Source organism: Taudactylus pleione, unplaced genomic scaffold (assembly GCF_031769625.1).
Source record: "Taudactylus pleione unplaced genomic scaffold, aTauple2 ptg000245l, whole genome shotgun sequence".
NCBI lineage: Eukaryota > Metazoa > Chordata > Amphibia > Anura > Myobatrachidae > Taudactylus > Taudactylus pleione.
The window spans coordinates 4,103,545-4,175,633 of record NW_028284647.1 but is presented as its reverse complement, the minus strand read 5'-3'; the positions used below and the strand labels follow the sequence as shown (position 1 = coordinate 4,175,633).

The 72,089-nt window shown below is 46.6% G+C and overlaps 1 pseudogene; it reads left to right on the top strand.

The window, feature by feature from the left end:
• The first annotated feature begins 19,967 nt into the window (after window positions 1–19,967).
• Window positions 19,968–21,215, top strand: LOC148516613 (E3 ubiquitin/ISG15 ligase TRIM25-like; annotated as a pseudogene).
• Window positions 21,216–72,089: the final 50,874 nt, after the last annotated feature.

Below are 72,089 nucleotides of genomic sequence, written 5' to 3'. Positions count from 1 at the left end.
GGGGAACGGTTTCCCAATCTTTAGCTGGCCCAGCTGTGGACAGTGGTAACCGGTATCTGTGGATGTCGTTGCTGGTGATGAACTGCCGACTCGTCTTGGTGAATTGAATATATCCGTAGGTGTTGGTAGTGAGGGCCTGATTCAGACCTGTTCGCGGCAAGCGGGTCGATGGTGGGGTACTGCGCACGCTCGCCTCGCGCAGGCGCAAGCCCCGGAGCGAGAGAGAAATTCTCTCGCTCAGGGACTCACTACAAAAGGGGAGGTTGTCGATGTTGATCGACAGCTCGCCCCGTTTTGTAGGCGGGGAGGGGGGTGGCTACACAAGCGGAGACGTTCCCAAAGGAACGCCTGCCGTTTGGGAGGCACCACTGACATCACCTGTGATGTCAGTGGAGAGCTTCCTTCTTCCTGTCATCAGGTAGCAAGGCAGTGGCTGCTTCAGTGAGTAGAGTCTGAGACACAGGCAGTGACTGTCTGTGATGTGAGTGAAAAACTGTGCTGCTGCCGCCGTCATGAAAATGATTTATATATATATATATATATATAATATGCCCATTAATAATATATATTATATACAGTGATATATATGTATACATATATAAATATATTTGTATATACAGTACATAAACAATTAACATACACGTTTATACATAGTTGATATCTGAGTTGGGGGGGGCGGGGCGTAAATATTTTGCTATGAGTCCCAAAAGGTTCTAGATACACCCCTGCTGGCATGTTAGAGAAGTTTGATGGTCTGATAATGTTGTTCCTCATGTGGACCAGTAGAGGACAAGGAGAGGGGCTGTTGCAGTACACGTAACACCATGACTTGCAGATAGTCTGAACAGTGTAGCTACGCAGAGGGAATTAGCCAAGGTGTAGGCACTGGAGCAGAATGCAGGTTTACAGGATTGCCCGTATGTAGGCATACAAAGACAGGTGCTGCTTTTCAGGATATATACTGTAGGAACTATGGTAAAGGTTTTTAGGATTTACTGTACAGTGTAGGAACACTGGTGCAGGTTTTCAGTATATATAATTTAGGAACACTGATGCAGGTTAGCAGGATCTCCAGTGTAGGAACACTGATGCTGGAACTGAGGTGTGGGATGCTAAGCAGGAATCTGGTCCTGGAGCCAAGGTACAAATCTCAGTGAGAGTAATAGTACTGGCCATGTACTGTCAGGAGACTACCTGCTTTAAATAGGGCACCTTGATCAGTGACTGGTCGCACCAATCACAGGACCAGGAGCTGCTCTAATTTGACTGGCTGCACGTCACACCAAGGTCCATGATGTGCCGGGATGCACTAAACGGAAAATGCGGTAAAACCCCTGTTTACCGCATTTTCCGTATGCATCAATCAGCTGGCCGCCGGGGCGCTGGTGTTACCCCATAGAAGCCTATAGGCTTCTACCGCATCGCGCTGCTATGAGGGATCCGATCGGATCCCTCCCAGCATGCCCCGCGGCCGCCGCGTCTCTCTGCGCATGCACACATGGACTCCCGGGTCATAAACCCGGAAGTCCACACGGCGGCAGGGATCGCAAAGCACAGCTCTTATCGGAAGAGCTGTCCTTTGCTGTACAGATCGCAGATGTTAGTGCATATGCGATCTGTACAATTGCGGTGACTGGCGGTAATTATTAGTGCATCCCGCCCTGGTGTTGGGGGAGCAGCTGGGAGAAAACGGCAGCCACCCCGCTAGTAAGTTCTGGTCCCTGAAATGCCAAAGTGCTTGTAATTAACCCTTTAGATGCTGCAGCCCTGAACATACAGAAGTGTCCTTATTTAACCATAGTTTTTATGTCATATAATGCAGGACACGTGGTGTTACTTAGAAGCTGTGCCACGGGTAGCATCTTTCACACTGTTACCTAAACCCTGCACCCCATAGCATCTTTCTTGCACCGCATCTGCACAATTGTAGTGTATTTAGGGATTGAGCACGATGCCGCGTGGTGAGATGCAGGTAACGCAGCTTAGTCATACCGGCCCCCGGTCTCTTGCCTTTTTCTCAGATCAGCATCCATGGGTCTGATTCAGAGACGCGCGCTAATTCAATAGCAGTGAAAATACGCTAATGGTTGCAAAGCTTACACGGGCATAAGGCAGCCCACTGCTGCCTTCTCATATGCTTACAACATTGCTTACGTGCGTAAATATCGGTAACATCGACTGACATCGAGCAACCATCTTGCTCTTGCGGAAGGCCTGACCTGCTGCAGTCTTGGGAGCTCTCCTGGCACGCAGAGCTGCGTAGGAGATCGCAGTGGCTAATTCATGAATGCCCATGTAACGGCGATCAAACGGACAGACGCACCTGCGTTTTTCACACCACCCCCTGTTTCCACCCCAAACACTGACATCCTGTCACTCACTCTGCGATGGATTCCTCTGTGCGTCTGTAGTCACAGTGCGTTCGCTGTGCACGCGCAGTGGGGCTTATGTGCATGCACAATGGCAAACAAATGCTCAATATGCGTGCGTAACCGCCATTGCGTCCAGGTCTGAATAAGGCCCCACGTTGCACACTGCTGTGTCCACAAAGACGCTAGAGGTGCTCAGGGTGATCGTATTTTTATCGCATTTGCAGTACGAAACAGACACAAATTCGATAAAATACTGCGCAACAGGATGTGCGGCGTGGCTTAGTCGCAGTATTCATGGCGTGCCATACGGGGCTATTTAGCGTGATTTGAGGTTAGGATAGTGAGAACACACGTGTAAACTAAAACATGCCTGAAGCACCTGTAGAGTATAGGGCAGTGTTGGCTAACCTTGACACTCCAGCTGTTGTGGAACTATATATCCCAGCATTCCCTGCCACAGTTTTAGCATGCCCTAATAGCAAAACTGTAGCAGTGCATGCTGGGTTATGTAGTTCCATAACAGCTGGAGTGTCAAGGTTAGCCAACACTGGTATAGGGGGAAGATGACATCCAGGCACATTCTGGTGATCATAATTTATTACTGGACAGGAAATAAAATGGGGCATCATAGTTTGAAAGAGGAGACAGTCCTGTTACAAGAAAACATGTCCCCATCCCCATTTTTTTTGTTTAGTTTTGAAGCAGGAAGTGGTTAAAAAATTTATTTTATTTAAAAACAATAAAATAGGGGCACACTCATACCCCTTTCACACTTGCTGCAATAACCCGGGTTACAGTGCAGTGTGAAAGGGCCGGGCTGATATAATCCGGGCTACCTGGCATTTCAACCCCGGTAATGAGCAGAGTTGAACATGGGTTCAACCCAGCTCGCGATGCAGTATGAACGGGTAACCCGGGTCCCGTTCACAGCATAGGAAGAGGCAGCGCTTGGGGGTAATCTCAATTTCAAGCACTGGCTTCGCACGTGATGGTGGCAATGTCATCGACCCGGCGATAAGCCGCGACGGGACACCAGTCTGAAATGTGTCTCAGCCGGGTCACACCCGGGATGGACGCTTGAACAAGATCACAGGTGTGACAATGCATTGCGATGTAAAAAGGGTTTCATTTGAAAGTCTTTCTGATGAAGCTGGGCATACACTATACAATTATCTGTCAGGTATCTGTCCAATCTGGCTGGTTGGAATGAAAACCTGGTAATGTATGGGAGCAAATGACAGTCCATCATATGGTTTTAAACACTGAAAAAAAGGACAATAAAATTGTTCAAATTGGCTAAATTTGTGTGTTTTAACCAATTTGTCTAAACAACCATTTTTGTCTGTTTTCCAGTGTTTGTGAGCAAATGGATGATAAGGCGTCCATAACTTTATTGCAATTAAACACAATATATCACAGCTTACACTAACTTATACTAAAATAAAGACAGGACACAGACTGCTTTGGTTAAATGGTCATAACTTTCTTTATTAAAGGTATGACCCTGAATTATACTTAAATTATTGAATTTACTTTATTGGGAGGCAAAGAAAGATGCTACAACCAGCTCCAGCCATATGATCTTAGCCAATATTAGGGGACGACTGATACGCCCCCCTGTGGCCATTGTGACCAATATTAGGGAGCGACTGAAACGCCCCCCCTGTGGTCATTGTAAGCTAAGCTGCGAAGACTCACAACCCCTATGATATTGCATAGTACGAGCGTGTCCGCAGAGACTGACGCCCAAAGTCCTCCCGCAGAGGTAGGCCATACTACGACCATTTAAAGGATATGTGCTCCACAACGAATACTCTTACACTTTACGTGGCCGCTGGATTGTAGCACCTTCCCGCCACGACACAACAATAAAAATGTTAGTAAAAACATACACAACAAATGCACAGTAAAGAGATAGGGAAGGGAGGGAGGGACAAACACGTCCAGAAAAGGAAGTTGCTGGGCGTACCCCAGTCCTATAAAGTCCACCAAGCCACTCCCACGAGCTCCCACATGATCAGCGACCAACCAACCATGATAACCCCCCCAAACTACTCTACCTAGCAACTACTGACAAATTCCAACCAATTACAAAAAACTAAGGCCCTCATTCAGAGCCGTACGCTCTGAGCAGAGCGCACGCTCTGAATGAAGGCCTTCCTCCATAACTATGGAGCGTCCTCTCACCACCCACAGCCTATACGAGCGTGCAGTTTGATGGCCGCGATGGTCTTGACCATCGCGACCATCGAAACTGCGAGCCGGAGCCTGCGGTTGAGGTTTTCAACCGCAAGGCCCGGAGTGATTTTGGCTCTATCAGAGGCAAAATCACTCCCACTGACATCACTAGTGATGTCAGTGGGCCGGCTTCTGACGGTAGGCGTTCCCTTAGGAACGCCCCCGTCAGGGAGGCACGCGCCCGGCATGCCCACCAAAGGGGACGTGCTGTAAATCAACATCGACAGCACGCCCCCTTTGATCAGACACAACGAGCGAAGGAAAGTCCTTCGCTCGTCGCGTCTGGCGCATGCGCACGACGGAGCTCCCTCCGTCGTGCGCATGCTCAGTGCAGAACATCGACCCACTTGCGAGCGGACAGCCACTCGCGAGTGGGTCAGAATCAGGCCCTAAGTTCTCATCTCTTCTTGTCATTTACACCCATACATTACCAGGTTTTCATTCCAACCAGCCAGATTGGACAGCTATCTGACAGATAAATGTATAGTGGATGCCCAGCTACTCTCACTGGAAAGATGGTAGTCCCCTATTTCAGATGACGTGAGTGGCCCTTTAAGGCGGGTATCCATAGAAACATAGAATTTGACAGCAGATAAGAACCACTTGGCCCATCTAGTCTGCTCCATTTTTAAACATATTATTACCTCAACCCTTATTGATCCTCAGAGCCGTAACTATACTTTTTGGTGCCCTGTGCCAGAAAGAGCATTGGCGCCCCCCTCATTTTTCAAAGGGACATAATGCACCCAGAAGAGGGCCATGTCTTCATAAGGAAGGGCCAGGGAAAAGATAAGAGAGGCCAGGAGACGCTGGGGATGAAATAAGAGGATGCTACAAGTGAGAATTATAATAAACAGAAATTTTACAGGCCCAAACAGCGCCCCCTGACCTGTGCTGCCCTGTGCGATGGCACTGGCCGCACTACCCTAGCTACGGCCCTGTTGATCCTTACATTCTTCTGAAGGGCATCCTTATGTCTATCCCATGCATGTTTAAAAATTGCTCTACTGTCTTAGCCTCTACCACCTCTGATGGGAGGCTATTCCACTTGTCCACTACCCTTTCTGTGAAGTAATTTTTCCTCAAATTTCCCCTGAACCTACCACCCTCCAGTCCCAGAACATGTCCTCTTGTTCTAATACTTCTCTTTCTTTGAAGAATGTCTCCTTCCTTTACCTTGTTAAAACCCTTTATATATTGGAACGTTTCTATCATGTCCCCCCTTTCCCTTCTCTGCTCCAAACTATACATATGATAAACTAAATGACTGTATAGGAGTGGAGAGGATTAAACCTCCTAGGATGGGGGCGGACCAGTGTGGGGAATCATGTGATAATTAGGGCCTATGGGTTCTTAGGATTGTAGGTGGTAGCAGGGATATTAGAGTTTGTTGGAGGCGGAGTCAGCCTCTTTTGTTCCTGTCTTCCTACCCTCTCTCCCTAGATTTTACGTTATGTGCTCTCTTTGATTTGGGTTTGGTGATTTCTTCGTTGGCTATTTTAGGCAGGAAAGAACGGCAGGTTACCTATTAGCACTGTGAATATTGGTTTACTTTTTGTTTCGCTCACCTTCGTTGACTGTTAAAGTCTGCTGGACCACCCCGCCGGGGGCACATCATCACCTTTCCGGGTGGGTAGTCAAGGTAGAAGGCTTGAGTGTATGTGTTGTGGTTGGAGTGTTTATAGTGTTAGGCTTGGGCTGTTGTTAGCCATTCTTTCTTTGCCACCATATTTAAATTAATTTAATTAATTTTAGTAATTAATTCATTATGTGTTAATTAAATAAAATAGCTAACAATTCTGCCAAATACAAGTCTCTGTGTCTTTATTTCAATTGAGTATGTTTTATTGTCAATGATTCCCGCACTGGTCAATCCTCAGACGATGGGAGGTTTATAAGATTTTCTAGTCTTTTCTGGTACGTTTTGTGGTGTAGACCTTGCACCATCCATTGCTAGAGCAAACGAGAGCATGATTACGACATTACAATCGTGCTCTCCTTTGTATATCTAGTGATGTGCCTACACTGAACGTTCACTCGTTCAGTCCAGGCACATCCATCATCCCCGCACATGCTGAACCTGATGGGATCGTCAGGTTGACCAGCATGTGCGGGCGATGATAGATGTCAGAAGCGACCAACGTGCACGCACATCGCTGGTTGCTTCCGACCAAAACATGCCCGATGCATGCACAATTTGCAAGCGATTGCACGATAACGACGTCATTATCGTGCAATCGCTTTCTAAAATCGCCTAGTGGATACCCCCTTTAAGTTGTTACAGTATCTGCTATGTTGGAGCTCCTGGTAACTATTGCAGCTATTCAGAAAAGAATGGCGACCTTGAGTCCTTCTGGAAAAAAGGCGCTATATAAAATAAAATAATTATCTTTATTATTATATTTTTGCATCTTTATGTGGCAAATGCAGGAGAACGTGTGTTATATTTCCTATTATTACTTTCTGGAAAGTACTGTGCATCGCACTCTTGGATTAGAAAGGTAAGTGACCCCTCATATGATGCGGTAGGTTAGGGGTATTCAACAGCTGCTGTAGAGCAACACATCCCAGCATGCTCTGCCACAATTTAGCTATTAGGGCAGAGTATGCTGGAATGTGTAGTACCACAGCAGCTGGCGGGCCGCATGTTGAAAACCCCTGCTGTAGGTTATGTAGCCGGCGAGCCTTTTTGAGCTCCCTAAATTGTCCCAAGGGGAGAGGGGAGGGGGTGCGGGTACAAATTGCCCGGGTTTGCTGGAGGGGCCCGGCGGGGGCCCGGGTCCGGTACCGCTCCCCCCCCTCTTTCATCACAGCAGCCCAGCACGCGCTGCAGTGTGCTGGGCTGCACTGGGAGACTGCTCACGGCTGCTACGAAGCAGCCACAGCAGTCTCCTATGTCTGTGGGGCGAGCGATCAAGCTGATCGTGCTCCCCACTGGTTATGCGCCGGGATGAGGGGGCTCAAAAGCACACCCATCGCCAGCGCGCAAGGCGGCGCTGCAAAACTTTTTTTCCCTCAAAGGGGGTGTGGCCACACCTCCCACAATTAGGCCACGATTAAGCACCCTTTATCTGGGCCCGCCATGGCTCTCGGCGGGCCTGATTATCCCTACACATTTTTCTACTTTTCATCCAAGATAGTGCAAATAGCAAACAAGAACCACACAAGCAAAAAAGCATTTATGTATTACCAGTTATTTATACAGTACATAGGCTTATCATACCATCCCTTTATATACAGTATATAGTATAGGCTTATCATACTATCCCTTTATATACAGTATATAGGCTTACCATACTATCCCTTTATATACAGTATATAGGCTTATCATACTATCCCTTTATATACAGTATATAGGCTTATCATACATTACTATCCCTTTATTTACAGTATATAGGCTCATCATACTATCCCTTTATATACAGTATATAGGCTTACCATACTATCCCTTTATATACAGTATATAGGCTTACCATACTATCCCTTTATATACAGTATATAGGCTTACCATACTATCCCTTTATATACAGTATAGGCTTATCATACTATCCCTTTATATACAGTATATAGGCTTACCATACTATTCCTTTATATACAGTATATAGGCTTACCATACTATCCCTTTATATTAGGGGTGTGCACCGGACACTTTTCGTGTTTTGTGTTTTGGTTTTGGATCTGGATCTTTCTTCGTGTTTTGGATCTGGATTGGTTTTGCCAAAACCACCCTTCCGTGTTTTGGGTTCTGGGTTTTGTGTTTTGGATCTGGATTTTTTCTTAAAAAATAAAAAAAACCCGCTAAAATCACATAAATGGGCCTTTTTTTGTTCCTACGCTATTAATAACCCCAATAACATTAATTTCCACTCATTTCCACTCTATTCTGAACACCTCACACCTCACAATATTGTTTTTAGGCCAAAAGGTTGTACCGAGGAAGCTGGATGACTATGCTAAGCGACACAAGGGGGCGGCACAAACACGTGGCCCATCTAGGAGTGGCACTGCAGTGGCAGACAGGAAGCCAATCAGCGTTATGGTGCCCATTTGCATGTAGCACGAACCCGGGAGATCCGTGCTACATGCATCTGTGTGATTGGCACAGAGCAATGACAGGTCCGTGAGACCCGTCTGTGCTGCTGTGGTAAAAAAAAAAAAAAAAACCTGTGTAAAAAAAGAAAAAAATGGCGTGCACCCCCCCAAAAAAGAGCAACCAGCCCCGGGCATTAGTAACCCAGTGCTGGGTGTGCTTAAATACAGGGGACAAACGACGTAGGGGTCCCCTGTACTTAAGCACAACCAGCACCGGGCTAGTCAGAACCAGCGCTGGTTGCCAAAATACGGGGGACAAACGACGTAGGGGTCCCCTGTATTCTGCGCAACCAGCTCTGGGCTCTGATCCGGTCCTGGTTCTGGAAATATAGGGGACAAAAAATGAGTAGGGTTCCCCTGTATGTTCCAGAACCAGCACTGGACTTTTTCTAGCGGGGGGCTGATGCCACAGCCAGGGGAGCCCTTTCACCGGGCCCCCCAGCCGCAGCATCAACCCTGACCGCTAGTCAGCCCAGGCCGGGGATCCCTGGAGAGCTGGGGACCCCCCCAATAAAGGGGTCACCCTCTCCAGGGCACCCCAGGCCCAGGCTGATAGCCCGGGGCTATCCCCGCCACCCCTGGTGGCGGTGGGTGGCGGGTTGATTGTGTGGTGTGGTGTAAATAAAGAATATCAAACATTGTCTTTACAAGTAGAACTGCAAGTCCCAGCTAGCCTGCCCCGCATGCTGGTACTTGGAGAACCACAAGTACCAGCATGCAGGGCATTAAGGGCCCACTAGTACCTGTAGTTCACCTGTAAAAAAAATGTTTAAAAAAACACAGGACACACACACCGTGACAGTATAAGTTTATTAAACATACATACACACACACACATGTACACATACTCACCTATGTAACCTGTAGCATCGGTCCACTTGTCCGGTAAAGTATCCCTAGGGGACCTGTGAAAAAAAACATACTCACCATCTCCTATGCGAGGTTCTGTCCTCTTCGTTCCAAAGTAGGCATCCCCGGACTTGGCAAAAAAAAAAAACGAAAACGCGATCCACGAACTTAGTACCGTTCTATAGAACGGTACTTCCCGAATGAGAGCTTAGCGGCGGGGTATCACCATGGAAACCCCGCTGCTAAGCGTTCATTGGCTGAGAGAGGTCATCTCCCGTCTCTCAGCCAATGAACGGCTCCCTCCATTGTAGTCAATGGTGGGAACCGCAGGGTAAACTTTAATAACCTTGCGGCTCCCAGCATTGACTACAATGGAGGGAGCCGTTCATTGGCTGAGAGAGACGGGAGATGGCCTCTCTCAGCCAATGAACGCTTAGCAGCGGGGTTTCCATGGTGATACCCCGCCGCTAAGCTCTCATTCGGGAAGTACCGTTCTATAGAACGGTACTAAGTTCGTGGATCGCGTTTTCGTTTTTTTTTTTTGCCAAGTCCGGGGATGCCTACTTTGGAACGAAGAGGACAGAACCTCGCATAGGAGATGGTGAGTATGTTTTTTTTCACAGGTCCCCTATGGATACTTTACCGGACAAGTGGACCGATGCTACAGGGTTACATAGGTGAGTATGTGTACATGTGTGTGTGTGTATGTATGTTTAATAAACTTATACTGTCACGGTGTGTGTGTCCTGTGTTTTTTTTAAACATTTTTTTACAGGTGAACTACAGGTACTAGTGGGCCCTTAATGCCCTGCATGCTGGTACTTGTGGTTCTCCAAGTACCAGCATGCGGGGCAAGCTTGCTGGGACTTGCAGTTCTACTTGTAAAGACAATGTTTGATATTCTTTATTTACACCACACCACACAATCAACCCGCCACCCACCGCCACCAGGGGTGGCGGGGATAGCCCCGGGCTATCAGCCTGGGCCTGGGGTGCCCTGGAGAGGGTGACCCCTTTATTGGGGGGGTCCCCAGCTCTCCAGGGATCCCCGGCCTGGGCTGACTAGCGGTCAGGGCTGATGCTGCGGCTGGGGGGCCCGGTGAAAGGGCTCCCCTGGCTGTGGCATCAGCCCCCCGCTAGAAAAAGTCCAGTGCTGGTTCTGGAACATACAGGGGAACCCTACTCATTTTTTTCCCCTGTATTTCCAGAACCAGGACCGGATCAGAGCCCAGAGCTGGTTGCGCAGAATACGGGGGACCCCTACGTCGTTTGTCCCCCGTATTTTGGCAACCAGCTCTGGTTCTGACTAGCCCGGTGCTGGTTGTGTTTAAGTACAGGGGACCCCTATGTCGTTTGTCCCCTGTATTTAAGCACACCCAGCACTGGGTCACTAATGCCCGGGGCTGGTTGCTCTTTTTTTGGGGGGGAGGACGCCATTTTTTTCTCTTTTTACACAGGTTTTTTTTTTTTTATTTACCACAGCAGCACAGACGGGTCTCACGGACCCGTTAGTGCTCTGTGTCAATGACACAGATGCAAGTAGCACGGATCTCCTGGTCCGTGCGTGCATCTGTGTCATTGAAATACACAGCAGCACAGACGGGTCTCACTGACCCATCTGTGCTCTGTGTCACTGTCAATCACACAGATGCATGTAGCACGGATCTCACGAGTCCGTGCTACATGCAAATGAGCACCATAATGCTGATTGGCTGAGAGCCGTGACAGACGGCTCTGTCAGCCAATCAGCACTTTGCCCATTAAAGGCAAAGGCATTTTTTTTTAAATGGCCGCTCGAGGCAAAACCTCGAGATCCGACAGCAGATCTCGAGGTTTTGCCTCGGGAGAGGGATCCGGGGCAGACAGGGAGATCCGAGCTTGGGCTCGGATTGCCCCGGATCCCCGAAGTTCGGGTGGGTTCGGTTCTCAGGGAACCGAACCCGCTCATCCCTACTTTATATACAGTATATAGGCTTACCATACTATCCATTTATATACAGTATACAGTATAGGCTTATCATACTATCCCTTTATATACAGTATATAGGCTTACCATACTATTCCTTTATATACAGTATATAGGCTTACCATACTATCCCTTTATATACAGTATATAGGCTTACCATACTATCCCTTTATATACAGTATACAGTATAGGCTTATCATACTATCCCTTTATATACAGTATATAGTAGGGGTGTGCACCGGCCACTTTTCGTGTTTTGTGTTTTGGTTTTGGATCTGGATCTTTCTTCGTGTTTTGGATCTGGATTGGTTTTGCCAAAACCACCCTTCCGTGTTTTGGGTTCTGGGTTTTGTGTTTTGGATCTGTATTTTTTTTTAAAAAAGCATAAAAACAGCTAAAATCACAGAATTTGTAGGTTTTTCTGCTCCTATGCTATTATTAACCTCAATAACCTTAATTTCCACTCATTTCCAGTCTATTCTGAATACCTCACACCTCACAATAGTGTTTTTATGTCCAAAAGGTTGCACCGAGGTAGCTGGATGACTATGCTAAGCGACACGAGTGGGCGGCACAAACACGTGACCCATCTAGGCGTGAAACTGCAGTGGCAGACAGGATGGCATTGAAAAACTAGGCCCCAAACTGTACATAATGCAAAGAAAAAAAAGAGGTGCAAGATGGAATTGTCCTTGGGCCCTCCCACCCACCCTTATGTTGTATAAACAGGACATGCACACTTTAACAAACCAATCATTTCAGCGCCAGGGTCTGCCACACAACTGTGGCTGAAATGATTGGTTCGTTTGGGCCCCCACAAAACAAGCTGGCAATTAATCTGTCCCTGCACAAACTGGCTCTACGGAGGCAAGAAGTCGTCCTCATCCTCCTCATCCACAGATTCCTCACCCTCTTCAGTGTTATGTACATCCTCATCCTCACAGAGTATTAATTCGTCCCTGCTGGAACCACAGGTCCCTCTGTACGTTCTGGAGGCTGGTCTCCCTGGAAGAGTTGATCATTCATTTTATGAACATCATCTTCTCCACATTTTGTGGAAGCAACCTCCTACGCCTTTCGCTAACAAGGTTCCCGGCTGCACTAAACACTCTTTCGGGGTACACACTGGAGGGGGGGCAACTCAGGTAAAATAGAGCCAGTTTGTACAGGGACCTCCAAATTGCTTCTTTTTCCTGCCAGTACAGGTACGGACTGTCTGACATGCCTACTTGGATGCTGTCACCGATGTAATCCTTTAACAGACAGACGCACGCTTGTCGCTGCTGCTTTGAGGATTCAAGTGCGGCTACAGCCCACACAATTCACAAAGACAGAAAAAAAAAAAGAATATTTTTATTGTTTGTGGAGCACACTTTGAGGGTTACACCACCCTCTAACAGACAGACGCACGCTTGTCGCTGCTGCTTTGAGGATGCAAGTGCGGCTACAGCCCACACAATTCACAAAGACAGAAAAAAGAAGAAGAATATTTTTATTCTTTGTGTAGCACACTTTGAGGGTGTCACCACCCTTTAACAGACAGACGCACGCTTGTCGCTGCTGCTTTAAGGATGCAGGTGCGGCTACAGCCCACACATTTCACAAAGACCGAAAAAAAAAGAACAATATTTTAATTGTTTGTGTAGCACACTTTGAGGGTGTCACCACCCTTTAACAGACAGACGCACGCTTGTCGCTGCTGCTTTAAGGATGCAGGTGCGGCTACAGCCCACACAATTCACAAAGACAGAAAAAAGAAGAATATTTTTATTGTTTGTGTAGCACACTTTGAGGGTGTCACCACCCTTTAACAGACAGACGCACGCTTGTCGCTGCTGCTTTGAGGATGCAAGTGCGGCTACATCGCACACAAGTCACAAACACATAAAAAAAATAGTTTTTTATTTTTTGGAGCACTTCGTGAGTTACACCACCCTTTAACAGACAGACGCACGCTTGTCGCTGCTGCTTTAAGGATGCAGGTGCGGCTACAGCCCACACAATTCACAAAGACAGAAAAAAGAAGAAGAATATTTTTATTGTTTGTGTAGCACACTTTGAGGGTGTCACCACCCTTTAACAGACAGACGCACGCTTGTCGCTGCTGCTTTGAGGATGCAAGTGTGGCTACATCGCACACAAGTCACAAACACATTAAAAAAATTTTTTTGATTTTTTGGAGCACTTTGAGAGTTACAACACCCTTTAACAGACAGACGCACGCTTGTCGCTGCTGCTTTGAGGATGCAAGTGCGGCTACAGCCCACACAATTCACAAAGACAGAAAAAAAAAGAACAATATTTTAATTGTTTGTGTAGCACACTTTGAGGGTGTCACCACCCTTTAACAGACAGACGCACGCTTGTCGCTGCTGCTTTAAGGATGCAGGTGCGGCTACAGCCCACACATTTCACAAAGACAGAAAAAAAAAGAACAATATTTTAATTGTTTGTGTAGCACACTTTGAGGGTGTCACCACCCTTTAACAGACAGACGCACGCTTGTCGCTGCTGCTTTGAGGATGCAGGTGGAATCTAGACGGGATTTGGAACCGAGGACACACTACCTCCATCAATTGTCTAAATCCCACTGCACTAATGTCGGATACCGGACGCACGTCTAACACCAACATAGCAGTCAAGGCCTCAGTTATACGTTTTGCTTCAGGATGACTGCTGTCGTACTTCATCCTCATCGCTAGGGACTGTTGGAGGGTCAATTGTTTAGTAAAAGTAGTGATGTTCCTACTTCCTCTCTGGGATGATGAACAACTCCCAGCAGCAGCAACAGCACTAGTAGGAAGTGGTTCTTGATCTTTCCCTATTTTATTTTTATCAGAGAAAGTTTGGTCCTCCATTTATGTTATATTGATATATATACGTGCGGCTAAAGCGCACACAAACACAGAAAATATTTTTTTATTTTTGCTGGAGAGTAGTGCACTTTGTGGGTTACACCACCCTTTAAGAAATGAGCCAGCCGGCTCTTTACTTATGGGACACAGGCGCACGCTTGGCGCTGCTCCTTTGTTGATGCACGTGCAGCCACAGTGCACACAAGTCACAAACACAGAAAATATATATTTTTTTGGTTTGGAGTGTACTTTGGGGGTTACAGAACCCTTTAACGGTCAAGCCAGCCGGCCCTTTACTTATGACACAGGCGCACGCTTGGCACTACTTTGTTGATGCACGTGCGGCTACTGCGCACACAATTCACAAACACAGAAAATAAATTTTTTTTTGGTTTGGACTGGAGTGTACTTTGGGGGTTACAGCACCCTTTAACGGTCAAGCCAGCCGGCCCTTTACTTATGACACAGGCGCACGCTTGGCACTACTTTGTTGATGCACGTGCAGCTACTGCGCACACAATTCACAAACACAGCAAATACATTTTTTTTTGGTTTGGACTGGAGTGTACTTTGGGGGTTACAGCACCCTTTAACGGTCAAGCCAGCCGGCCCTTTACTTATGACACAGGCGCACGCTTGGCACTACTTTGTTGATGCACGTGCGGCTACTGCGCACACAATTCACAAACACAGAAAATAATTTTTTTTTTGGTTTGGACTGGAGTGTACTTTCGGGGGTTACAGCACCCTTTAACGGTCAAGCCAGCCGGCCCTTTACTTATGACACAGGCGCACGCTTGGCACTACTTTGTTGATGAACGTGCGGCTACTGCGCACACAATTCACAAACACAGCAAATAAATTTTTTTTTTGGTTTGGACTGGAGTGTACTTTGGGGGTTACAGCACCCTTTAACGGTCAAGCCAGCCGGCCCTTTACTTATGACACAGGCGCACGCTTGGCACTACTTTGTTGATGCACGTGCGGCTACTGCGCACACAATTCACAAACACAGAAAATAATTTTTTTTTTGGTTTGGACTGGAGTGTACTTTGGGGGTTACAGCACCCTTTAACGGTCAAGCCAGCCGGCCCTTTACTTATGACACAGGCGCACGCTTGGCACTACTTTGTTGATGCACGTGCGGCTACTGCGCACACAATTCACAAACACAGAAAATAATTTTTTTTTTGGTTTGGACTGGAGTGTACTTTCGGGGGTTACAGCACCCTTAACGGTCAAGCCAGCCGGCCCTTTACTTATGACACAGGCGCACGCTTGGCACTACTTTGTTGATGCACGTGCGGCTACTGCGCACACAATTCACAAACACAGAAAATAATTTTTTTTTTGGTTTGGACTGGAGTGTACTTTCGGGGTTTACAGCACCCTTAACGGTCAAGCCAGCCGGCCCTTTACTTATGACACAGGCGCACGCTTGGCACTACTTTGTTGATGCACGTGCGGCTACTGCGCACACAATTCACAAACACAGAAAATATTTTTTTTTTTTGGTTTGGACTGGAGTGTACTTTCGGGGGTTACAGCACCCTTAACGGTCAAGCCAGCCGGCCCTTTACTTATGACACAGGCGCACGCTTGGCACTACTTTGTTGATGCACGTGCGGCTACTGCGCACACAATTCACAAACACAGAAAATATTTTTTTTTTTGGTTTGGACTGGAGTGTACTTTCGGGGGTTACAGCACCCTTAACGGTCAAGCCAGCCGGCCCTTTACTTATGACACAGGCGCACGCTTGGCACTACTTTGTTGATGCACGTGCGGCTACTGCGCACACAATTCACAAACACAGAAAATAATTTTTTTTTTGGTTTGGACTGGAGTGTACTTTCGGGGGTTACAGCACCCTTAACGGTCAAGCCAGCCGGCCCTTTACTTATGACACAGGCGCACGCTTGGCACTACTTTGTTGATGCACGTGCGGCTACTGCGCACACAATTCACAAACACAGAAAATAATTTTTTTTTGGTTTGGACTGGAGTGTACTTTCGGGGGTTACAGCACCCTTTAACGGTCAAGCCAGCCGGCCCTTTACTTATGACACAGGCGCACGCTTGGCACTACTTTGTTGATGCACGTGCGGCTACTGCACACACAATTCACAAACACAGAAAATATATTATTTTTTTAGCACTTGGGGGGAGCACCCCTGATGGACAGAGCACCCCCTGGACAACACTACAGCACCTCTTTAGGACTGGGACACTGCACAGGACTTTGGAGTGGACACAGCCCCTATGGAGAACTGACTGCACAACACAGTCCAGCCAGCCCCTATGGACTTTGAAGTAGTGGACACAGCCCCTATTAACAACAGCAGCACAGCACAACACAGCCAGCCCCTATGGACTTTGAAGTAGTGGACAACAGCAGCACTACACTACACTACACTACACAGCCCTAACTCCCACCCTCCCTCTTCACTGTCCACAGCCGAGTGAGAAAATGGCGCCGACGTGGGTACCTTATATAGGATCCAAAACCCGCGAGACTCGGAAGGCGGGATGATGACGTTTTGCCTCGATTTCAGATCCGAGTCAGGCGGGAAAAGTCGAGCATGACTCGGATCGGACTCGGATCGGGGTGGCTCGGGGTGGTTCGGATTTCAGAAATCCGAACCCGCTCACCCCTAGTATATAGGCTTACCATACTATTCCTTTATATACAGTATATAGGCTTACCATACTATTCCTTTATATACAGTATATAGGCTTACCATACTATCCCTTTATATACAGTATATAGGCTTACCATACTATTCCTTTAACCCGTGACACTCATGAATTACACAGGTTCTGTGGCTGATTAAAACCAGATGAAATGCAGATTTGAAGTCAGCCAGCCACAGAACCTGTGTAATTCATGAGTGTCTCGGTATGAAGGGATAATGGGGGAGATGTATTAACGGCGACACCGCCGTTGCGGTACATCCCCCCCGACTTCGCGTACACCCAGAAGTCCTTCTGCGCATGCAAGGACACGGCCCGCGGGGGCTCATGGGAGGGATCCGATCGGATCCCTCTCAGCCCCGAGCGTCGCGCTAAGAAGCCCATAGGCTTCAATTGGGTAACGCCACCTGAAGGTGGCGTTACCTAGCGACGCGAAGCAGCAGAATGCATACGGGGAATGCGGTAAAACCCCCAAAAACTGCATTTTCGGGGGTTTTACCGCATTTTGCCATTAATACATCTCCCCCAATATGAGATATGGTAAGAACTTACCTTTGTTATCTCTATTTCTATGAAGTCCATAGGGTTCCACAGGATACCTTGGGGTATAGGTGATGACGTCAGGCATCGGGCACCATAGAGTTAAGTTTTCAGCCTCCCAGAATGCATTAGGGTCCCCCTCCTATACCCCGCTCCCGAGCCAAGGCATTTCAGTTACGTATCAAGCCATAGGCCGGAGGAGGAGGAGGAAGAGAGAGAACAAAGATCTGGACACACACAAGAATCACAGGACTTCATTCAGAGTCGGTCGTTGCAGCCGCATGGTCGTATAGGAAAAGGGGCCGGATATGCAAATGATGCACATGCATGTTGCGTCCCTAAGGTCGAATCGTTAGCTGGCCGACCAAGGGGTGGATGCGGTCGGACCGCTAAAAATACGCCCACATCTCATATGCATAGCACGTCATCTCCGGCTATTTAAGGATTAATCGCGAGCATCGGAATCCATCGGAACTGGTCGTAGAGCTAAAGGTTGACCATACCCTCTCTTAAGCTCTACGATCATGTCAGTGTAAAACCTTCCCTGTCACGTGTGCCATGACACTACTTTATTAATTATGCACTCCCATAAAACGCCGTTCGCATAATTAGGCACGCCTGCGTTCGGATCTCCACACCCCCGTTTTCAAGCACCTTCCCATGTTACCACCCACAAACGCCGCAATCTGTCACTCAAACTACCGACCTGGCTGTGTTCAAGGAGAGAGAAATTTCTGATCGTAGCCGCTAGTTTGCGCACGCGCAAAATTTGCGACCTGTACGCATGCGCAGTTTAGTGAACATCGGCCGCGTACGACCGTCCGGCCGCTTCAAACGACTCTGAATAAGGTCCACAATCTCACCAGAGGGAGACGGAAAAACCGGTGACCAGAGTAAAGCCCATCTGCAGCAAAGGTGCGACAGGGCGGGAGTCCTGTGGAACCCTATGGACTTCATAGAAATAGAGATAACAAAGGTAAGTTCTTACCATATCTCATATTTTCTACTTCAGGGTCCATAGGGTATCCACTGGATACCTTGGGGATGTCCCAAAGCAGTATCCTTTAAGGGTGGGGACGCTCCTGTGCTGAAAGGAGAATCAGGCAAAGGTGTCAAACGCGTAATACCTCACAAAGGTATGGACAGAGGACCACGTGGCAACCTTGCAGATCTGGACTGCAGAGGCACCACGTCGAGCTGCCCACGAAGGACCCACAGACCTAGTGGAATGAGCCCTCACAGAGGATGGAACCGGAATGGCTTCATGAAGATAAGCTTCAGAAATTGCCATACGAATCCAACCTGCCAAAGTTTGCTCCTAAGCAGGCCAACCCTTTTTACGGAAGCCATAGAGGACAAACAAGGTGTCTGACTTCCTAAACGAAGAAGTGCAGTCAACATAAATCCTTAAGGCCCGCACAACGTCCAAAGTGGCCTCACCCACTGAAAGATCAGGTGAGTTGAAAGCCGGCACAACTATTTCCTCGTTGATATGGAAACTTGAAACAACTTTGGGAAGAAATTCAGGACGAGTGCGCAGTACCGCCCTGTTCCTATGAAAAATCAGAAAAGGGGGTCTACAAGAGAGAGCCCCTAAGTCAGAAACACGTCTGGCCGAAGCAATGACCAGAAGGAAAATTGTTTTGGCTGTCAGCCATTTAAGGTCCACTGAGCCCAGTGGTTCAAACGGCGGTCCCTGGAGAGCCCTGAGGACCACAGCTAAATCCCAAGGCACCACCGGTGAACTGTTGATGGCGTAAAAGAATAGGGACATGCAGGTAAGCGTCCTGTATGTCCAACGACACCATGTAATCCCCAGGTTCCAGCGCCAGAATGATGGACCGTAGGGTCTCCATCCGAAATCTCGGCACCCGCAAGATTAAAAGCTTCCAGCAGCGTTCACCATGCTTCTATGTAAAGATGGCCAACGAGGAGCATAGAGGAGGCCGGCCTGGGGGGGAATCGATTGCAGATTGCAGAATTGCCACAATCGATTGTGTCTAAAAATCTTTCCCTTTTTCAATCGATTGCAAATTGCACGATAGCTGCAATCTATTGCTGATGTATGGGGGCCTCTACACTCCTCATTTGCATTTTCAATGACAAACAAAAAAAGTTTTTTTTTCTTTTGGACATTATGGGTAGATTATAATTTGCCAGGTCAGGAGGGATAAGCAAAGTTTTTGACAAAAAAATAAAGTATATTTTGCATTGTGCTGCATAAACAAATGACTGATATTTATGCTGGTTCAGAGGAGGGGTGTAAAAAGACTCAGCAGCGAAGGGGTTAATGCATCTATTACACAGCTGATTTCAATCTATTTAACTGGTGCTGTGCAGGTTAAGTGACCTTCCCTGATTGCTGTGTGAGTGCAGCATGTTTCCTATATGTACAGCTGCTGTATAACTCTGCCCATACATGTAATCTGAGTGATAACATCAGCCCCATCCTCTGTGGTTTCTGATTCTCAGTCACAGACTTTCAGTTTCACTTCTCTCCTCTGCTGTTAGTGATGGCGTCTGCTGACCTGAGAAAGGAGCTGGACTGTTCCATCTGCCTGAGCCTTTATACAGATCCTGTAACCCTGAGATGTGGCCACAACTTCTGCCGGGTCTGTATTGATCAAGTGCTGGATACACAGGAGGGGTCTGGAGTTTATTCCTGTCCTGAATGCAGAGCAGAGTGTCAGGAGCGTCCTGCACTGATACAGAACATAACTCTGTGTAACATAGTGGGGAGTTTCCTGTCTACTCTGCCAGATCAGGAGGAAACTGGGATCATCTGCACTTACTGTATTCACTCTCCTGTACCTGCTGCTAAATCCTGTCTGCTGTGTGAGGCTTATCTGTGTGATAATCACCTGAGAGTACACAGCAAGTCAGCAGAACATGTCTTATCTGATCCCACCACTTCCATGGGGACCAGGAAATGCTCCGTCCATAAGAAGATCCTGGAGTATTACTGCACTGAGGATGCTGCCTGTATCTGTGTGTCCTGCAGTTTGGCCGGAGAACATCGGGGGCACCAGGTGGAGTTGCTGGATGAGGCCTCTGAGAAGAAGAAGAAGAAACTGGGAAATGTTCTGCAGAAACTGACCGTAAAGAGAGAGGAGGCTGAGAAAAGAGTCCAGAGCCTGGAGGGGCGCAGGAAAGATGATCAGGAAAAAGCAGCTGGTGTGATAGAGACAGTCACTGCCCTGTTTCGAGACATCAGGAGACAGCTCAAAGACCTGGAGAAGAGAGTCCTGATTGAGGTCTCCAGGCAGGAAAGGAGCGCTTCACTCCCTGTCTCTGATCTGATCCAGCAGCTGGAAATAAAGAAGGACGAGCTGTCCAGGAAGATGCGTCACATTGAGGAGCTGTGTAACGTGTCTGATCCACTGACTGTCTTACAGGAACCAGACACAGGTGACTGGTGTGATGCTGAGGACAGAGAGAGACATGATAACCAGGTCCCTGGTGTAGGAGAGCTGGATGTGGATCACGTCTCAGAGACATTACACACATTATATGATGTAATAACCGGTATAAAGAAAGGGATCTATGTGCAGGAATCTACTGACATATTGCATGGTGTAATCCCAGCAGGTAATACAGAATCTGATGTAATCACAGCTGTAAAGAAAGGAAACAATGTTCCAGAGCCAACAGACAGAGCACTAGGTGTATACACAGCCGGTAATGCAGAATGTGATGTAATCACAACTTTAAAGAAAGGAAACAATGTTCCAGAGCCTACAGATATAGCAGTGGGTGCAAACGCAGCCGGAAATACAGAATCTGATTTTCTAGCTGGTATAAAAATAGGGCTCTATGTGCACAGAGCTACAAAAATAATACTAGATAGAAACACAGCTGCAAATAATATATATTTGCCACAAGCTAGCTATCCAAATGTGATTGCTGACAACTATACAAACTGGTCAGATGAAATCCAGAACCGTCCAGAAACACCAGAGAGATTTCAGCATTATAACCAGGTACTAAGCACCACCAGCTTTTCCTCAGGGCGACATTACCTGGAGATGACTGTCAGTGAGACAGGGTGGTGGAGTGTAGGAATGTGCTATCCCAGTATAGACAGGAGAGGGGATCAGTCACACATTGGTTATAATGACAAGTCCTGGGCTTTGTGTAAGCGGGAATATAATCAGTATTCACTGATACATGACAGAACAGAGATCCAGTCGCCTACTAATTTTCCCCATAGAAAATTGGGGATATACCTGGACTATGAGGCTGGACAGCTGTCCTTTTATGAGCCAGGTCAACTGATGAGACCCTTACACACCTTTACTGCCACCTTCACTGAGCCCCTTCATGTTGCATTATGTATAGGGACATGGTGTTCAACAATATCTGGGATAATCAGATGCTTATGAGAAATGATCATAAGAAACCCCGCCTGAGACTGGTGACATCACAGTGAGGGACATCTGATTGGTAGCATATGTAGCCAATAGAATGAAGAGGTGGGTGGAGCTACAGTTGGGCGCTTCTGCTGTAGAGTAACCAGATGTCCCGTGTGCCTGGATGTGATCTCTCATTGGCGTGTTACAAACTTTTATTGTAATTATACATTTATGTGGGCTTTCTCCATCTCTTTTTCCACTAGTTGTGATTGGCTGTAATTGCTGCCTGTCAGCAGGTGTATGCCATACTGCTGCAGTCAGTGCTTCACTTGTATCTACTGGCTGAGATTTTTTTGTAGGGGTTGAAAGGGATGATGTCTCATTTATAATAATACAAACTTGGGGTAGACTACAACTCCCAGCATGCCTCTTTGCTTAGCTTTATTAATTTGATATATCTCTCTGTAAAGCTTATGCTGATTGCACTTTAGACCAGGATTATGGGGCCAAATGATCAAATCGTACTGACAAGACCTACTTTCTACCGCTGATCATGGTGGTAACAGAAAATATTTTTCAGGCCAATTTAACACAAATAAATTGTTGGGGCATCTGAGAAATGCTAGGATCCCCGGTGATACTGGCCGACAGCAGTAAGCAGAGGCTTGGCGCATCACCAAGCTTCCAGAAGCAGATTTTGTAAAGCTAAAAAAAGTATAAATAACAAAATTTTATGTGATGTAAAAGTAATCTAAAATATAGTTGTAAAAGGAAAAACATGCTTTATTGTAATAATAGAGCATTGTTTTTCTTGTTTACTGCATCTGCTATCGCTATCCTGGGATAGCAATAATATAAGGGGGCAGCCTAGGGTATAGGTACAGTTGCTATCCAAAGTTAATATGCAGTAAATTGCTGCCTAATGCTTTGCAGGATTACCTGGCGATGGCCATCACAGGCTGTTGGGATTAACACATAGACCCGACAATTAATAAATATACTACATAAGACCCTGGAGCAGTTGGTGAAAAATGTAAGAATATGGTTTATAACAGTAAGGTGGATGAAGTTGTTGTGTTCCCCTAACAGACTCTTCCTGTCCCATTACTAGGGCCCCATAGCAAATATTTTTTGTAGGGGGATAAGAAAAAGTGCTTACACTACGGAGGAGATAAATGAACTTACAAATTGGAATTACACACACTATGCTCAATGATTGCGACTAAGATGTTTGGTGGGCGTCCTTATATGGTATTACCTGTAATAGTATCTTATTAGAATAATTTCAGTTATCTTTTTCTTATACATGTCAGTGTTATTGGGAACCATAACATTTTTATAAGCGCCTGTATTTTGTAATGATATTAATGGAAATGTACTAAGATGAGCCTATCACAGGACGCCTTTTGGGCCTCACCAATGGGATCGGAATGTGGTACGATGTTTAATGAATTCATTTGTAATTTCCTGTTAGTTACCATCTATGGGGTTAATCCAATTAGCCGCGAAGGGTGCGAGTTGCAGTTGCAATGGCGTTATAACACCGGCAATGGACTGGCATCTCGCACCCTTCTCGGCCCGCTCTGAGCACAAATTTGCAGAATTTTGCTCGCAGCCCTGCGGGGCTGCAAACTACATTGTGTGAGTTCGGGCTGCTGTAAAGTGTGTCCATTGCCACGATGACTCGCGCCGGTGAGATCATCGCAGCTAATTGGATCGACCCCTATAACTGTAGCTGAGAATAACATGTTTATGTAAGTTTTATCTGTTCAGTGTAATGTACAGTTGTGACTACACTGCGCATGATGAATAGCCGGTGCCACTTGCTATAACACTGTAAATAAACCTCTATCTTTGACACAACTCTTGGACAATGTAATTATTATCTAGTTATTTGCACTTGATGGATAATAACTGTAACAGGGTCTGTCTAGAAGTGCAGGTCAGGGACCTCTGGAGCAGATGAACACTCACCACCAGGTTGGTAGCAGCAGCATCACCTGCAGTGCTGTAACACCCCCACCCAGCGCTCACGTGACCTCATGACATCATACAACAAGCGCTGTGGGTGTACAAAAAGCAGGAAGATGGGCATTGGGCATGACCTAGGGATGCATCCTCCACCTGTCTATGCAGGCCCCTGCACAGGGTAATACGGTGGTGATCTGCCTCTCCAGGGTACCATTGGGACAGTAACCATGCAGCCCCCTCAGCCTTGCTCCCTGGGCTGCGCCACCAATTGTACATCCCTCGATACGTCCTAAATAGAACTCTGCCTCTTCAATTGTACTCCCAGCATCTAACATGCACCTGAAATGAAAGAATTGTAAAGCCTAAGAGCTCTATTTATTAACATTATTCTTACTAAAATAAAGTGAAAAAGGGTGTTTTGTGTTGTCACACCCTTTTCACATTATTTTAGTTTCACCTGTAGTTATTACAGGGCAATTGGAGTAGAATTAGTAAAATTCTACTCCAACCCCTAATTATCACTTATTTTTAGTAAGCAGATCGCATTTCCCATAACTGTAATGGGAAATGTGATCCGACCAGAGTTACTAAAAATAAATTGTAAAAAAATACCGGGGGAAGCCCTGTGATAATAACGCCACCTGAAGGTGGCGTTATCCAGGGTCTCCCCCAGTTACCGGGCTCCCACTCTGCTCTAACGGGGAGAGCAGAGGCGGGAGCCGGTACCAGTAATCAGCTATGTGGTCTAAACAGACCACAAGCTGATTGCTGTAAAAAAAAGAGAAAAAAATTTAAACATTTTTTTTTCACTTACCTTTATCCAGGGACCGGTGATCGGGCCTCCGGTGATGGCTCCTCTCTGGTCAGCTGGTCTCCCATAGTACACTGGTGCCCAGTCATCAGGTGATCGGGTCCCAGTGCAGTATGGGAGATCACCTGATCGGGAAGCCCAGAGATCACCGGAGGCCAGGAGGATGCAGGTAAGTGTAATGAAGGGAGGGGGGGGTCGCGGGGGTCCGCGATCGCGGGGGGCGGGGCTTAGCGTCAGTGGGGGGTAGCAGCGACGGTGGGTCGGTGCATGCGCGGGCTCTTAGTCGCGGTATTTTTTCCGAAAATACCGCGACTAGAGTGCGGATGGGATCCGCAGGGACAGAGCTTTATCACAAGCTCTGTCCCTGCAAGGGATTTATAGTAAATCCCTGTGATATTGCCTGAATTCGCAATGCGAATTCACTCGGTAATATCACACTACAATCCGCATTCAATATGCGGATTGCAGTAAATAGAGCCCTATGTGTGAGGAGCTGATCCATCAGTAATCGGGATACTTACCTCCTGTTCCCTAGAACAAAAGAAAGATTCCTGAAAAGTACAGTTTTCTCCCTAATGAAAGGTGTCTTTGCAGCTTGCCTGTACTAAAAGTTTCTCTTACTGTATACAGCAACAATGGGGCCTATTCATCATACCTAAACTTTCTCTGGCGGTAATTAGGTTTAGAACTTGCATGGAGTTCTACCTCATTACCGGAGGAATTCGTCATGCCTCCTCTCCATAACTATCTATTCCGAAAAGCTGTCATTGTTGTGATGACAGCTTTTCAGGAAAATAGATAGTTATCCCTCTTTACACTAACTTACCGCAGCTGGAATCAGTGCTGCGCATGCGCTGTTACATTCGTAAAACCAGCGCATGTGCAGCTGCGGTAATTTTGTCCCCCCCCTCCCCAACCCTCCTACTCCCGTCCCCGCACTTACCTGCCCACTGCAGCGCCTCCGGCTGCGGTGGCTGGTATGGCACGTGTTCTCCCAGCTAACCACAGTAGTTTAGAGAAAAACATTTTTATTTTTTTTTTCTAAACTTTATTGAGTTCTGCTGGGAGAACACTTGTCAGACCAGCCTCCAGAGCCAGAGGAAGGAGACCTGTCCATGCTGACACAGGTAAGTGTCACTTAACTATACACCACCTCACAGTGGCGGATAGTAACTCCATCAAATTCCGAAAATACATAATTTTCGGAATTTGATGAATACCATAATTTCCACATCCCCATACTAATGTGCTAATGTATGGGGAGTGTGGAAATTAACGCAGGGGGACTTAGCAAGGAGGTATCAGTGATATCTCCTGTGCTAAGTGTATTCATGAATACTAAAATAACGGTAATTAAGGAAAATGTCCTTAAAAATGTTATTTTAGTGTTGATGAATAGGCCCCTATATGTGAATCTAGAACAAAGTTCTCCTCATAATAAAACCTCACGTTACATCTTAATTTTGTCCTGCTACTAACAGATGCGGATACTGGGCCAGATTCAGCGATGGACGGAATTACAGAGCAGCACACAAGCGGCCAGGGCCGTAACTAGGGTAGTGCGGCCAGTGCCATGTAGTGCGGCCAGTGCCAGGGCACTGCAGGGCAGGGGGCGCTGCTTGGACCTGTCACTTTTCCTGTTTATTATCACTCTCACTTGTAGCTTCCTCTTCTATTATCCACAGCATCTCCTGTCCTCCCCTATCTCTTCCCTGGCCCTGCCCCTTGAAGTCTTGACCCCTTTTCAGGTGCACTATCTTATGTCCCTATGTAAAAAATGGGGGGGGGGGGGGCACCAATGCTCTCTCAGGATGTCTAGTTACGGCTCTGGAAGCGGCCGTGCAATTCCGTCCACCTGAAATGCAAAGCGGCAGGAGGTGTGTGTAGGAAACGGAAACCTCCTTGCTGCATCTACTACTCCAGCGCTGCGACCGAGGTTGCAGCCTGGGCTCACCATTGGAACCATCGTGACCATCGGACATGCAGCCTGACCTGGCTCTGGCAGCTGCGAGGCCAGGAAATCTGCGTCCACCGACACAGACCCTGGCCTCGCTCTCACGGAAAACGAGGGTGTTAAACCCCGTTTTCGGGAGTGGTGGCCAACCATGCCCTCTCCCCGGCTTGAAAGGGACTGCGGGCGAGGTGGCAGCACTTGTTCTGCACATGAGCAGAAAAGGTTCTGCACATGCACAGACCACTCACCATCGGAGATGGAAGCTAACCATCGCCTACCCTCCAATATGACCCCTTCCACCAGGTACAAATTACTCTGCTCCTGGACTTCCCTCTTAATTTATGATTGCAGTCACCTGTGGGGAAACACCTGTCTCATCAATTACCTAGTTCAACACAGGTGACTGCAATCATAAATTCAGTGGGAAGTCCACGAGCAGAGCAATTTGTATCTGGTTGAAGAGGTCATGTTGGAGGCTATGCCATCGGGTTAGCGTACATCTCTGAATCAGGCTCACTGACTGTTCCACACCCCGTTGGCCCCCCTACTCTACTTCCTGCTCCATTTCTTTCCCTATGCCCCTTCCCCTTTCCTGGTGCATGTTCCCGTCTCCGGTCACTATTACCACAATCCTATAAGAGAAAACAAAAACCATTGACCGTGATTCAATCCAAAGCGATGATGAATAGCCTCGGGAGGGAGCTGCCAGATCTATTCAATTCGGGCAATGTTGTCGGAGAATGCCGGTTCTCTCAACTCAACCTGGGTGCACTGCAAACAGCACTTTAGTCGGATTATTCCTTGCAGCCTGCATGTTTTCCAAGTCTCCTCACAGAATCACAGGTGAAATAATTAGCTGCACCTGCACATTAAAAAAATGTGTCCGTGAGTAATGAGTACACCTGTGCACCTGCTGGTTGACCTGGAAAACATGACCTGTGTGGGGTCCTGAGGACCGAGTTTGAGAACCTCTGTCTTAGTCAAACCAAACATTGTGCTGAATTGATAGCTCCAGGAGCCCCCTAATGGGGCTATTGATCATCGCTTTGGATTGAATCGCGGCCATTGACACTCACAAAACCATAATGCTGGGTACACAATAGATGATTATTTGCACGATTTGACCGATTCGGACACAACAGAACGACAAATTGTACAGTGTATGCTTGATCACGATGTGCGCTCCCGCGGTGGTATCTTCAGATCTTCCCTACATGCAGTAAGATCTGCCAATTTTGGTAACAATTCACGACAGTGGCGTCACAAGGGGGGTGCAGTCCGCACCCGGGTGTCACCTGCCGAGGGGTGACACCAAGGTGCCGACTCTTCCTCAGTGACAGAAGCCGGGGGCTGCACTGTAGTATTACACCTCTGGGACCTCCCCCCCGGAGTGACAAGAATGGGGTTTTGGGTCGTGAGGCCACACCCTTACCCGTGAGACCACACCCCCTGTTTGATGGTGCATGACAAAGCCGCATGAACTGCAGCCCTCCAAGCACCGGGTGTCACTACAGGGAGGGACGCCACTTGATCGCAGCATATGGTTCAGTCTGTACGCACTAGCGAAACGACGAACATTATGGACATCACTTCTCAGGCATTTCCCTTGACACAGATGCATGCACAGATCAGTGAGATCCGTGCATGCATCTGTGTTAAAAAAAAATAGTCCCTGGCTGCAGCATTACACACCCGCAAGAAAGAGTCCGGTGCTGGTTACGGAAAATACAGGGGACCCCTACTCATTTTGTCGCCCAAGTTGAGTTGAGAGTGGCCCCTTCAAGAAATTTTAATTAACACTTTTAGTGTTGTTTTTCTTTATACTAATTCTAGGGTAGCCTATGGTGTGAGAGGGGCGGAGTTTAAGGCTTTATTAGAGATTGCTTAAGCACAACACACCCCCCTCTGGTAATTTCCCAGGACACAGGGAATTGCTGCCCGGCAATTGTTTGGCTATATTTTTATAAAGTTTTATCAGCTTTGCCTGATTATTCTTATAAACTCCCCAATGTCCATACCTCCCAACATGACCCTCTCCAGGAGGGACACAATGCTCTGGTCCTGGACTTCCCTGGTGAGAGGTGGGGTTGCAGCACAGTTCAAAAGTCAAATAGGGGAGTCACACCAACTGTCATTTCACACACTGCCAAACATCACTGGTTGGGACTCACTGGCAGTTGGTGTGACTCCCCTATTTGAATTTTGGACTGTACTGCAGCCCCACCTCTGGAGCCTCCACCAATCATAACTTACCAGGGAAGTCCAGGACCAGAGCATTGTGTCCCTCCTGGAGAGGGTCATGTTGGGAGGTATGAATGTCTGATATGTGCTCCATCCTACCAACATGAGTAAAACATCTTAAAATTTTAACCATAATGAAATGAAGACACGGAGAATTACTTAAGGGGAAAGAAAGGTCAACTTTATTGAATTTTATAAACTATTTAACCTACCATTTAGGTTTTAACTAACTAAGTAAAGGTACAATAGAAGAAGGAAAGTGTTACGGGTGAAAGAGCACTTGGACCCGGAGTGGAACCAGGAGAGGCCTTCAGGGCAGATTGCTGGTACTGGAAGGATGCAGGCTTCAGATAGGTAGTATTCATGAGTGGCCCGCTGACAGGTGGTGATCCAAACGGAAGTATACCCGATAGGTATGCAGGGGGCAGGCGACTGGTAACCGGATGACTGGGGAGAAGCACAGACTGTTCGGATATCAGCAGAAGTCCCCCTAGGGGTGGTAGCCTGGAGTAGCACTGCTGTCACACAGAGGTCTGATGAGGGTGACTGAAGTCTGGAGCGAACAGGGTGGTTAGGTGGTTGCTGCTGACCCCAGTAGGGTAGAATCAGCCTATGCCATGTATTGGAAGGGAGAGCACCTGAAGCTGCAAAGACAGATAGCGACTGACCGTTCTTTCCCACCACAACAAAGCCGAAACCAACAAAACCAAAAAATCCAAGGGCGGGCGGGAACGGATTTCACAGCCAGAACACACTAAAATGGATGCTGCAATAACTCTACAAAATGGCCCTGAAACCCCTCCCCCAACACAATTCAATAGGCTGACAACCCTCTTAACCCCATCCCACATGATCTCACTAAAAAACCTTAACCCCTGATTGTCCAAAGGCAGACCAACAGACTCGGGGGTTTAATTTAACTACTTGCATGTAAAATGCATTCCGTCTCTCTTCCTCTGACTCCCTCATTGTTTAGTTTCTTGTTTTCTTTTCCAACATTGTAATTTTGTTTTTCTTTCATTTGTTCTGTGGCATAGGAGGGGTCTCACACATATCCCCAAGACGGCTTTATCATGCGGTCATTACTGGGACTTGTGCTAAGGCTGTTACTTCCTTGGTAAGTGGGGTAACTGGACATCCAGTGATGTTGCACAGGGGAACGGTTTCCCAATCTTTAGCTGGCTCAGCTGTGGACAGTGGTAACCGGTATCTGTGGATGTCGTTGCTGGGGTTAAACTGCCGACTCGTCTTGGTGAATTGAATACATTTGTAGGTGTAGGTAGTGAGGGTGGTAATTCTGTATCTTAATTTTCCAGCGTGGATTCCTCATTCTGTGGAGTGCGGATTTGTGAGTGGTCATGGCACAGAAGATGTAAGTCTAAGTGTAGCGCATATAGGTCATTGTCCTCTAGCACAAGCATGTCACAGCTCTAGGATGGGCTAGCTTGGCATACTGGCATCTTAGAGAAGCTTAATGGCCTGATTAATGCTGTTCCTCATGTGGGCCAGTAGACAACAAGGAGAAAGGATATTGCAGTACAGGTACGGTAACTCCATGGCTGGATTGCAGATAGGTTGAATAGTACAGTATAGTTGCTTAAAGGGAATTAGCCAAGGTGTAGGCACTGGAACAGAGTGCAGGTTTACAGGATTGCCCATATGTAGGCACACAAAGACAGGTGCTGGTTTTCAGGATATGCAGTGTAGGAACACTGGTGCGGGTTTTCAGGATATACAGTATAGAAAGTAGAACACAGGTGCTGGCTTTCAGGATATGCAGTGTAGAAACACTGGTGCGGGTTTTCAGGATATACAGTATAGGAACACTGGTGGAAGTTTTCAAGATATACCATGTAGGAACCACTGGTGCAGGTTTTCATGATAGACAGTGTAGGAACACTGGTGCAGGTTTTCAAGATGTACCATGTAGGAACCACTGGTGCAGATTTTCATGATATACAGTGTAGGAACACTGGTGCAGGTTTCAAGATACACTGTGTAGGAACCACTGGTTAATGTTTTTAGGATGTAGGAACACTGGTGCATGTTTTCAAGATATACAGTATAGGAACACTGGTGCAGGTTTCAAGATACACTGTGTAGGAACCACTGGTTAATGTTTTTAGGATGTAGGAACACTGGTGCATGTTTTCAAGATATACAGTATAGGAAAGCTGGTGCAGGTTTTCAGGATCTCCAGTGTCGGAATACTGGAGCAGGGTTTCAGGATCTCCAGTGTAGGAACACTAACGCATGTTAGCAGTATCTCCAGTGTAGAAACAATGATGCAGGAAAAGGTATGGGATGCAAAGCAGGGACCAAGATACTAGTCTCAGTGAGAGTTGTTGTATTGGCCATGTACTGCCAGCACTTCTTGCTTCAAATAGGCGGGTTGCAATCGGAAAACCGACTGTCTTAATCCCGACAGCCGGCTTCCCGATTGCTTTATCCCAGCGTGGGATAAATGACCGGCATCTATATCTAGACGCCTGTCAATTACCCGACGCCTGGAGACCGGTGCCCGGCATCCCGATCGAAGGGATGCCGAGCGCCGCCACCGGACAGCCGCAGGGGGGGAGGGTTAGGTTTAGTGCTCCCGGGGGGGACTTAGGGTTAGGCACTCCCCCGGGAGGGTTAGGGTTAGGCTTTGGGGAGGGAGAGTTAGGGTTAGGCACCCCCGGGGGGGACTTAGGGTTAGGCACCCCCCGGGGGACTTAGGTTTAGGCAGCGGGGAAGGGGGGGTTAGGGTTAGGCACTTAGAGGGGGGACTAGGGTTAGGCACTTGGGGGGGGGGGTTAGGGTTAGGCACCCCTAAGGAGGGTTAGGGTTAGGTTAGTAGATACTTACCTTAGGGACGATTGGGATTTCCAGCGCTGTCGGGCTTCCGCTGCCGGTAATTCTGCTTTTTTGTCGGCCAGGCGCTGCCGGGATTCGAACTGTCGGCCACAGGGCTGGCGGTATTTCATACTGATTCCAAATAGGCACCTTGATTAGTGAATGGTCTCACCAATCACAAGACCAGTAGCTGCTCTACTTTGACTGGCTGAACATCCAGGTGATGTCACACCGAGATGCCGACGCCCATGATCCTGAGTTGAGGGAACAGCTGGGAAAAAACACCAGCCACGTGCTAGTAAGTCCTGGGCACCGTGGAGCGGCAGTGTGGGGGATCTGAAGGAGAAAAGGGTACACTGTCAGATCCGGTCTTACTGCGATTGGCTTGTGGAGATGTAAATGTTTTCCACGTGCTATTTGGAAACTCAGCCCTCTGAACATCTGAATAAAATATTTATACATTAATAATGGGATGTTCAGTTACACAAAAGGCCCTAAGTGGCATGTGTATGATGAGGCGTTCAGGCAAAACAGCCTGGTTTAGCTGTGCTAGACTTTGGATGCAATGTCGTTGCTTGGCTGAAGGTCACTGAGTCAACTGGGCAAACTTGCAAATAAAGTTGTCAGTCTTTTCACGACCTCTTTCCTCCAACGTTAGCCATTGGCTGTCATGCCTATAATCGTGCTGCTGTTAGAGCAGGGGAACTCTTCCACTGTATCTGTTGCAGTGGACAGCACCCACCAAGGACTGTTTCTGGCCTGTTGACAGAACACCTAACGGCCAGCCAGCTGATGGAGGGGGTGTTAAGTGAAGCACCATGGACCCTTATGTAAAGGGCTTAGGGGGTATTCAATTTGGAGCGAAAAGTCCGTGCTGGACTTTTTGCTCCAAATCGAAGGTTTTCCGGGGATAAAGTATCGGGCGCGTGCCCGCTTTATCCCCATATTTAATTAGAAATCAACGAAAACGGGAGCCGACGGAAAGGTATCGCCAAAAAACTGGAATTTTCCGGAAATATTCCAGGGACCCCCTAAAGATGTTTAGACATGGGGGATCATTATGGGTACCCCCATTTTTACCTGCTGAAGGAAGTCGGGGTTTCTAATAGCCGTGGCAGGTGCATATTTGCCGCTATGAAGAAGTGGTGAAGAATAGCACGTAGATTTATTTATTTTTTAAACTATTCCTATCAAATTTGGGGTATATGAAAATGGGGCTAAGCATATTTTTAAGTCCCTAAAATATTAAAAAATTCTGCAAAAATGCACCTGCCGCTACTCCTGCAATGAAAAAAACACCTGCCACATTTAAGGGAACCCCTCTGGAATCAATTTTGCTATTTCTGAACTGTTCCTTTTTTTTTTTTTTACACCCCAAAATTCAACATTATTTTTGGGGGTGTCCCGATTTTTTCTTTTCTTTACACAGATCTTTTTTTATTGGCCATTCCCAGGGGTGCAGGCTATTTTTTTTAATCCTGCACCCCTAAACCCCAATTCTGCACTTTTTTTTCGCCATGTAAAATATGGTGTAAAGTTATCCCCATTTTTTTACAAAGACTTTTCACACCGGTGAAAAGTCTTTGTAATTGAATACGGGGATAATTGAAACAGCCAAATTGAATATGGCCCTGTATCTACAGTATACCCAGATAGGGTCAATCAGCACTTATTGTCCATCTTTCTGGGGTGTGTACCATCCAGTACATCTTGTAATTTGGGGTCCTCATTTAACATGCAAATGTCAAGCTTGAAAAATGTTATAAAGGAGGTCTGTTTGGTCCATATGGCTGGACCATTTACAGCCCTTCCTATAGGGAATTTGGTAAGTGTTCAGGTATACATAGGCTGATTCAACATCTCTCTGGCACTCTTGGTTCTTCTGTTAACGAAGGAATGTCTGCAAAGGAGTGTAGGGTCATTTACCAGTCTTCTGACAGTGCTTTAAATCTAGTCCATTAGTTTGGTCTAGTAGCACCTTTGGCTAAGATAGATGTTGAGTCGGTTTGCTGCTTGCTTCCCTTGCATCCGGATTCCTTTTGGTACATGTACATGGGGTTTCGTTTGTGTGCCGAATATTTCATAGGCAAATCCTTACCTATGGGATGTTCGGTGTTATATGTCTGTTTTCGAGAGATTTAGCACTGTTATATGTACATTGGTGCATGTCGGCTGGTACAGGGAGGTTGGGGTAGCTCACTATCTAGATGATATTCTCTGTATTGGTCTTGCGGATTAAGGGGCCTGATTCAGAGCCGGACGCTATTTGCGGACGGTTGTTCTTAAAAAGGGGCTGGCTATTTAAATTGAGCGCTCGCTCTTTGCGGTCTGTGGACGCCTCTATGTCTGAGCGAGCGTCCGAAAAATGCGCTCGCTATTTTGTAAAGATGCCCCTTTGCCGTTCGCATCACACGTCATCTCCTGTATTTATTAGATTAATCGGGAACATCGAAAGGCGTCTGAACTGCTCACAGTGCTTGTGGTAGGTTTTACTTCCCGCAATCATGCGAGCAGTTCAGGCTAAAAGACAACCAAGTGACGTGGTCGATGACGCTGCTTTGTTAATTATGCACACCCTTTAAATGCCCGTTTTGACCGTTTGGCACGCCTGCGTTCGGATCTCCACTCCCCGTTTTCAAGCACCTTCCCCTGTTACCACCCACAAACGCCTCATTCTGTCACTCAAATTAGCAGCCCCTCGCTGTTTTACGAGCGCACGATTTCCGACCGCAATGACTGGTTGGTGCATGTGCATTACGACCCATACGCATGCGCAGTTGTGCGAACATCGCTTGGAGCGAACGAGCGGCCGCTTACGAGCGGCTCTGAATCAGGCCCTCAATGTGTTATGTCAATGTGCTATTCTCAATTCAAGTGCTGTTTTTGCAGATTTCTGTCCCAATCACTCATGAAAAACTCAGGGACTTGTAATGATTCTCTCTTTATTCTCCTTTATACAAATGTGACCTGTTTCATCTTTGACACTCGCGCTGCAAACGTGCGCACGCATCTCGCAATGTGATTAGCCACGGCTGCGTGCGCCACGGTATATAGAGCCGCAGGTGCGAACGCAGCACACGTACCAATTCGCGGGAACTCGACTCGAGCCATGCATGGCGCGATTTGCCGCACAAGCAGCAAAGATGCAAGAGGACATATCTGTACCCCAAATGTGCTGGGAATCCTGCCTGTTTGTGGCCAACACAAGGGGGCAAATAATTCTCCCTCCTGCAGAGCAAATCAGAAAATCTTATTAAACATTATAAAACAAAAATCACATAGACACTTCATCCTCTCTGAGGAGAAATACTGTATATACAATTTTCCCTATAGAAAGACAGTACTACTTACAGAATACTGTATCTCTCCTGTAATGGTTCAATTTTAAGAAACACACACAATTGTTACATACTGTATATATATATAATATTGCCCAGCAACTGCCCAATATGCAATGTAGTGTCTGCCATGTACAGTAATGCAGCACATTCTACTGACCACAGTACAATGCAGGGAGAATTTTCGGGAGTGCTCCTTTGTAGGGATGACAACAGTATGGTTTGTACCAAGGTTTATCTAAACTTTGTATAGCTTGTAGAGCAAGCATCACTTATGATGCCTTCACAAAAGAGCTTTTGCTTTACTATCTTGTCTAAAATGATAATGCTGTCACAGTTAAAATAACATTATAACTGTGTCGGCATTGTCCCTTCAACATAATGCTTTCAACATTTTGATGGTCAACATCATTACTCTTGACACATTGTATGTGTCCCCTTAAAATGTACCTTTTTATCAAAGCGTACCAGCTCTCACCATCCACTGTGTATTCACCATTTATCTTTCCCGGTTCACCCTTCAAATCTTCACCCCTTCCCCTTAGTATGTAAGCTATTACAGGCAGGGCCCTCCTTCCTCTTATTCTACCTTACTACGCCCCATGTCACCAATGCATCGCTCCCTTGTCTCCTTCTCCCCTTCAGTGACTCTGGGGCCTATTCATCATACCTAAAAATTCTCTGGAGGTAATTAGGTTTAGAACTGGCATGGAGTTCTACCTAATTACTGGAGGAATTCATCATTCCTCCTCCCCATAACTATCTATTCCGAAAAGCTGTCATTTTTGTGATGACAGCTTTTCAGGAAATAGATACTTTTACCTCACTACACTAACTTACCGCAGCTGGAATCAGTGCTGCGCATACGCTAAACATCTGTAAAACCAGCACATGCACAGCACTGCCAACAGATGCGGTAATTTTGTGTCCCGCTCACCCCCTCTCCGCTCACCTCCCCCCGTCCCTGCACTTACCTGCCCGCTGCAGCGGCTCCCCTCCTGCTGTTCTGACACGTGGTCTCCCAGCACCACACAGTACAGTTTAGAAAAAAAATATATAAATATATATATATATTTTTTCCAAACTTTATTGTGTTCTGCTGGGAGAACAAGTCTCAGAACAGCCACTGGAGCCAGAGGATGGACCAGAGCGCCGGAGGGAGACACCGGGGGACCTCACCAGCTGGAAGCAGGTAAGTGTTACCTGCAATTCGCCACCTCACAGTGGCGAATAGTAACTCCATCAAATTCCGAAAATACATAATTTTCGGAATTTAATGACAACCATAATATCCACATCCCCATACTAATGTACTAATGTATAGGGAGTGTGGAAATTAACGCAGGGGGACTTAACCAGAAGATATCAGTGATATCTCCTGTGTTAAGTCTCTTCATGAATACTAAAATAACGTTAATTAAGGAAAATGTCCTTAAAAACGTTATTTTAGTGTTGATGAATAGGCCCCTCTGTCTGATCACCCATACTATACTTAGGGTACCCAGTCACTGCCACTTGTGACATCTACCAGCTTCAATGATTTGTACTACCCTTTCCCCTATCTGTGATGTGTATTTATGCTACGATATGTCATTGTTTATTGTATTTATGCTCTGACTGTCACAGTTGGTGCTAGTGAGTTACCTGTCTCAGGTGATGAACTGGAATCACTGGAGGCCGGCTGGACTGGACCCATGGGTAACATGAATAGCTCTTTTAATATAAGAAGTGGGTAGCAGTGAGAACTGCCTTTGGTGATGAGTGACTGGAACTGGAAACTGGAAACTTGAAACGTTGGAGTGAGACCGGAAGGAACTTGGAGGGACCGGACTGGGACCGGCAGGTAGGCTGACTGAGCTGGTTGGGGTACCAGTAGATGGACTTGAAGATGGATGGTAGCACGGAAGCTACTTGGTGCAGCTAATGAGCCGTGAGGAGAGTGGACTTGGAGGAACCGGACTGGGACCGGCAGGAAGGCAGACTGAGCTGGTCGGGTTACTAGTAGATGGGCTTGCAGATGGATGGTAGCGTGGAAGCTACTTGTTGTGGGTTGGGAAGCCGTGGGTAGACGTTGGAAGCTGGGAGGCTACGTGGAGCGGCTGGATAGCCGTGGGTAGACGCTGGTAGCTGGGTGGCTACGTGGAGCGGCTGGATAACCGTGGGTAGACACTGGTAGCTGGGTGGCTACGTGGAGCGGCTGGATAGCCGTGGGTAGATGCTGGTAGCTGGGTGGCTACGTGGAGCGGCTGGATAGCCGTGGGTGGATGCTGGTAGCTGGGTGGTTATGTGGAGCGGCCGGATAGCCGTGGGTAGACGTTGGTAGCTGGGTGGCTACGTGGACCGGCTGGATAGCCGTGGGTAGATGCTGGTAGCTGGGTGGCTACGTGAAGCGGCTGGATAGCCGTGGGTAGACGCTGGTAGCTGGGTGGCTACTTGGAGTGGCTGGATAGCTGTGGGAGAAGCTGGCAGCGTGGAAGCTACTTGGAGCGGCTTGGGAGCCGTAGGTTAGAGATGGTAGCGTGGAAGCTACTTGGTGCGGCCTGGGAGCCGTGGGTGAGAGATGGTAGTGTGGAAGCTACCTGGTGCGGCCTGGGAGCCGTTTGGAGAAGCTGGTAGCATGGAAGCTACTTGGAGCGGCCTGGGAGCCGTAGGTGGCGAGAGATGGTAGCGTGGAAGCTACTTGGTGCGGCCTGGGAGCCGTGGGTGAGAGATGGTAGCGTGGAAGCTACTTGGTGCGACCTGGGAGCCGTGTGGAGAAGCTGGTAGCGATGGAGCTACTTGGAGCGGCCTGGGAGCCGTAGGTGAAAGGCTGGTAGCGTGGATAGCTGAACGCAGCAGGTTTACGGATAGCACTGGTCTAGGAACCAGCAGGAGCCTGGGACATACTGGTACTCAGAGGTACAGCTATAGCACAAGTTGTACACCACGAGACGTAACGAGATGTTCAAGCACTGAGTGCTATTAAGAGGAGGATCTATATACCTAGAGTCTGGCAGTGATTGGTGGATACAGACAGGTGGTCTGGCAGTGGCATTCTGAGTGGAGCAAGGCACAACATGCAGAGGGAGTAATCATCTCTGCAGCCCGTGAGAATCAGGACCACACCTGTGATTCCAATTAAGACTAGCAATGCTCACAGAGCAGGGTCCAGGTGATTAATCAGTGTGGGGAGGAGAGCAGTCTGCACACACAGAGATGTCACAGCCAGCATGATTCAGCCAGAGCAGATGTCCCAGGAGAATTACAAAACACAGATCCATGGAGCAGCTGGCAGAGGTAAGTCACAAAAGGAAAAAAACTAGCCAGGATTGTGACACTGACACTATGTTGCTGTGAAATATTTCTACATTATTATTATTATCCTTTATTTATATATCGGCGCAAGTGTTGCGCAGTGTCTTACAGAGTACATGCACTGAAAAAGTAGGAACAAAACAAAAAGAAAGTGACTTACAGTACAAAACATTGCAGAACATGGACAGGCTTTATAAACATTTCTGTAGCCATAATACCCAAATGAGCAGCGGGGCAGCCAAACCCCAAGGTTTGGTGCCGTTGTTGGCAATGGGGAGGAGATGATGGTATAAGTGAGGGAAGGAAAAGAACAAAAGGGAAGAGGGCCCTGCTCGTTAGAGCTTACAATTTAAAGTGGAGGGGCAGACAGATAGGAGTGACACATAGAGAAAGCATGGAATGCTGGGTGTCACAACCTGGGTCTGTTTCTCATGCCGCCGGGTCACTTACCGATTCTGCCAGCATTCTCTGTCATATCCCAGACGCACAGGCTTCAGTATTTCTCGGCCTACTAGGCCCCAAGCAAGATCTAAGCCTGCTACAGAGTATTGCATTGACAAGTCCCGACCTGTGCCAGAAAGAGCATTGGCGCCCCCCTCATTTTTCAAAGGGACATAATGCACCCAAAAAAGGGCCATGGCTTCATGGGGAAGGGTCAGGGAAGAGAGGCCAGGAGATGCTGGGGTTGAAATAAGAGGAACCTACAAGCAAGAATGATAATAAACAGAAATTTGACAGTCCCAAACAGCGCCCCCTGACCCATGGTGCCCTGTGCGATGGCACCGGCCGCACTACCCTAGCTACGGCCCTGGCGTGACCTATACTGTGCTCCTATTGCTAACCTGTATCCTGTTGTGCAGTTTAGTCCCTTCCTGCTGCACGGACTCCTGCAAGTGATCTACACCTGGGGCAGCTATCCCACTGGCTGCACAGAGAAGCTCAACCCGTTCCTGCTATCTGAACCTGCAATTCCCCTGTGTATACCATTCTCACTGCATGGTGAGTGTTCCTGGTTCCTGCTCCATTGATGCCGTTCCTGGCATCATCCACTACCATTCCGGTGTTTGGTCTGCATCCGGTCCTGCTACCATCTGAGTGCTCCTGGATCCTGGACTACAGCGACAACCCAGTTCCAGCCATGTGAATACGTTGCCAAGATCTACCACTCCAGCATTCCGGATTACAGTAAGAAGAGTATTATATTATATTCTACAGTATCAACCCAGTATCAGCCTGGTCAATTTACTGCCACACTCTTCTCTAATTACATATACCAACTTGTTTAAAGCACTGATGTCCCTGGTGATCTAGTGGGTACGATACGGCATCTCTCCGCTGAGACCCGGGTTTGATTCCAGGTCAGGGAAGTGTTCTATATTTCATGCCAGGAGGTCTCCTTAGGCCCGCTAGCTTTCTCTACACATCTCCAGACACCCATACAGACGTTTCTCAGACACTGGGTCCACAAACAAATACAAGTCTGACAGAGCTGGGATGCTTTGATAAAGAAGTGGATTTAGAAATTTTGTAGCGTGGTGGAGAGTCTGGTTGGGAGAGTTAGAGAGTTCCAGTGGTAGTGAACAGCACAGTCAAAATCTTGGGAGGTGGGAGCGGGAGGAGGTAATCAGTAGGGAAAAGGGGCAGCATTCATTTCTGGAGGGAAGTTGGGGGGTGAGAGTGTGTAAGGAGTTAAGGTCAGAGATGTAGGAAAGGATGGGGTGATGGCTTTGTAAGTGAGTCTAAGGAGTTTGAATTGGGTTATGAAGGGGAGACAGTGAAGCACTTGTGGGAGAGGGAAGGCAGACATTTGTTTGGAGAGAAGATGAGCCAGACAGCAGCATTAAGGAAAGATTGGAGAGGAGAGAGGTTGGAGATGGGAAAGCCAGATAGGGGGAGGTTACAGTAGTCCAAGCCGGAGATGAGCAGTTAGTGGATGAGGGTCTTATTTGCCTTCAGGGTGAGATAGGGTCTGATCCTGGATATATTTTTGAGATGGAAATGGCAGGACTGTGAGAGGTACTGAGTGTGAGGTTTGAAGGATTGGGAGGAGTCGAGTATAAATCCAAGACCGTTCACTTGCGGATAGAAGAGATGGTGGTGCTGTCAATAGATACTGAAATTGAGGCAGGTAAGGTTATTCGGAAGGGTGGGACGATGATCAGCTCAGTCTTTGACATGTTATGTTTAAGAAAGTACTGGGGACATCCAGTTGGAAATATCAAAGATGCAGCTGGAGATATGAGTGAAGAGAGGGGGAAAAGTCAGGAGAGGAGAAGAGAGGTAGATCAGAGTGTCATCAGAATATTGGAGGCTAGTGGAGCTGATGAGCTCACCTAAAGAGGACGTATAAAGGGAGAATAGAGGGATTTCAGGAACAGAACCTTGGAGACACCTCCTGGCAGTTGAAGTGGGGGAGAAGTGGAGTCAGGAAAGGAGTCAGAGAAGTAGTAGGACAGCCAGGAGAGGGCAGTGTCAAGGTGTTGCAGGAAGAGAGGGTGGTCCACGGTGTCAAAAGTAGCAGGGAGGCCAAGGAGAATGAGCAGGGAGTAGTGGCCTTGGATTTGGCAGCAAGGAGGTCATTGCTGACTTTAGTGAGGACAGTTTCAGTGGAGTGGAGAGAGCGGAAGCCAGACTGAAATGGGTCAAGCAGGGAGATAGAGTAAAGAAAGGCAGTGAGGTAGTTGTAGACAATCCGCTAAAGGATTTGGATGCAAAAGGGAGGAGAGAAATTCAGCGGTAGTTAGGGAGAATGTCAGGATCAAGGGTGGTTTTTTAAAAAAAAGGATGTTTGAGGGCTTGGCCACATGTCACGCCACCATTCTCATCACTCTGGTGGCTTGCAGGGCAGCCCCCAGCCTCTCCGTGCATGCGTCATCCATCACTGCTGTGCTGCTCGGTGTCATCTCCTTCAGATGGTGTCATCCAGTGCTGCCCACTCCCCCTGCCCCCCCTAGTGACGCCGCTGATCGCATACATAGTCACTGCTGCTGTTGCAGAACCTTCGACAATAGAAATTCTGAGTAGCCCTATGGTTACACAGAAAGGCTGCAGGACATGAGATGCCGACGCCATGTTATCTGCACAACGAATCGCAGTTGTTGGCTGCTACCCACCTGGAAAATGGCTGCATTATTGCCACCGCTCCCTCGATACACCCCCCAAACGGTCCCTGACTGTCAATCACCCCCTGTATGAAAATAGTCGCTGTGAGTCAGTAAGGTTGACGTATGCACCGTGCGACTCTCTGAATAAGGCTCTGTGCTAACAGCAACTTTATTTTCAGCTGAAGCAAACGGGGGAAGGAGGAAGGAGACAATTGAACAATGTTTTACTGAAAGCAATCGCTACGGCGATGGATGAAATGTTTAAGTTGTATCTTGCACGTTCCACATTGCAGACAGATTATAGCAGGGCAGGAAGGCCTCTGAGTGGCACAAGGAAGGGCTGTGGGTACAATCCCTTTGCGTTACAATTGAAGCGCACAACACCTCCCCTGTGGGCAGCCCTTTGTGCAAATGGATAGTGGAAAGGGAACACCCCACAGGAGACCGGTATATAGATCACAAATAGTGAGTATTATTGATGGGGGTCTCAATTCAAACTGATTGTGTATATTATTAACTATAATAATATCTCATAGACCAATGATCCCTAGTCACTTATTAGTATGTGGGCACCTATTTGCCCAGTCGGTGGTGCTCCCCAGGGTCAATATGAACAGTGTTCAAAACAGGGGAGAATAAAGGAAAGAGGACTTTTGGTGAGACGCTACAGTACTGTGAACACCGAAAGAGGATTACATGAGATAATTAAAATGTAACTTTCATTATAGTTACCTCAGATTAAGGAGCCATCTTGAAATAGCAAAGCCTAGAAAGAACCGTGTAATAGGCTATTGTGTAAAAGTGACAGCAGTGCTGTGTGTGTAGTAAGGAGGTGAACAATTATGAGTTTATTATATTAGCGTTCACTAATTAGCATTGCTAATAGTCTATGCCGGCTTATTAAATATGTACTTACACTTGCTTGTAACAATTATTGTGTCAAAATAGAGCGCCTTGATTACTGCTGGATACAAGTGTCTAAGATGTGTGACTAAATTATTCAGGAGGAATCCCATTATACTCATCACATTTCAGTAAGAACCGGTGATATTTCATAGATGCAGGACTTTAGAATTAACAGATATTCCATGAGAACTTTACCAGGGAGAAAAAAATCAGTGCAGTCCAAAATTCTTCACTGCCAATGATTATTCTGTAATTCTGATGATACTTACATACAATTTTTCTAACAAAAGCACCTGGGGCATTATCTGGAACTCATAGGTTTCATTCACAAATACCAATATTATTGTCTCATATTAAAGTAGAGTAAATAGATACAGTAATACCCCTTTTACACCAGAGCTAAAACCCGGGTTATTGCAGGGTTAACCCAGGTAGCTCCTTGGTGTATAAGGGGACTGGATTGGATTCCTGGCAATCCAACCCAGGTAACTAACAGGGTTTACACGGGACTAACCTGTGAAACCCTGCAGTGTAAACGGAGTGATCCGGGTCAGGGTGACATGGATCGTGCCGCTTGCCTGCCGATTGGCCGGCTACATTGGTGCTTGGAGATGACGTCATCTCCAAGCGTCCACTTCAACACCGGAAAAGCCGGGTCTCGGTGTGAATGGCGCCGACTCGGGAATATCCTGGGTCGGCGCCAGCTAAATTCAGGGTCTGATCCATATTGGAATCCTGTTCCAACCTCCGGGTCAGACCCGGAATTTAGGTGTAAAAGCTGTATAATTGTCTTCGCAGATCAGTGGTTTTACAGATGCAATATGCACACAAAAAACAATTGTGTTACTTGTAAGGAACAGGTGTATGTAAATAAACAATATAGTAAGTTGAATAATTCTAAGGGGTAAATTTACTAAGATGGGAGTTCTATTAAGAAGTGATGTTGCCCATAGCAATTAATCAGATTCCAGGTATTATCTTCTAGAAGGTGCTAGATAAATGAGAAGTAGAATCTGATTGCTTGCTATGGGCAACATCACTTCGCAATAGAACTCCCATCTTAATAAATTTACCCCCAAGAATCCAACTTACTACACACAAAAAAATCGCATGACATTAAGGGGTAAATTTATTAAGATGGGAGTTCTATTTAAGAAGTGACGTTGCCCATAGCAAGCAATCAGATTCTACTTCTCATTTATCTAGCCCAGAGGTTCCCAAACTTTTTGGAATCACGGCGCCCTAGAGCATTGTTTTCATTGCACCCCTAAGCCAAACATTAGTTATTGAGAAAATCAGAAAAAAATGTAGTACAGTAATAAAGTGAAGAAAATTGTGCTAACCTGTCACATTTAGGTTCAGCTATGTGGTGATGGACAGGTTTGAGCTTCTTTGTCCACATATTTATAATACATTGACCATAAATAATTTGATATGGTGCTGGACCACCAACCTGAGGCACCCCTGCAAGTGTCCCAAGGCACCCCAGGGTGCCACTGCGCGCAGTTTGGGAACCACTGATCTAGCCCCTTCTGGAAGATAATACCTGGAATCTGATTGGTTGCTATGGGCAACATCACTTCCTAATTGAACTCCCATCTTAGTAAATTTACCCCCAGGAATCATACTGTATATTGTGCAATCAGTTTTCTTTATGTCTTTGATACATGCAATTGTCAAACGCAGTGAAGGGCACATCTCTATCTGTACTCCAAATCCTAACTTGGAATAGTTTGACACTCATACCCCTTTTACACCAGAGCGAAAACCTGGGTTATTCCAGGGTCTATCCGGGTCGCAGCTCAGTGTAAAAGGGTTCATGAAAAATAACCTGAGTCAAGTGACCCAGCAATCCAACCCAGGTAGCTACCAAGGTTGGACCCAGGATGGACCTCTGTAATGGTGCAGTGTAAACGGCGCAACCCGGGTTATCTAACTTGGTTAATGCCTAAAATGAGCTGATTGGTGGTTGTGGAGCAGTCACCCCCCACTTCTTATGACCTCACAAGTTTAGCAGGGCAGACCCAGGTTCAGTGTGAACGGGACTGACCTGAGAATAACCCAGATCGATGGTGCTGTGTAAATGGTGTCTGACCTGGGTTGGACCCATGCCTGAAAACCCAGGTCGGACCCAGGTTTTTGGTGAAAAAGAGGTATTAGAGATGTACTAGAGATGTCTTAACTAGGTTCGGTTTTCCTGAAAACTGAAGACAACCAAACTTTGGGGTTCCGAGTAAGGCCAAGTCCCGGCTCAGATCTGCTGTAAGTTCGGAAATCTCATTGAAATACTGAAACTTGGGTTTTGGGTTGCATGTAAAGTAAAGAGGTCCAAATGACTGATTTTACCCTAGAGGTTCCCAACCTAAAGGCACCCTAACAGTCCAGGTTTTAAGGATATCCATATTTGACGACAGGTGACAAAGGGGTGTCGGAGTGAACAGAGATAAAGTACCAGCCAACCAGCTCCTAACTGCCATGTCACAGGCTGTGTTGGAAAAATGACAGGAGCTGGTTGGCTGGTATCTTATCTCCATTCACTTTATCCCCATCCAAGGCTTAGTAAATAGACCCCTTAATTAGTACCTCAGTCAATTTGATTTAACCATCTGTGCTCAGCCATGGATATTTCGAAAACCTGAACTGTTGGGGTGCCTTAAGGATTGCATTTGGGAACCAATGTGTTAGCTGGTTTTATCAATTTTAAAGAAAACTAAAACAGAACAGAACCAAAACACTTGAGGGTGGTTTTGGTCAAAGGAAAACACGGGGGTGAGCGCACATCTCTACACTTAACCGCCTAATATAATAATAACTACAAATATAATTTTTATAATAATACAGTATATATATTTAATCAGCACAATTCAGGAGGAAAAAAAGGAGAAATTGGTAATTGGTAGAGAAATGAGAAGGTCGAAATCCTGACATTTAACAACCGTGAAAAAAACCCCAGTGTTACTGTAATTTACACAGTAGATGTACAGAAGTAACATAAAGATTCCCTGCACTGCTTCCCGTAAATAGGATAGTAAAAATCTTCGCAGTTTCTATACATAAGTATAAATCGGTGAATATATCTCCACTCTAAAGAAATAAACTGGATACAAATGTAAAAATAATACAGTTTATGTAGCAATAAATGAAATGCCATTTAAACCTGCACTTCAGATACTTCCTAATTTAAGTAGTGAATGCAAACCTATCTTAAGCAATTTAATACGTTCAAGTTAAACTTTGCTGTTGTCTGATTAAGTAGCACAATTTAACTAAATTGCTGTACCAAGAGAAAGAGGTATCAGTCTTATAAAGTGGTTTATTGCTTATAACAGGAAAGTAGTGAAACAGTAATACCGCAATACCACTCTGATACGCCATAAATAAAACAGGGACTCAATAGGTTTGTCATTTTAATAAAACATTGTGTATTTAGTATTAGAGCAAAAGTATAAACTGGTAATAGCCGACATAATTCTCTTTTTCAGTCAGTGTTGAGGGAGGATGAGGACACGGCTGCGTGATTCAATCATTGTATTACTTCTGTATAAGTCACTAGCCAGGTGACATCTCAAATGTGGGGTTCAGTTACCACCTGTCTGTGGGGCAGATGTACTAAGCTGTGGATGGAGATTAAGGGGTCTATTTACTAAGCAGTGTTAGGAGACAGAGTGACAAGTGATAAGAAAGTGATAAGGTACCAGCCAATCAGCTCCCAACTGTCATTTTTCAAACACAGCCTGTGAGATGACAGTTGGGAGCTGATTGGCTGGCACCTTATCACATTTCACTCTGTCTCCTAACACTGCTTAGTAGATAGACCCCTTAGTACCAACCAATCACAACCTGTCATTTTTCAAGCAACAGGGGTCTATGTACTATGCCTTGGAGAGAGATAAAGTGGACACAGCCTTTAAAGTCACAGGTAGGAGCTGATTGGTTGGTACTTTATCTCTTTCCATTTGGTATCTCTCCAAGTACATCTTAAAAGTGAAATATGGGGTAAATGATAAAGAACGATACCTTGTTTAAACGATACTTGGCGTCATGTTGACACGCCCCCATTTTCCACAGGCCACGTCCCATGTGGTATGTGACCTTGCCTACTTTTTCGGCGCGTGCACATACTTGGGGGGGGGGAGGGGGGTGCCTTCCTTTCTTTTACTTGCCATGTGCTCCAAATACCCCAGTTACGCCACTGCTGGGCAGCCAGTGTTGCGTTGCCTGGAAGTATTATCTGGGATTTACAGCTACTGACAAGAGTCGGGGCTGGAGATGCTCCTGAGGCCGCTGATTACTGGCATTTCATCAAAGCAGGATTATAAAGTTACGAAGGATTTATCCCTGTACACCTAAGAAAAGAGGGGACTCTGAGAGAGATATAGGGGTCTATGTACTAAGCAGTGATAAGAGACAGAGTGAAAAGTGATAAGTCTGTGATAAGGTGCCAGCCAATCGGCTCCCAACTGTCATCTCACAGGCTGTGTTTGAAAAATGACAGTTGGGAGCTGATTGGCTGGCACCTTATCACAGACTTATCACTTTTCACTCTGTCTCTTATCACTGCTTAGTACATAGACCCCATATTAAGCAATGTAAGAGTAGAGAAGTGTCCCTAGCAACCAATCAGCTTCCAGGTAGCATTTATCACATAGGTTGAAGAAGGTAGAAGCTACAGTATATACCTCACAGTGCAATACAAGTTATTTTGAAGAGGACTAACAAACTTTTCTCTAATCTGGACTGGTTACAGTTATCCGCACTCTAGGCCTGATTGAGAGATGTACGTTCATCCGACGAGGAATCACATCTCTGACTATTAATGGCCTGGGTCTGCTCAGGACCTGTTTTGTGCATGTGCAGAACAGTTCCTGTGATCTCGCTCGCAGACCCCCCCCAAGCCACAGCGTGATTGACATGCTGCAGATTGGAGCGGGTACATGCCTGGTCTTCGTTCCCGGGAAAGGGGGCCTATCTCCCCCATTTTCTGGGAAGGACTAGGCCAGGGTTTTTGTTGATGGACGCAGATTCCTGGCAGTAAGCTTCAGCTCCCGCAGCCCGACCAAAGGAGCAACCATCGATGGTTCCGATGGTGATCCCAGCCTGCGACTGACACCTCCTTCTGTGTGCAACGCTGCAAAATCCGTCCATCTCTGAATCAGGCCATCTGTTTTTCGTACCTATATCAGGGGCTTGTCCCTCTCCCTAATAATGTTATTCACAGCTACAGTAGCGCCCTACTGGTCGGTATAGTCTCCTGTAGGGTGTCTGTTCCTTACTTCCGTCCATTACCCACTTTTTCCTCGTTCTCGCTAACAATCAGAAGCCAAGGATATGAGTCTATACATTAGAACACATATTTGCTTTTATGGGTTGCAACTGTGGTGCTGATACGGTTCACTTTCTAATAACATAGCGAGTATATCATTTTGACAATTTTATTGGCAGGGGCCCCCACAACTAAGTTGCCCTGGGTATCCCACAATCCTCAATCTTATTGAATTTCAATTATGCAGCATACCTTGATTTTTGGGATTTTTAGGGGGGTCCCACTGACCCAGCCAGGTTTTGACGTGAGGAGGGAGCAAAGGGTAACACTAAACGCAACAGGGGGCCTGGCTATATCATGCCTGGTGTGATGAGCACGCTCTCCAGAGCCATTTAATTACTACATACAGTGGAGGAACCTTCCTACACTGGGCCCATACCCTCCCTCCCCCTTCCACCCTAAATCCAGCCTCTATATACCACACCCACTGTACATGGCATGGACAACACAGCACTGTTCTTCTCTGACAGATACAATTTACATTGGCATTTACTAATATGGATCAGGGAGCTCATTACTTTATTATTAGCCTGAGAAACTCCAGAAACACAAATGACCTGTGAAATTTCTTCGGGAGGATACTGCTCATTAGGGAATAGCTACAGCTGTGGTATACTATACATTGTGGGCACTAATGTGTGGCATTTTAGGATATGTACTGTAATATTTAAATATCTCCCAATCAACACCCCACATATCCCTTCTAGCCGGTGGGTACCATGCTAGAATTCAAGGCTGGCTGGCACTGCCAGACCAGCTACCAATGATGTTAATTGCGGGTAAGGCTAAACTGCCTTTGGTCCTCTGGCTCCACCTCCGTCCCTGGTCCCCTCCTTGGTACCTGCAGCCAGCATGTCCAATGGAACACTGGCAGGCTAGGGGCACAGGGCTGCGGAGACACTGACTGTGGGGTACGGGAGAGATTGATGGCTGTGGGGACACTGGCTGGTGGTACGGGAGAGGTCTGCGGGGACACTGGCAGCACTGGCAGGGAGGATTCTGACCAGCTGGAAATATATATATATATATATATATATATATGTATAAATGAAAATGCCATTATCTTAGGCATTGAAATGTTGACTTAGTGCAAAGCTGTGTCTTGCTGTGGTTATTTATGCTTGGAGTGGCGCAACTTATTAGGAGACACTTTATATATATATAAAGTGTCTCGCACTTCTGAAAAGTAAAGATGGATTGATAAATAGCTATGATTAGACTAGCTGAGGGCTGTTTAGGCACGAGGCTATTTAAGAGTCATAATTTTTTGTAATTGGTAAAGTGTCAGTGACCTGTTGCTAGGCAGAGTTAGTAGTTTTGAATGGGTTCTGAGTAGCCAATTAGAGGATCGTAAGGGGGCGTATACTTTGCAGGGGTATTTAAGGGCCAGTTTGAATTTAGTCCAGCCTCTTTTCATTTGCAAGTTCCACACTCCCTGCCAAAGCCTCGTTATATATTTGTTTGTTTGTCTATTATTAATTATTAATAACAATAGGCGCAGCTGGGCGGGAAGGCGCTGCTAAATAGTGGCCACATCTGGTGTAAGTGGCCGTTGTGGGGCACTTGCCCTTTTGAAGGACAACTGGTATGTCCCACCCATGTGGGTGGGACAATGGGCGCTTCCTTGCAGGAGCGTCCGGACTGTGCCATATTAAAGGGTGGTGAGACCTTTGCAGCACGGGTTACACCTATATACAGGGGGGACCGTATTAGTCGCCCCCCATTTTAATGGTTTTAATTAGCTAGAGCTGGGTCTGGTAACGCCTTCTTTGCCACCCTTTAGGAATTAAAATCTGGTCATCCAATTAATAAAGCTGTGACCTTAATCCAATGCACTGGTGTCTGGATGTTTATTCTTAGTTTATAAGTTAGCTTAAGGTTGTGTTACAAGGGTTAATTACGATAAAGCAATGGACTACTTATTACAATTTACTCTCAGCGAGTTCAAAACCAATTTAATACTACTGTCACTTTAGGGGAAATCAGGCTGTCAACCCACAAAAGATGTTCTGACATGGAGGATCACTATGGGTACCCCTGATTTGGACTGCTGAAGGTAATTGGGGTTTTTAAATAGCCGCAGCAGGTGCATACATTTGCCTGTGAAGAAGGGGTATAGAATAGCATTATTTTTTTGGGGGGAAAAAATAACTATGTCCATCAAATTTGGGGTACATGAAAATGGGTGCAAGCATATTTTTAAGTCCCTAAAGTGTTTTTTTAAAAATTCTTCAATAATGCACCTGCCGCTAAAAGCCGCATTCTAGAAAACACCTGCCGCATACATGGGAAGCCCCCCTGAATCAATTTCGCTACTTTAAAACTTTATTCCCCAATATTTTTTTTTGCCCCCGAATTGAAAGTACATTTTTTGGGTGGTCCTGAGGATTTTTTTAAAACTTGTTTTTTGACACAGTTAACTTTTAGGGGACACTACCAGGGGTGCAGGCTATTTTTTTTTTTTAAATCTGCACCCCTAAACCCCAATTCTGCACTTTTTTTCGCCACCAATTCAGTGGAGAAAACTTATCCCCGTTTTTTTTTTCAAAGAGTTTTCGCACCTGCGAAAAGTCTTTGAAATTGAATATGGGGATAAGTGAAACAGGCGAAAAATGACATCATTGGCGATAAATTATCGACGATAATGGACTTTTCGCCTCTAATTGAATATGGCCCTAAGGCTTAGTACATCTCCCCCCCAGTGGACCTTCTCCTATTCACTGTGCAGCTTTTTCTCACTCTGACCACCACCTCAGCAAGTTCACCAATGGTCAATTTACCTTGGCTCTTACTACTACAACAAAAATAAACCAGCCGAGTGTCGTCGCAGCTTCCCGATGGCCACACGTGCTGCATTCCTGGAGCCAGGCTGGCCAGGACTCCCCATCCTCACACAGATTGGATAGCCCCTGCGGCAAGCCCCAGCACGGCACCACAGCCCGGATTGGGAAATGCAGTGATAAATACAAGCTTTATTTATACATAAGTCCTTAAACCTAGCGGGGTACCACACAAGCACATGCACAAGCATGCCCATGTCTCTTAGTGCAGGTTGTGGAACATACACACACAAACACACAAAGGCCCCCATTTATTAACGAGTTTTATCACCAAAACATTACTGTGTATGATAAATGGTGCTCCAGCCAATCAGCTCCCAACTGTCAAGTGTTAGAAGCATGGCAGTTGGGAGCTGATTGGCTGGAGCACCATTTATCATACACAGTGACATTTATCACTCGTTTTGGTGATAAAACTCATTAGTAAATGGGGGCCAATGTTAAAAAAAAAAATTATATAAAGGGGCTGATTCTAAGTCACATGCAAAGAGGCTGAAGCCCGATTTTCTGCCTTACGCAGGAATTCATAGGTCTAACGCAGGGGTTTGTGTGTCTGCAGCTGGGAAGCCATCCCTATAATTGATTATATGCTAGCCTTCGCACCTGTTATCACTAGTATCTGTACGTGCGCCAGTCCCTTGATAGGTGCCAGGCACCCATGTGAAACAGGCGCCCCTTCACTGTACACATGGCTCAGAATCACACGGAGCTTTAGATACTGTACACGCCAGGACACTCCCACAAGTCACGGCTGTTACGTGCAGCTGAAGTGCCAAGCTAGTGGTTAATAAACACTTACCTGACACTTCAGCTGACAGGTTCACATCCCATGGATCTGTGCCGTCCTGCTGCATCCCTCGTCTCTTATGGAGGAAATACGTTCTGCACAGCTGCAGAGCGTTTCTCCTTCTCCTGATCACAGGAACTGAGATCAGTCCCCCCATGCCCCGCAGCATTCTGCAATCAGGTGAAGGTTTGGAGGAGGGGGAAAGCAATGGGGGGGGGGGTGTCATCTTTTGGCACTGGAGGGGGGTTATACCCACAAAAAGTATTTTTTTTTGCTCGGGGGGTTAAATATATAAAAAATATACAATTGATACATACTTGCCAGCTATCCCTCATTGTCAAGGACACTCCCTGAAATAGTAACAATCTCCCTGACTCCCCCAAGAGTCTGGCAATCTCCCTGTTTTCAGCTTACCCCCATTATGGTGCAATAAGGGATATAAAAATCAAGACAAAACAGAGATATATACATTCAAACGGGATCATTAGTTTAATTTTCCTGCATTGGTTATAAGGCACAATGATCCCTATGGGTACAGGCATTTTCTGAAAAGTATCAGTGTTTTCATCAACAAATAGATCTTACTGACTGCTTTGTGTCTCTATTACATTTGGATGTAAGTCAGGTTTATGACACGCCCCCCAGATGTAGCAGTACACGCCCACTTTACCGCCGCGCTCATAGGTGCTGCTTTCACAATATCCCTGACATGCATTTTCAAAAGTAGGCGAGTAGGCATTGATAACCAGTGACTCATGGGGTCACTAATACAATGGGGGCCTAAGCATTATCCCACAAGCCAGAAAATCACATCAAGGCCAATGTGGCAAACCTTTACAGTATGATCCCATATATTTTATGATTGACAAAGAACCACCACCGAGTATAGAACAAGGATACCCCGCAGTGCACTAACCAGGACGGAAGCTGCAGCCTACTGCTAAGTGCATAGTGCGGGACACTGCGAAGACAAACACACAAGAACATACACAATCCTGACAGCTACCTTCAGGGAACCACAGAGAAAAAGAAAAATTCCCCCCAGCACACCGCAGCAATAGCAACAAAAATACTTGAATCCTACATGATAATAGAAATTCAGAGCAGGGCCGGTTCTAGACATCGTGGAGCTCAGGGCGAAAGTTCCCTGTCACACGCAGTAATGCTCTTTATAACACATTATGCCACACGCAGTAATTCCCTTTATAACACATTATGCCACACGCAGTAATGCCCTGTATAACACATTATACCACACGCAGTAATGCCCTTTATAACGCACTATGCCACATGCAGTAATGCCCTTTATAACACACTATGCCACAGGCAGTAATGTCCATTATAACGCACTATGCCACATGCAGTAATGCCCTTTATAACGCACTATGCCACACGCAGTAATGCCCTTTATAACGCACTATGCCACACAAAGTAATGCCCTTTATAAAACACTATGCCACATGCAGTAATGCCCTTTATAACACACTATGCCACACGCAGTAATGCCCTTTATAACGCACTATGCCACACGCAGTAATGCCCTTTATAACGCACTATGCCACACGCAGTAATGCCCTTTATAACACATTATACCACATGCAGTAATGCCCTTTATAACACATTATGCCACACGCAGTAATGCCCTGTATAATACATTGTGCCACACACAGTAATTACCTTTATAATACATTATCCCCAATTCAAATGACACCACACAGTAGTCCCTTATGTTATGACACAAAGTGGTGCCCCTTTTACATAATGCCAAAATTAGTGTACCTTATACCCAAGGCCCACAGTAGTAGTGCCCCTAATACAATGCCCACAGTAGTAGTGCCCCTTATACAATGCCCACAGCAGTGGTGCCCCTTACACAATGGCCCCAGTAGTGGTGCCCCCATTAGTAGTACCCACAGTGGTAATGCCCCCTATAGTAGTTCCCCTAGTAGTAAAGCTCCACAGTAGTAATCCCCCAATTAGTAATGCCCCCTAAAGTAGTGCCCACAGTAGTAATGCTCCCCAGTAGTAATGCCTCCATTAGTAGTGCCCACAGTAGTAATGCCCCTAGTAGTAATGTCCCTTATAGTAGTTCCTCAAGTAGTAATGCCCCCATTAGTAATGCTCCCCAGTAGTAATCCCCCCAGTAGTAATGCCCCCTATAGTAGTGCCCCATTAATAGAGCCCCCATTAGTAATGCTCCCCAGTAGTAATCCCCCCATTAGCAATGCCCCCTATATTAGTGCCCCCATTAGTAGAGCCCCCATTAGTAATGCTCCCCAGTAGTACTGCCCCCATTAGTAATGCCCCCTATAGTAGTGCCCACTGTAGTAATGCTCCCCAATAGTAATCCCCCCATAAGTAATTCCCCCTATTGTAGTGCCCCCATTAGTAATGCTCCCCAGTAGTACTGCCCCCATTAGTAATGCCCCCTATAGTAGTGCCCACTGTAGTAATGTCCCCAGTAATAGTGCCCCCATTAGTAATGCCCCCAGAAATAATGCCCCCTGTAGTTGTGCCCACCTGTAGTTGTGCCCACTACTAGTAATGCCCCTATAATCGTGCCCCCAGTGCTTCCGACTGAAAAAAAACAAACACAATACTTACCTTTAGCCCCACTCCTGCTTCCGCTGCCGTCCGGTCCGACCGCGGCTCCTCGGATCTATGGGAGAAATGTCATGACATCATGACGTCCCTCCCATAGTACTTTCTCTGCCGGAAGCCGGAGCTCAGGAGTGAGCTCCGGCTTTTGGCTGCCACTCCAGGGAGGGAGCCGGGTGCCTGCTGATAACAAATATCAGCAAGCGCCCGGCAAATGCAGCCTCCCGGCGGCGGTGGCGGCTGGGGGGGGAGGGTTTTGGGACCGGCGTATTTTTTTTTAAAAAAAAATTTCCTTCTAGGTTTTTTTTCAGGGGGGGGGGGGACACAGTGGCCCACACCTAGAACCGTCACTGATTCAGAGGTATTAGTTACATACATTTGCAAATATATGAATAAGCGCCAGGCCAGCGTCAAGGCTCCTCTATACTGGCGTCCCTAACATTAAGGGGTTCACGTCCAAGGCACAAGGTACCCCAAAAAATTCCAGCCAAAGACCATCCCCAGGGCATCACACGAAAAGGGGAAAGAAGGTGATATTGATTTATCCTTACACATCTATACTTTACACTTCACTAAGTGTTAATGAAATGAGGAAGAATTAAAATTACCTTCTGGGCCCAAAATACCTGGAAGCCTAGGGCCCCGGCCATGGGTTAATACCGCCCTGGCTGAAGCAGCAATCAAAGAAAAGTAAGGGGCATATTCAATTAGCCGCAGACTTTTAGCAGCTGTGTTAAGTGCTTGGACCTATTTAATGAAATCCCAAAGCAATTCAAGGTAAGGCATAGATTGCAGGTTCTGTGCCCAAGCTAAGCAGTTACCATGCCCAGTAAGCCTGCGGATATCTGTTTGCACCCTCCTGAGGGCGCTTACCACAAGCCAGTAATTTATTATTTATTATAGAGTTTTTTCCCCATTAATTGCATTGAGATTTCCAGCACACATGCAGATATGCTGCTTTATTATGGCACCTGGATGTAGAAAAAGGTGCTGCATGGGGATCTGTGTACTTCCTTCATGCTTAACAAAGACCATCCTCTCTCTGCCCATCTCCTCCCCATGGCTGGTGTAAGCTTCAGCTAACCCATACGCTCTGGTGAAATGTTGCCCTCTCCTGCCCTAGAGTGATCCGGGAATACCGGAATACTCAGACGTCCTGGAGTTCTCAGCCGGTGTTGTCACAACAAAAAGTACAGATTGTTTTTCCAAGTTTTCCACTTCAAACGTTGCACAGAAGAGAACCTGAATTAAAGTTCAGCTTAATAAGCTTCCTGTACAACAAAGTTCAGTCCAATTATACGTGCTCTTAAAAATGCCATGGTAATTAATCCCACTGGATCGTACGGATATGTCATCGTGCTGAAAAGATTTGTTAACAGGTGTATTACTTAGTAGACGTTTTTCTATTTCATTTATACATTAAATGGCTCTTCTCTCTCTTAGAGATGCAATTTCTAAATCACTATATTGGGGGAGATGTGCTAACCCGTGGAGAGAGATTAAAGTACCAACCAATCAGCTCCTAACTGACCATTTTTCGAACACAGCCTGTAAAGTGACAGCTAGGAGCTGATTGGTTGGTACTTTGAGTTGGGTGCTTTGCACACAAAGTGGCTGTACAGATGTGTCTTCATACATTGTTTCTTTAGTTGCGCCGAAGATCCTCTCTCTCTTTCTCACTCAAAATGTGCATCTTACTCACATATATGAAACAATTGGAAACAACAAAACTACTCTCCTAGATTACACTGATCAGTATGAGGTGCAACATTTGTACATCTGTGTGCGACAGAGTCTGATTCTGTATATGAAGTGCTGCAAATTGCATCCTACAAAATGATAGACACAATCTGATAATTTGCTATGGGCAAAGCCACCACTTTTCCTGCATAGAGGCCTTAGTAAATCCTCCCCTAGGAACAGGGGCGTTTCTAGAGAGGAGAGGGCCCCCTCTACAGTCTCTGACACGGCCCCCCTCCTCTCTGTCCAGTGGTCGGCAGCACACTGAGCTGTGCGCGGCCAGCGCCGGAGTTATAGACTCTGGGCACTAGAGTGCGCCCAGAGTCTATAGAGTATGCGCAGGTCACCTGGAAAATGGCCATTATCCCTGTACTGCGCATGCCCAAACGACGGGAAAATGTCCGTGGCGGCCATTTTCCAGTCGTATTTACAGCGCCGGACCCCCGCGCCGACGTGGGACTCTGGAGAGGTAAGTAATACTATGGGTGCAAGGTTTGCGGTGCGGTGCCCCCCTGGACCCAGGGCCCCGTGTACCCCGCACACCCTGCACCAATTATAGATACGCCCCTGCCTAGGAAGCAATGGTATGGGCAGTGATCATAAATGAAGCCACAAGGAGTAGGTGAGGACAGAATCCAGAGAGCAGCAAAAAAAGTCCATGCACTCCTGTACAGCAAAATCACCTGTTGCACAGGGAAGGCGCAAATGGACCAGAGGGATTTACACAGAAGCTATTTACTATGATCAGCGAGGTACAGTAGAGAAAGCTCAGAGTTATTCTAACACTGGCTGATGAGCATATTAGCGGCCTGCTACCTGTGACATCATGGTTCTAAACCTTCTATCGGATGACGTCAGGGCCGGATTGAGGGCCACATGGGCCTGGAGCTGAAAATGACCAAGGGCCTATTATTGAGAAGAGAGGAGGTGTGGCCAGTGCCATGTGGGTGTGTACACTCCTATACTCTCAGACCCAATGTCTCCCTAAATATGTAAAAGAAAAAAAATGGTTAATTTTGTGAGGTAAATAGAAATACAATTTTATGACTCTTGATTTATGGCTGACCGTGTGGAGAGCAGATGGCCATTCAACATCATGTTGTCATGACAATGGGCCTATTTTTATGTGGAGGCCTGGAGCTGTAGCTCCATCCGCCCCATTGTTAATCTGGCCCTGGATGAGGTGTGTCATGTGTGCAAACCACTTATCATACTTACATAAAATAAAGACACTGAGACGTGGATTTGGCAGATAACTTGATGGCGATTTATTGGAGCAATAATAATTATTATTTATTTAAGGATGTATGGTGGCAAAGAAAGGACGGCCAGAAATCAGCCAAATCTGCTATGCCCACACACAAACAACAAAAGACATAGCAGGCGTAGATCGCCCAGAGTGCATACACATAACCATGTAAATCATATCATCAACAAAAGGTAACGCTCACCCCCATCTTGACTTCCCACCCGTTTAGGTGGTGATACTGCCCCCCGTTAGGTTGGTACAGCCAACTACCAGTCAACGAAGGGAGCGCCCTTAAATCATAATTGCACCCGGACTGGCGACCTGCCGTTCTTTCTCGCCACCCAAAACCAAACCCACAACATACCAAAATTTATAGGGGAGGGAGGGTGGGGAATCTGGAACAAAGAGGCTTTGACCCACACTTCTTGCCCTTTATATAATGTTCCTGTTACAAACCCGCCCCTGCTTGCCATAGGCTAACTCCAACAAGTAATTTGAATACATGCCGGCACCCATCCTAGGGGTTTAAAACACCTATTTTCTTCTATAATCTTTCGGTTTCTCATATCCCAGAAATGGCAAAAGGGGAACTTCTAGAATCCGGAACATGGCAGTATGGATACCAAACCCATAATAATAGCAATGACTGGTATATAACAAAATACCTCATTTATAATACTCCACTTCATAAATATTTTGTCGAGAGGTGTTTTTATAACAAAGGTATTCAGTGTTATGCTATATTTTCAATATACTTTATTTTACACACACATGTATATAGAAGCTTGCCAGGTGCCCTCTACTACTGTATAATGTAGTTATATAGTATCTACAGGAAGTTGGGCGGCACAAACGGTACTTTTAAACAACAGGTCCACACGGACCACCTGCTTTTAATGTTTCTGTTTGCTGTGACGACTTTCCTCAGGAACGAATTATGAACACAGATGTTCTTGCCCTTATCCCAAAGAGTTAACCTTGCCTACCTAAGATGAACTTGATGAGAATAAGATAAGATAATATTTTTTAAAAAACATTGACTGTTTATTGCATGGAAAAATGTTTTAATTAATTCTCTAAGTGCTCACAGTATCGATTAGATACGGTTCTATATAACATAGTATTTCCTTCTTTACTTTTGTTTTATCCATCCATTAGTATTATTTTGTAATGTTTAGATTAATCCTTTGGTACATGGTACTCTGGCACTTTATATTTATTGAATATATATTTTCTTTGTCTTCACTTGACACTTTATATACAGCTAATTAAATTGTGTATATCCTTATACACTAAAATATTTTGCGCTGAAGCACTTTAACACTGTCTTTTAGAAACACTCACAATTGTATACAAGGCACTATTATGCGTAATAATTTATGGTTTGTTCACACCTAATATATGTTTTATGTATTAATGAACATTCCACATATATTATATATTAGGGGTGAGCGGGTTCGGATTTCTGAAATCCGAACCCCCCCGAGCCCCCCCGATCCGAGTCCGATCCGAGTCAGGCTCGACTTTTCCCGCCTGACTCGGATTCTGAAATCGAGGCAAAACGTCATCTTCCCGCCTTCCGAGTCTCGCGGGTTTTGGATCCTATATAAGGTACCCGCGTCGGCGCCATTTTCTCACTCGGCTGTGGACAGTGAAGAGGGAGGGTGGGAGTTAGGGCTGTGTAGTGTAGTGTAGTGTAGTGCTGCTGTTGTCCACTACTTCATAGTCCATAGGGGATGGCTGTGTTGTGCTGTGCTGCTGTTGTTAATAGGGGCTGTGTCCACTACTTCAAAGTCCATAGGGGCTGGCTGGACTGTGTTGTGCAGTCAGTTGTCCATAGGGGCTGTGTCCACTCCAAAGTCCTGTGCAGTGTCCCAGTCCTAAAGGGGTTCTGTAGTGTTGTCCAGGGGGTGCTCTGTCCATCAGGGGTGCTCCCCCCAAGTGCTAAAAAAAAAATATGTTTTTGGGTTTGTGAATTGTGTGCGCAGTAGCCGCACGTGTATCAACAAAGTAGTGCCAAGCATGCGCCTGTGTCATAAGTAAAGGGCCGGCTGGCTTGACCGTTAAAGGGTGCTGTAACCCCCAAAGTACACTCCAGTTCAAACCAAAAAAAAAATTATTTTCTGTGTTTGTGAATTGTGTGCGCAGTAGCCGCACGTCCATCAACAAAGTAGTGCCAAGCGTGCGCCTGTGTCATAAGTAAAGGGCCGGCTGGCTTGACCGTTAAAGGGTGCTGTAACCCCCAAAGTACACTCCAGTCCAAACCAAAAAAAAAATTATTTTCTGTGTTTGTGAATTGTGTGCGCAGTAGCCGCACGTGCATCAACAAAGTAGTGCCAAGCGTGCGCCTGTGTCATAAGTAAAGGGCCGGCTGGCTTGATCGTTAAAGGGTGCTGTAACCCCCAAAGTACACTCCAGTCCAAACCAAAAAAAAAATTATTTTCTGTGTTTGTGAATTGTGTGCGCAGTAGCCGCACGTGCATCAACAAAGTAGTGCCAAGCGTGCGCCTGTGTCATAAGTAAAGGGCTGGCTGGCTTGACCGTTAAAGGGTGCTGTAACCCCCAAAGTACACTCCAGTTCAAACCAAAAAAAAAATTATTTTCTGTGAATGTGAATTGTGTGCGCAGTAGCCGCACGTGCATCAACAAAGTAGTGCCAAGCGTGCGCCTGTGTCATAAGTAAAGGGCCGGCTGGCTTGACCGTTAAAGGGTGCTGTAACCCCCAAAGTACACTCCAGTTCAAACCAAAAAAAAAATTATTTTCTGTGTTTGTGAATTGTGTGCGCAATAGCCGCACGTGCATCAACAAAGTAGTGCCAAGCGTGCGCCTGTGTCATAAGTAAAGGGCCGGCTGGCTTGACCGTTAAAGGGTGCTGTAACCCCCAAAGTACACTCCAGTCCAAACCAAAAAAAAAATTATTTTCTGTGTTTGTGAATTGTGTGCGCAGTAGCCGCACGTGTATCAACAAAGTAGTGCCAAGCATGCGCCTGTGTCATAAGTAAAGGGCCGGCTGGCTTGACCGTTAAAGGGTGCTGTAACCCCCAAAGTACACTCCAGTCCAAACCAAAAAAAAAATTATTTTCTGTGTTTGTGAATTGTGTGCGCAGTAGCCGCACGTCCATCAACAAAGTAGTGCCAAGCGTGCGCCTGTGTCATAAGTAAAGGGCCGGCTGGCTTGACCGTTAAAGGGTGCTGTAACCCCCAAAGTACACTCCAGTCCAAACCAAAAAAAAAATTATTTTCTGTGTTTGTGAATTGTGTGCGCAGTAGCCGCACGTCCATCAACAAAGTAGTGCCAAGCGTGCGCCTGTGTCATAAGTAAAGGGCCGGCTGGCTTGACCGTTAAAGGGTGCTGTAACCCCCAAAGTACACTCCAGTCCAAACCAAAAAAAAAATTATTTTCTGTGTTTGTGAATTGTGTGCGCAGTAGCCGCACGTGCATCAACAAAGTAGTGCCAAGCGTGCGCCTGTGTCATAAGTAAAGGGCCGGCTGGCTTGATCGTTAAAGGGTGCTGTAACCCCCAAAGTACACTCCAGTCCAAACCAAAAAAAAAATTATTTTCTGTGTTTGTGAATTGTGTGCGCAGTAGCCGCACGTGCATCAACAAAGTAGTGCCAAGCGTGCGCCTGTGTCATAAGTAAAGGGCTGGCTGGCTTGACCGTTAAAGGGTGCTGTAACCCCCAAAGTACACTCCAGTTCAAACCAAAAAAAAAATTATTTTCTGTGAATGTGAATTGTGTGCGCAGTAGCCGCACGTGCATCAACAAAGTAGTGCCAAGCGTGCGCCTGTGTCATAAGTAAAGGGCCGGCTGGCTTGACCGTTAAAGGGTGCTGTAACCCCCAAAGTACACTCCAGTTCAAACCAAAAAAAAAATTATTTTCTGTGTTTGTGAATTGTGTGCGCAATAGCCGCACGTGCATCAACAAAGTAGTGCCAAGCGTGCGCCTGTGTCATAAGTAAAGGGCCGGCTGGCTTGACCGTTAAAGGGTGCTGTAACCCCCAAAGTACACTCCAGTCCAAACCAAAAAAAAAATTATTTTCTGTGTTTGTGAATTGTGTGCGCAGTAGCCGCACGTGTATCAACAAAGTAGTGCCAAGCATGCGCCTGTGTCATAAGTAAAGGGCCGGCTGGCTTGACCGTTAAAGGGTGCTGTAACCCCCAAAGTACACTCCAGTCCAAACCAAAAAAAAAATTATTTTCTGTGTTTGTGAATTGTGTGCGCAGTAGCCGCACGTCCATCAACAAAGTAGTGCCAAGCGTGCGCCTGTGTCATAAGTAAAGGGCCGGCTGGCTTGACCGTTAAAGGGTGCTGTAACCCCCAAAGTACACTCCAGTCCAAACCAAAAAAAAAATTATTTTCTGTGTTTGTGAATTGTGTGCGCAGTAGCCGCACGTGCATCAACAAAGTAGTGCCAAGCGTGCGCCTGTGTCATAAGTAAAGGGCCGGCTGGCTTGATCGTTAAAGGGTGCTGTAACCCCCAAAGTACACTCCAGTCCAAACCAAAAAAAAAATTATTTTCTGTGTTTGTGAATTGTGTGCGCAGTAGCCGCACGTGCATCAACAAAGTAGTGCCAAGCGTGCGCCTGTGTCATAAGTAAAGGGCTGGCTGGCTTGACCGTTAAAGGGTGCTGTAACCCCCAAAGTACACTCCAGTTCAAACCAAAAAAAAAATTATTTTCTGTGAATGTGAATTGTGTGCGCAGTAGCCGCACGTGCATCAACAAAGTAGTGCCAAGCGTGCGCCTGTGTCATAAGTAAAGGGCCGGCTGGCTTGACCGTTAAAGGGTGCTGTAACCCCCAAAGTACACTCCAGTTCAAACCAAAAAAAAAATTATTTTCTGTGTTTGTGAATTGTGTGCGCAATAGCCGCACGTGCATCAACAAAGTAGTGCCAAGCGTGCGCCTGTGTCATAAGTAAAGGGCCGGCTGGCTTGACCGTTAAAGGGTGCTGTAACCCCCAAAGTACACTCCAGTCCAAACCAAAAAAAACATTATTTTCTGTGTTTGTGAATTGTGTGCGCAATAGCCGCACGTGCATCAACAAAGTAGTGCCAAGCGTGCGCCTGTGTCATAAGTAAAGGGCCGGCTGGCTTGACCGTTAAAGGGTGCTGTAACCCCCAAAGTACACTCCAGTCCAAACCAAAAAAAAAATTATTTTCTGTGTTTGTGAATTGTGTGCGCAGTAGCCGCACGTGCATCAACAAAGTAGTGCCAAGCGTGCGCCTGTGTCATAAGTAAAGGGCCGGCTGGCTTGACCGTTAAAGGGTGCTGTAACCCCCAAAGTACACTCCAGTCCAAACCAAAAAAAAAATTATTTTCTGTGTTTGTGAATTGTGTGCGCAGTAGCCGCACGTGCATCAACAAAGTAGTGCCAAGCGTGCGCCTGTGTCATAAGTAAAGGGCCGGCTGGCTTGACCGTTAAAGGGTGCTGTAACCCCCAAAGTACACTCCAGTCCAAACCAAAAAAAAAAATATTTTCTGTGTTTGTGAATTGTGTGCGCAGTAGCCGCACGTGCATCAACAAAGGAGCAGCGCCAAGCGTGCGCCTGTGTCCCATAAGTAAAGAGCCGGCTGGCTCATTTCTTAAAGGCTGGTGTAACCCACAAAGTGCACTACTCTCCAGCAAAAATAAAAAAATATTTTCTGTGTTTAGCCGCACGTATATATCAAATCGATATAACATAAATGGAGGACCAAACTTTCTTCGATAAAAATAAAATAGAGAAAGATCAAGAACCACTTCCTCCTAGTGCTGAAGCTGCTGCCACTAGTCATGACATAGACGATAACATGCCATCAACGTCGTCTGCCAAGGCCGATGCCCAATGTCATAATAGAGGGCACATACAATCCCAAATGACAAAGTTCAGGAAAATGACCTTGAAAAAAGCATTTAAATCATCTGAAGAGAAACGTAAACTTGCCAATATGCCATTTACGACACGGAGTGGCAAGGAACAGCTAAGGTCGATCCCTAGTATGTTCATGACTAGTGGTTCAGCTTCACATGACGATGGAAGCCCTCCTCCCACTAAAAAAATCAAAAGATTTAAGCTGGCAAAAGCACAGCGAAGAACTGTGCTTTCTAAGAAGATATCACAAATCCCCAAGGAGAGTCCAAGTGTGGTGGTGGTTGCGATGCCTGACCTTCCCAGCACTGGACGGGAAGAGGTGGCTCTTTTCACCATTTGCACGCCCCCTGCAAGTGCTGAAAGGAGCACCCACAGTCCACTTGCTGATATGCAAATTGAAGATGTCACTGTTGAAGTACAACAGGATGAGGATACTGGTGTAGCTGGCGCTGAGGAGGAAGTTGGAGAGGAGGATTCTGATGGTGATGTGGTTTGTTTAAATCAGGCTCCGGGGGAGACAGTTGTTGTCCGTGGGATGAAAAAGCCCATCACGGTCATGCCTGGGCAGAAGACCAAACATTCCACCTCTTTGGTCTGGCAATATTTCTATCCAAATCCGGACAACAACTGTCTTGCCATATGTACCATATGTAAAGGTGAAATAAGTAGGGGTAGGGACGTCAACCACCTAGGAACATCCTCCCTTATACGGCACCTGCAGCGCGTTCATAAAAAGTTACTGTCAAGTTCAGAAACTTTGGCTAAGACCGTAAGCAGTCCAGGGACACCTAAATCCCGTTGTCCTGTTGTATCCAAGCGCCTGCAAACCACACCGTCAACTCCCTCCTCGTCAATTTCCTCCTTAGTCAGGATCGGAAGTAGTCCTGCAGGCCATGTCACTGGCATGACTGACTCTCCTATCCGGGATTCCTCCGGAGGATCCTGCATTGCTACGCCTACTGCTGCCGCTGCTGCTGTTGCTGCTGCTGGGAGTCATTCATCATCCCAGAGAGGAAGTAGGAACACCACTACTTTTACTAAACAATTGACCCTCCAACAGTCCTTAGCGAGGAGGATGAAGTACGACAGCAGTCATCCTGAAGCAAAACGTATAACTGAGGCCTTGACTGCTATGTTGGTGTTAGATGTGCGTCCGGTATCCGCCATTAGTGCAGTGGGATTTAGACAATTGATGGAGGTAGTGTGTCCCCGGTTCCAAATCCCGTCTAGATTCCACTTCACTAGGCAGGCGATACCGAGACTGTACAGAAACGTCAGAAAAAGTGTCCTCAGTGTCCTGAAAAATGCCGTTGTACACAATGTCCACTTAACCACGGACATGTGGACAAGTGGAACAGGGCAGACTAAGGACTATATGACTGTGACAGCCCACTGGGTAGATGTATCACCTTACGCAGCAACAGCAGCAGCGTCACCAGTAGCAGCATCTCAGAAACGCCAGCTCGTTCCAAGGCAGGCTACGCTGTGTATCACCGGTTTCAGAAAGAGGCACACCGCCGACAACCTCTTAGAGAAACTGAGGGAAATCATCGCCCAGTGGCTTACCCCACTTAGACTCTCCTGGGGATTTGTGATATCTGACAACGCCACCAATATTGTGCGGGCATTACATCTGGGCAAATTCCAGCACGTCCCATGTTTTGCTCACACAATAAACTTGGTGGTGCAGAATTTTCTGAAAAGCGACAGGGGCGTGCAGGAGACGCTTTGGGTGGCCCGAAAAATTTCTGGCCACTTTCGCCATTCAGCGACTGCGTGCCGAAGACTGGAGCGCCAGCAAACACTCTTGAACCTGCCCCGCCATCACCTGAAGCAAGAGGTTGTGACGCGGTGGAACTCAACCCTCTATATGCTTCAGAGGATGGAGGAGCAGCAAAAGGCCATACAAGCCTATACATCCACCTATGACATAGGCAAAGGAGGGGGTATGCACCTGACTCAAGCGCAGTGGAGAATGATTTCCGTGTTGTGCAAGGTTCTCCAGCCCTTCGAACTTGCCACACGTGAAGTCAGTTCAGACACTGCCAGCTTGAGTCAGGTCATTCCCCTCATCAGGCTTTTGCAGAAGCAGCTGGAGAAAGTGAAGGAGGAGCTAAGACGGAGCGATTCCGCTCGGCATGTGGGACTTGTGGATGAAGCCCTTCATTCGCTTTGCCAGGATTCCAGGGTGGTCAATCTGTTGAAATCAGACCACTACATTTTGGCCACCGTGCTCGATCCTAGGTTTAAAGCCTATGGCCCTCATTCAGAGCCGCTCGTTAGCGGCAGTACGCTCGTTCTGAGCGATGTTTGCACATCTGCGCATGCGTACGGTTTTTAGTACGCATGCGCGAACCAGTCAGTGCGGCCGAAAATCGTTGGTACGCAATATAGCGAGGGCCTGATATTTTGAGTGACAGAATGAGGCGTATGTGGGTGGTAACAGGAGAAGGTGTTTGAAAATGGGGAGTGGAGATCCGAACGCAGGCGTGCTTAAAGGTCAAAACGGTCGTTTTATGGGTGTGCATATTTAAAACAGCAGCGTCATTGACCACGTCACTGGGTTATTTTATAGCCAGAACTGCTCGCAAATTTGTGGTAGCAAACACCAACCACAAGAATAGCGAGCAGTTCATACGCTGGTCGATGTACTCGATTAATCTAATAAATAGTGGACATGACGTAGGATGCGAGCGGCCAGGGGGCGTTTTTAACAAATAAACGAGCGTATGTTTTGCTCGCTCGTTCAGACTTAGAGGTGTGAACAGACTGCAATGTGCGTACGGATCATTTGAATAGCCACCCCTTGTTTTTAAACGAGCGACCACAAATAGCGAACGGCTCTGAATCAGGCCCTATGTGGTGTCTCTCTTTCCGGCCGACACAAGCCTGCAGAGGTGCAAAGACCTGCTGGTGAACACACTGTCAGCTGAAGCGGAACGTGACACGTCAACAGCTCCTTCTTCATTTTCTCCCGCAACTGGGGCTGCCAGGAAAAAACTTAGGTATCCTAAGCAACCCGCTGGCGGTGATGCAGGGCAGGCAGGACCAAGTTTGGACATCTGGTCCGGACTGAAGGACCTGGCAACAATTTCTGACATGTCTACTGTCACTGCATATGATACTGTCACCATTGACAGAATGGTGGAGGATTACATCGGTGACAGCATCCACGTAGGCATGTCAGACAGTCCATACCTGTACTGGCAGGAAAAAGAGGCAATTTGGAGGCCGCTGTACAAACTGGCTCTATTTTACCTGAGTTGCCCCCCCTCCAGTGTGTACTCCGAAAGAGTGTTTAGTGCAGCCGGGAACCTTGTCAGCGAAAGGCGTAGGAGGTTGCTTCCACAGAATGTGGAGAAGATGATGTTCATCAAAATGAATTATCAGCTCTTCCAGGGAGACCAGCCTCCAGAACGTACAGAGGGACCTGTGGTGGTGGATTCAAGTGGGGACGAGTTAATACTTTGTGAGGATGAGGATGTACACACTGAAGAGGGTGAGGAATCGGTGGATGAGGAGGATGAGGATGACATCTTGCCTCCGTAGAGCTAGTTTGTGCAGGGACAGATTAATTGCCAGCTTGTTTTGTGGGGGCCCAAACGAACCAATCATTTCAGCCACAGTTGTGTGGCAGACCCTGGCGCTGAAATTATTGGTTTGTTAAAGTGTGCATGTCCTGTTTATACAATATAAGGGTGGGTGGGAGGGCCCAAGGACAATTCCATCTTGCACCTCTTTTTTTCTTTGCATTATGTACAGTTTGGGGCCTAGTTTTTCAAACTGCCATCCTGTCTGCCACTGCTGTGTCACTCCTAGATGGGTCACGTGTTTGTGCCGCCCACTCGTGTCGCTTAGCATAGTCATCCAGCTAACTCGGTGCAACCTTTTGGACATAAAAACACTATTGTGAGGTGTGAGGTGTTCAGAATAGACTGGAAATGAGTGGAAATTAAGGTTATTGAGGTTAATAATAGCATAGGAGCAGAAAAACCTACAAATTCTGTGATTTTAGCTGTTTTTATGCTTTTTTTCAAAAAAATACAGATCCAAAACACAAAACCCAGAACCCAAAACACGGAAGGGTGGTTTTGGCAAAACCAATCCAGATCCAAAACACGAAGAAAGATCCAGATCCAAAACCAAAACACAAAACACGAAAAGTGGCCGGTGCACAACCCTATTATATATATATATTCAACACTAATAGGCGCTAACACCTAAGTACATCGGTTTGCGTGCCCTAAATACAGCATACATAGCGGGCGGCACTCCGGAGACTTCTTTACTTCGGTGAATATAGCGTGTTTCTTCAATGTTTCGGGGTACGGAGACCCCTTCCTCAGGATACACTCAAACAGTGAAACAATAAAAGTGAAATAAATACCCCATCAGTGCCCGTGAGCTGCCTCCACTGTTCTCTGTTTGAGTGTATCCTGAAGAAGGGGTCTCCGTACCCCGAAACATTGAATAACCACACTTTTTTCATCTGTGTAGAGAAGTCTCCGGAGGGAGTGCCGCCCGCTATTTATACTCTATATAATGATTTCTAGTTCTTGTGACATAAATTCTGGAAATATACCGTTTCATACATGGTGTCATTGTGCATTTTAATGACTGCGCTCATTAGTGGGTTATACATAGCTTGCTGGAATACGACATGCAGGAAATAGGTCTGCATACCGGTGATTTGAAAATGTAATTTGAATGAAAAACTGTACAGTAAAACTATATTGAAATCATTATTACAGTTACAGTAACCACAGAACAAGCTATAAGTGGCAGGATCAATACCGTGACCTGGATACGTCATTATAAACGAAGGAACAAAGAGAAGTCTCTGTAACAAACGACGCACATATTGGATAATTATTTATGTGTACCATTAATTGGTACAACAAAAAAAAAATCTTTCACTAATGTTAATCGGTAGATAGCTCATTAAAAACTATAAAAAGCAATCTGCCCCCATTGTGTTGGTCAGAGTATTACGAGGCCATTGGAATCTCATTTATCAAAACAATTAAACCAGTTAGCAATGTGAACGGATACTGTATGTAATTTCTCAATACAAATCAATAGTCATTTAAAAATAAAATGTCAATTTAGGGAACTTTTCATGGAGATAAATACAGTGGAGGTCATTTATTAGGCCAGAAGCCACCGATGAGCAGCACAAATTCCACTGTGACCGAGTTGTGCGATTTAAATTGCACAGTTGCACTGTGATTTCCATGTAATGTTGATAAACAAGATGGCGGTGTTTGCTAACGATGATATTTGCACCGAAATATGGGAGCTGTTGGGCAGGGCAGGGTCATGCCTTACCAAGTGGTTGTCGGGATGGGTCTTTGTGTACAGGTGCAAACAGCGAGTTTTTGCCTACAGCGCAATTGCGTAAGTCTCTCCTGTTCTGAGTCATGCAGAATTCATCCAAATGTATCTTTCTGTGAAATTGGACATTTTGGGGGCTACAACAGGGTGGCAACAAAGCGAGCACACAGAACCAAATTGTCTTGTGGGAGTGTCAGAAGAGTGTAGTAGTGCCAAGGGCCACCGAATATCTGCTGATGGTGCACTGGGGTCCAGCAGAGTGAGTCTGAGATCTGGAGACAGTGTGACAGCGCTAAGCTGCAGCAGAGACTCGTGGAGTCTGTGTTAGTGGAAGCGGTTAAAGGTAGACTCTTCAAGGGAGTTATTGCCCATTGCCTATTTAGATCTGCCAGATTCCATGTATGCCAAATTGTCAGTCATTTGTATGGTGATAATTATTTTCTTCCTGCAGTGACCTGCCCTGAACTTATGTCCTCTTATTCAACCTTACTAAATCTTCTTGATTGTTCTATTTATCAGGGCTGTCACATTATGTCATTTTACTGTGTGTGTGAAGCTAGCCTCTCTGCTACAGCTTGAGGTGGATAAACTCGTGGAGCCCTTGACAGAAAAAAAGGAAGATCTGCTGGAGCTGCCATCTCAGCTGTAAGTTGCAACCTAAACCTAAGGGGTCTATTTACTAAGCAGTGTTAGGAGAAGTGAAAAGTGATAAGGTGCCAGCCAATCGGCTCCCAACTGCCATCTCACAGGCTGTGTTTGAAAAATTACAGTTGGGAGCTGATTGGCTGGTACCTTATCACTTTTCACTTCTCCTAACACTGCTTAGTAAATAGAACCCTAAGTTATCTGTGACCACACCAACACCCCAGGTACCACATCATTTTTGGCGTCACCAACAGGATCTCAAAGTCCAGAGCCAGAGACCTGTACTACACAGCAAGATAACTGCTGCGGCACCAAATGACCAGATGAACATACAGAAGTGTCTACAATATGTGTCTACATACATCCAATTTCCAAAGTTGCATTAAACATAACTTGTAAATGCTGTGCAACTCGGTAGTGCTGACTTACCTTCAAATACATTTTATTCGCAAATAGGAATATGAGGCACGATCAGCTTCTTCTGATTAAAATTATATGCGGCATGCCTATATTCCGTGTGTGAATCCGGGTGTATCTACATGCAAAATGTTATGTTACAGTGTCAGCAGCCGTGACACAGTAATGTAGCATTTCGCATACAGATACTCCTGCATGTGAAGTGCAGATGGTGGGCATCTCTCTATGAATCCCGCCAGCTGCGACTGCGGAAAAAGAGCGTGGCAGCATTAGCGTCTAATTCTGAATCAGGCCCTATATGCGTTATGTGGGCTGGGGGCAAGAGTTTAAGGGGATGGAAAACCCATAGCTGCACCATAATATTTAATGCGATATCTATGGGTACTTGGCAGCAGCAGGGGGTCCCAAGGTCGGGTGTTAGCCAATCACATGCTAACCCTCCTAGACCACGTGGCCCACGCTCCAGGTTCCTTGGAAAATCATGAAGATATTCCAATATGACTGTGGATTTCTATCCTCTTTAACTCATACTTGCCTACCCTCCCAATTTGGTCGGGAGCCTCCCGAAAATCAGGTGCCACTCCCGGCCTCCCGGGAAGGCAGGCAAGCCTCCCAGCAGCTGCCGACCCCTCCTGCCACCCCCGCAATTACATGAGAATTCACGCCGAATCGCATAATTTTGGCCAAAATTATGCAATCACGTGACCACGCCCACAACCGCCGGCCACGCCACCTGATGTTGCCGACCTGGCTGCCCCCGCCCGGAAGGGGCAGCCAGAATGTCGGCATCTCTGCTTTAACTAATCCAATTTGTACAATAACCCCCTATCAGTCTTAGAAATCTCTAAAGCACATTTGGAAATTCACCTGGCCATAAACATACTGTAAATGCTGCTATTTTTCTTTTTCATTTTGCAGAGTCCGAATATGCTTTCCCTAACACAGGGGTGGGGAACCTTTTTTCTGCCGAGGGCCATTTTGATATATATAACATTATTCCCGGGCCTGGTGCAGGCCACGCCCCCTCTGTGTGACGTCATACAGGGTAGGGCCACAATCGCTGGTGATTACTACAATGGCCGGAGCATCCTGAGGATGCTCTGGGGAGCTGTAAGGGCAGCGGTGTGACCGTCTGAAGTGTCCTAAAGACGCTACAGGCGGCACTGCTGCATAGATTCTGGCTGCAGGGTGATATTCTAGCACCCTGCTAGCCAGATGAGGCTCAGGGGCGAACGCAGGATTTTTAGGGGGGGGTTCCATTTGTATATGTGTATGTATATAATATATATCCATACATATAATATATATACATATACACACGTACTCATTAAATATATATATTCGCATATATATATATATATATATACACTATATATATACACACACACATTTTATATATATATATATATATATATATATATACACACATGTATGCATCATATATATATATATATATATATAACACTGTGTGTATGTGAGAGGGGAGTACTGTGTGGTTGAAGCAGAAATAGGAGTGCTGTGCAGCTGGGTGACCTTCCTTCCTCACTGTATGTCTGTTCAACCATCTTCTAAGCGCGGGGGGTGGCGTGGTGCAACTGCTGCCATTGTGTGAGCCAGACTCCCTGTGGTCACCATGCTGCGCTCCGCCCTCCGGGTCTCAACCTCCAACAGTGAGTGGCTACGTGAGGCCGTCGCTCAGAATCCAGTCTGGGAGCAGGGGAAGACTGTGTGCGGGCCTCGCTGCTGCTGCTCAGGGGCAGTGGGCGGGGCCTGACGAGTCCCGGGAGGAGGCGGTGTGGGCCAGCCAGTGTCTGTCTGGCTGGACGGAGCTGCCTGCTGGCTGAGGTGGGGCATACTTGCCTACCCTCCCTATTTGGTCGGGAGCCTCCCGAAAATCGGGTGCCGCTCCCGACCTCCCGGGAAGGCAGGCAATTCTCCCGGCTGCCGCTCACCCTTCCTACCCCCCCCGCTATACCCCTGCAGCCCCCGCAGCGGGGGGGGCTGGTGACGCGATTCGCATCATTTTGGCCCCGCCCCCTGCTTTATAATGCCTATTTTATCGGCATTGTGTAGCGGGGGCGGGGCCAAACTGACGCGATCGCGTGACTCCGCCCCCACCACGCTCACAAGTGATGTCACCCGACCGGCCACTCCCCCTTGTCTCGGCCACGCCCCCCTGTCCTGCCGATCTGGCTGCTCCCTCCCGGAAGGAGCAGCCAGAAAGTCGGCAGGTATGAGGTGGGGACTGATTAAGGAGATGGCACCAGCGATTGGCTGTTGCAGCACTCTGCGCGTAGCACAGCTATACACTGCAGGGCCCGCTCAAATTTTAAAATCGGGTCAGCGTATTTTGCAATCACTGGGTTCGTCAGGGGGGGTTTCAGGGTACTCAGAACCCCCCCTGCATGCGCTAGTGAGGCTAGCAGAAAAAAGCTCCAAGGGCCAGACCAAATGATTCCGCGGGCCTTATACGGCCCCCGGGCAGGAGGTTCCCCATCCCTGCCCTAACTCATCTCTGGTCTCACAGCATTCCGCCCCCCTCCCCCCCAGGCTTTCATTGTGAAAAATCTTCTCCATTCCTGTTTTGGAACTGCAGCTTTGTGCCTGATGGGTAAGAAATATCTTGAAAATAATTGTTCTACTTCTATTCTACTCCTTGGTATTAGCTCAGCTATAACATATACTGGTGATAATTGACATGTTTGTTGTACCATCTGGGTAAATAAAGTTTAATATGCAATAAAGCAATTGATGAACAGCAACAAATCACACATCCACACAGGGAAAATATAATACAACTAAATGCCAATATGCCCATCTGTCTTTATGTAGAAATGTGGGTCTGCGGGAAGCCAGCAGATATATAACTACGGCGGACCTAATACGT